This window comes from Crocodylus siamensis, chromosome 2 (genome assembly GCF_052110815.1).
Source record: "Crocodylus siamensis isolate JL-2025a chromosome 2, ASM5211081v1, whole genome shotgun sequence".
Lineage (NCBI taxonomy): Eukaryota > Metazoa > Chordata > Crocodylia > Crocodylidae > Crocodylus > Crocodylus siamensis.
Genome location: NC_143396.1, coordinates 141,582,960 through 141,655,048, shown reverse-complemented (window position 1 = coordinate 141,655,048; position 72,089 = coordinate 141,582,960). Strand labels below are relative to the sequence as shown.

General features: G+C 45.4%; 1 protein-coding gene across 1 annotated transcript; it reads right to left on the bottom strand.

The window, feature by feature from the left end:
• Positions 1-24,079: 24,079 nt before the first annotated feature.
• On the bottom strand, positions 24,080-55,494 carry GPAT3 (glycerol-3-phosphate acyltransferase 3). Its single transcript, XM_090036986.1, has 12 exons — positions 55,214-55,494; positions 39,209-39,281; positions 33,141-33,411; positions 32,735-32,809; positions 30,673-30,762; positions 30,014-30,107; positions 28,717-28,832; positions 28,279-28,334; positions 27,391-27,476; positions 26,764-26,892; positions 26,098-26,177; positions 24,080-25,280 (listed from the first exon to the last, which is right to left on the bottom strand). Exons 1-12 carry the CDS (start codon positions 55,355-55,357, stop codon positions 25,154-25,156), a joined length of 1,341 nt encoding a protein of 446 aa, XP_089893112.1. The 5' UTR covers positions 55,358-55,494; the 3' UTR covers positions 24,080-25,153.
• Between the last annotated feature and the right edge of the window lie 16,595 nt (positions 55,495-72,089).

The window sequence follows — 72,089 nt, the reverse complement described above, 5'->3', positions numbered from 1 at the left end:
TTATTTTCTTCACATTTTGACCCACATGACACTCCATCCCATTTTTTGCCTTTTTTGTCCCAAGAATTCTGTTGCATCTTCTCACCCATTGGCCCCACAGAGTAGGGGCTACTAGTTAGGTCCTTAGATCCCACGATACTTGAAGGATACAAATAGACAGGAGCTTCTGGAGGAGAAGCCTCTGGGAAGAAGTTAGCCACACCCTTCTTGTCCCAGGCTGCTGCTACTGGTTGCTGCAAGCTTGGTCTCAGGAGCTTCAGCCCCCTACACAGGGGCTATGGCCCCCACTTGCACCCACAGGCCCCCAGAGCTGCACCCCCCACCTCCAGGCACCTTCAATTTTTTGTCGTTGTTTTTTTTAAAGCCTCTACTTACCCTGGAAGCAGGGGCTGGGGAGGACTCTAGGGCCTCCTGGCAGAGCCACAGTGGGGATCAAGGGGCAGGCAGGGGTGGAGCCAGGCAGGGCAGGGCAGGGATTGAGGACCTTAGGGGAGTGGGTGGGGCTGGTGGGGGTTCCCCCCATAGTACCCTCCCCCTCCTACAGCCCCCCCCAACCCCTTATTTACCAGCACTGGTGCCCTGGTACCAGCACTGGAGCTTCAGCACCAGGGTGAGGGACCAGCCACAGAGATGCTCCAGCATCCAATGTCTCTGTGAAGGACCCAGTCTCCAGTTGCCTCAGGACATGGTCCAGGACTGTGCCCTGCCCCACTTTTTTTAATTCTTTTTTTAGACCCCTGGATATTCAGGGGACACTTTTTCATTCCTGCATGTGCCTCTTGTCCCGTCTCAAAGGTGCGTTCTCGTCTGGATGTGCCCCGTGTGTCTAACCCATGAAGCAAGCCCTAAGCATCCTTTTTTGTGAGTAGGCCTTTAAGTTAGAGCCCCCTGATTGTCTCTATGCCCCACCCCAAACAGCATTCCTAGATTAGGTTTGAAGGAGGGCTTTGCCATTTAATGGAAGAAATGAAACTTGAAGTGAATTGCTGTGAGGCCAGCAGCCTTTCTAAAACAAGCCAGCTTTTATTGTTCAAATGAAATATAGCATGCAGGGCCCTTGGGTCAGAGCAGCCAAGCCAAACAAATCAGATTCTATCAGGTAATAGATCTAACAAGTCCAATCCATGTCAGCTCTGGACTTGTCCAACCTGCAAAACTTCACCAGCAGAAATCCAGTTCTGTTGGCAAAAATAATGACTATGCTCATTCTCAGAGCCCTTTTGCCATGGCAAAACCCTCTGCTTGCAGAGTTACTCCAACTCTGCTGAGAGGAGAGCGAGCCAGCTGAAGCCACATGCAGATAGTCCTGCTCCTTCAAGTAGCTACTGCAGTCTATTCAGCAGCTGATGCTTTCCCAGAGTTTACTTTGTGCTGTGGCAGCACCAGGAGCACCTGCATGTGTGTGCCCATGTGCTTTGGTGACAGGAGCCACTCTCCATCCATGGAACTTGCCAGCAGCAGCAACTCAATGTCATAGACATATACTCTGACACCATTGCTTTGGCTGACTTTTTGAAGCAGTCTGTATCTCCACCTGACCCATTCTCCCAGATGCCAATCATTAAAAGTTAAAATCTCTGTTGTCTTGCCAAAATGCTGCTGCTTTCAGCAGATAGCCCCATTCAACAGCTGATGGTCCATCTTATCCACTGACAGACAGCTATGTACAGCCACTCTCACTCTCCCCTCCTATCCAAGTGAGAAGTCAGGATCATAGGAAAGTAGGGCTAGAAGGGACCTCATGAGATCATCTAATCCAACTCCCGGCTCAAGGTAGGATCATCCCTATTTAAACAAACCATCCCAGTCAAGCATCTGCCTAACGTGCTCTTGAAAAATTCCAGGGATAAAGATTCCACAACATCTTTGGGCAGCTTAACCCACTTGACCCTAGTGTATAACAACATACAAAAAGGTGGAAAAAATAAGTCATGTATAACTATCATAAAAATATTACACATGAACATGGCAGCCAGGCAGTATGAAGGGGGGTGGGGGGAGTGGCTGTGGGTCCTGAATGAGGGGCACTGGCAGGGCCAGGGGCCTGTGGGTCAGGAGTGAGGAGCTCCAGTGAGGCTGGGGCTTGGGAGTGAGGGGCAATGGCATAGGCAGGACACTGGTATATCAGGGCTTCTCAGTGCCACAAAGCAGTGAGGGAAGCAGCCAGAGCTGGACCCATGTCCCAGTGAGTGAAAGGGGCAGAGGGAGCTCTGATTTTTCCATGATAAAAAAACCTCAAATCAAACACCAACATTTATAGGTATTTGGAATTGATTTTATTATAGTGATTGAGGCACTGGTAGGCTTCCAAATTGCTTTAAAATTGTAAATCTATCAACAAAACATTGTGCTCAACTGATACATATATATATATAGTGGCATTTCATCACAGGAAAATGCAGATTTGGGGGGTTTTAATCAGAGAATGTGTGGTTTTATCAGAGAATTTGAAATTTTTAAACAGAGAAAACCAGAATCCCTGCTAATGACTCTCCTATCTCCCCTCTTTTCCCTGGAATGCTGCATAGTATCAATCTCACCATCTTCTGCTTATCTCTGCTTTTAAATGTATTCCAAATTTGCTTTCAAGTGTTAGCTCATAAAGCTTGCACTTTCCTTCAGCATTCAAAAAGTTTCTCAAATTTTCTGGTTGGGAGGCAGGAGATTATTCTTTTTAGCAAATTCCAAAAAGTTCCACAAATTTCCAAGTACCAAATTTATTCAAAGCCAAGACCATTTCAAATTTACAATAACCCCCCATTAATTAGGTTCTATACATGGTGAAGAGAACAGCATAAGGGGGTAAGTGGCCTGATGCCTCCCTTTCCTCCATGTCCAGTACCTATACCCCAACCCTGCTACCCATCCCCACTACTTGCTCAACTGCCATCAGCCCTTCTTTTCCACTGCCTCTTACCCTATGTGGCAGCTCTGGCTCCACCTCCAAGCTTGGAACACACAATGGCTCCAGCCCCAGCTTCCTAGGCAGCAGCAGCAGTGACAGCTCCAGCTCCAGCTCCAGCCCCTGGCCTTGGTAGAAGTCAGAATGGGGCTGGGGCTGGGGTTAGGGCTGAAGCCACAGGAACTACCCTGCCACTGTGCTGTCTCCCCCACTAACCTTCCAGGCCAAATACTGGGCAGTTTCCCCTCACACCCCTCCTGCATTATATCATCTCCCCTGCATTTCCCCCATACTGCATGACACACCATGTGGTCTCTCCCATGCCCTGTGCCCCCTTCCTCCCTCATGACCCAGCCCCAGCCCTAGTTTTCCAAAACAAGATGAGCCCCCTCCATGTTGAATGGGGAGGAGCTTGTCTTAAATTCAAGTAAATATGGTAAGTATCTATTTTCCTTTCCCCTGCAAAACACTGATTTGATAAGACAACTTTTCCATTACTAAAACTTCCCAACTTTTTTAAACCAGTCAGAGATTTTAGGCATGTTACTTCTCTTACAGGTTTTAGCAACTGTAAGTCTTGCAGCCAGTAGAAGACAAGTGATCAATTCCTTCCGACTTATGTTACAGACCTCTCAGGAAGATTCAACAGGAACACTAAGATTCAACAGGAGCACTATACATGTGCTCTGGGAATGGGGCAGGGCACTTTAATTAGAGCACTTAGAATTATAGCATGTGGGAGCAGTTCCCTGCTTCTGTAGAGCCCTTAAGGGGTCTGATAGTTGGCATTCTTTTATTTTCCTCACATTTCCAACCTTCTTCCAGAAAAGTTTCATGCTGAGACACATTCACCACATGTGGTAGAATGCTTCTAATTGACCTCACTCTCTCCAACATCTTCCTGTTCCTGTACCATAAACACATTTAATTTTAAGTGGGATGAGATACCCCTGACATAGGATTTTAAATACTTTTCCTTTATGCTCATTGAGATGGATGTGTGAGGATCATTGTTCTAGATGGTCTCCCATTCTTCAGTACTAATTTCTTTAAGGGTGCATTTATGCAAGACATGTCTGCACAGTAGCCAAAAAATACTGCACAGTAGCGCATCACAACACAGTATTAATACTATATGTCACAGTATTATGAGGCTATAGCACAGTAGTGTCACCGAAAAGATGTTCACCGGCACTACTGAACAGTAACTCTGGTTACTACACCTTTATTCAGTACTTGCTAAAACAAGTACTAAATAAAAGCACAGTAACAACCGCACAGTACCGTCTCATGTAGACACACCCTCAGGGAACTAACTAACGTTAAAGAAACTAACTAAGGGTACTCATTTCCTTCTATTCTTTAGGAAGAGAAATTCTTACTGATTTCTATTAAGGGACACAAATGGAGGAAGAGTCTGCTGCAGGGATCTCAGTACTTTGAAACCTCACAAAGGCAACAGGAGATGGAAAAGCAGGAGTGGCAGAAACAGCATGTTGCAGACCAAATCAAGAAACCAGCACCACCCACCCCACACAGAAACACATGTCTAAGCTGTAGTAGAATCTGTCCATCCCAGATAGGCCTCATCAGCAATCTTCAGGCATGCAGATAAGACAATCATTCTTGACCTCAAGGGATTACTGAAGAAACGTCATTAGTCTGCTTTGTCATAAACTGTTTTTTCTTGTGTATGGCCACTTAGAATTGTTGTATATAACATAGACAATAGGCCTGTGTGTTTCATAGATAGAACCAAATTTTTCACAAATTGTCAGATTTTTATTGAGGTTTACCTTTCTTTAGAAAAGTATTGAAAAGTGTCTCAATTGTAGGTAATGAAAAAATTAGATTTTAATGTCAATTGCAGTACTCTCTATTTCTTCAAAAGATCTAAATACATTTTCTTTGACTAGTTGGCCAAAAAACTTCATACCTATCTGTTTTAATATATTAAAGCATCCTGATGAGTAATTAGGATTAAATTCAATATTATTATTTAAAGGTGCTAAAAATGATGGTTAAAAACTTGATTTCTTACATGTGTTTTCTCAGGTTTTCATTATTGTTCTCATAAACAGATGATTCATAGGTTCATAGATTGTTAGGGGCTGGAAGGGACCTTGCAGGTCATCACGTTCAGCCCCTCTGCTCTAGGCAGGAAGATAGCTGGGGTCAAGTGACCCCAGTGAGGTAACTGCCCAGTCTCCTCTTGAAAACCTGCAGGGTAGGTGACTGCACCACCTCTGAAGGGAGTTTATTTCACAGTCTAGATAACTTGGCTGTGAAGGAGCTTTTCCTGGTATTGAGCCTGAAGCAGCCTTCCAGGAGTTTATATCCATTGGTCCTGGTCTTCCCCAGGGGTGCCCTAGTGAACAGTTGTTCACTGAGCTCCTGATGTACTCCTCTGATATGGCAGTAAACCTCTATCAAGTCCCCTCTCAACCTTCTCTTCTTTAGGCTAAAGAGGCCCAGGTCCCTCAGCCTTTCCTCATATGGCTTGTCTTGCAAGTCCCTGATCATATGGGTGGCTCTTCTCTCGCCCCCCTCAAGTTTTTCCATGTCCTTATTGAAGTGCAGCACACAGAACTGGATGCAGTACTCCAACTGCGGCCTCATGAGTGCTGAGGACAGAGGGAGTATCACTTCCTTAGTTTTACACAAGATGCATCAGTTGATGCATGCCAGCATGTTGTTTGCCCTGCTGGCTACCACATTGCACTGATGCCTCATGTTCAAGCAGTGGTCAATCATTACCCTTAGGTTCCTTTCAGCCACAGTGCAGGTCAGGCTCTCACCTCCAAGCCTGTATGTATGTTGAGGGTTATTCGCCCCCAGATGGAGCACCTTACACTTGGAAGTGTTAAACTTCATCTGGTTCCAGTCTGCCCAACTCTCGAGCCTGTCCAGGTCCACCTGTATCAGCAACCTATCTACTGGTGTGGCCACGCTGCTGCCTAACTTGGTGGCATCCTCAAACTTGGCTAGCAAGCTTTTCACTTCCCCATTCAAATCATTGATAAACATGTTGAAAAGTACTGATCCAAGCACAGACCCCTGAGGGACACCACTGGCCGCTTTGTGCCAAGACGACACAAATCGGTTCATGAGAACTCTTGAGGTCCTACCCTGTAGCCAGTTACCCTCCCACTGAACCATCAAGCAGCTGAGCTCACAATATTCCAGTTTTCCCACAAGGATATCATGGGATACTAGATCAAAAGCCTTTTGGAAGTCTAGCTATATAACATCTACCACATCTCCTGTAACCAGGTGCCAAGAGACCTGGTCATAGGAGATAACATTGGTAAGACAAGACCTACGCGCAACAAAGCCATGCTGGCTGTCTTTCAGAATCTTACCTTCCATGAGCACATAGATTCTTTGATGAGTTTTTCCAGGATTTTCCCTGGGATAGAGGTTAGACTGATTGGTCCTCCATCTTCCCCTTCTTAAAGATGGGCTAAATGTTGGCCCTATTCCAATCCTCAGAGATCTTCCCTGTGCATCACGAATACTGAAAGAGCTTTGCCAGGGGTTCTGCAATGACCCCAGCCAGCTCCTTCAGCACTCTTGGATGGAGTCCATCCAGTCCCACTGACTTATAAACATGTAGCTTTTCTTGTTGGTATTGCACCCAGTCAGCATCTACAGTGGGGAAGCTGTCAGTCCCGGCATGCCCCCTATGAGTCTTATCTCACTTGACTTTCCCGTTGCTTTGGTATTTTACTGGACCAAAGTGAGCATTCAAGAGTTCAGTTTTTTCCTAACTCACTTACTGTCCCCAGTAGCCTTTGATCCTCACTACCTCACATTGCACTTTATATATTTCTCACAGTGAATTTTCATATTTCATCTGTCTCATCTTTACTATGGCATTTTGTATTTTAGATTTTATAATTTTAAACCTTTAAGGAATGTACTCCCTGTAGAATGAAGTTACACCCTAGACCATTGTTAAAAACTGCATTGAAATTGTAATTGTAAAGTGATAAAATCTGCTATATTGGACTGGTCCCTTGAATGAATGCAAGTATGTACAGGCAACTCCCACTTAACACGGTTTCACTTACTGCGGTTTCGCTATAGTGCTTATTTAAAATATGTACCTGTTTTCACTTAGCGCTCAGAGCATTTTATTATAATGCTCAGTGCAGAGCTGGGGAGAACCAGTGGCAGCAGCAGCAGCAAGTGAAGTGGTGAGTGATAGTTAGTGGGGCCCCAGGGCAGGGCAGCAAGAGAGCAGGGTTTGTTCCTGCATGCAGTGCTGGAATCAGTGGGGAGGAGCAGTGGTGATGAAAAGCAGGGGGAGGGAGACACATGACTGTGAAACCCAGGCTGGTGCCCAGGGTCAGGGCTGACAGGACCCAGGGTGGGGTGGCAGGAGCATGGCAGGAGCCCATGGCCAGTGGGAAGGTGGGGAAGAATGGTGGTGGCAGCAAGAAGGGGCAGGTGAGCAGGGGGCATGAGCACAGGGCCCAAGCTGGCAGGGCAGAGGGAGCATGGGGCCCGTGGTGGCAAGACACATACGCATTAACCCCCACCCCAGGCCACAGCTGGGCCAAACCTGCAGCCCCTTGCCCCCAGGCTGCAAGCCATGCCCTGAGCAGGGCACAGGCACTGGTGAGTGGGTGGCCCCCACTGCTTCCCCCATGCCAGCCAGAGCCCTGCTGCCTTCTTGCTGTAAATCCCTGGCTGGCAGAACCCAGGGCAGGGCAACAGGATCATGGAGTCTGGGCCAGCAGGTTGTATGGAACCAATTAAATTTATTTACATTAAATCCTATGGAGAAATGGGTTTCACTTAATGCTGTTTAGCTTAGTGCTCCATTTTTCCAGAACCAGCTAAGAGCACTAAGCAGGGGTTGCCTGTATGATGATCAGTAGGTAATTAAATAACAAAGCAAGAGCCTCTGACTGTTAATAGACAATAGCCCAGCCAGAGGAACTTACCATTACAAAACTCTAGTCTACAAGTCATTTTAAGCTAATCAAGCCAAGAAACTGATTTCTCAAACTGAACACCCACCCTATTGACTATTCCTGTAACCCATGACAATACAGCCATTGAATCCATCAAGTTAAGGGTGGACTCCTGAAACTTCAGGTACCAGCAGGCAGTGACCCCTGTGATTAACAGCTGTCATGTACTACTCAAGATCCACATGAAACAGACATCCAGATTGGGCAGCCAAGATGATGCTGGGGGATCGCACAAGTCTGCCAGAAAGGGATAAAAGACAGTGCGGTGTGACCCTCAGTGACACCCTCTTATTAGGCCTGTGGTAAGTGGGCTCGTAGTGGGAAGGGGTTAACTCCTCGCTCCCTGGGAGGAGGCGGCTGCATGGAGCCAGGCCAGGTCAAGCCCCCGCCCAGGCCCCTACTTGGCCCAGCCCCCCAGGGAGCCACGCGACCAGGCTGTGTAAACAGGCGCTCGAGTTAGCGCGGAGTTCGCACAGGGGAGGGCGAGGGAGGACACAAGACCCTGCCTGCGACCCCCCCAGAGTAGTCAGTCCCAGCTGTAGCCAGCCTACCAGAGGCATGACACGGGTGGGCACGCGCCGCACCCCGAGGGTCCCCTCGGGCTCTGTGGCCCCCCCATCGGGCACCTCAGAGACGGCCACCCAGACGGAGCCCATGGTTCCGGGCTCCACACAGACGGAGCCCCTGGATCTTGGCTGCGGGGGCTGCCTGTCCCTTTTTCAGGCTCTGGGGCCCGGGAGCATGGCCACCTCCCCTTGTGGGGCCTGCTCCTTACTGGGGTCTCTGGCGCGCCAACTGGAGGAGCTCCAGGCCACAGTCCAGAGACTGCGTGCCATCAGGGACTGCAAGCAGGAGATAGACTCCTACTGCCAGGCCCTTCTCCCCCGGGAACCGCAGGGTAGAGCACCGTCTCCCTCCAGGACTAAGGAGGACTCTGGGACCTCCCGCTCTGCCCAGTCAGGGACATGGACCAAGGTGGTCAAGGGCCCTAAGGCCCACTGTACCAAGGCCCCTCCCTCACCAGAGCTTAGCAACAGGTTCGCACCTCTTGCAGCCCCAGCAGAGCCTGCTCAGTTGCCGGCTCCCGCAGGCAACCCAGGCTCGACCGCAGCTACTGGCCCCGCTCTCCCCAAGACAAAACAAAAGGTGTTTGTTGTGGGAGACTCCATCCTGCGGGGCACTGAGGGGGCAATCTGCCGCCCCGACCCCTTAGCCCGGGAAGTCTGCTGCTTCCCAGGGGCCTGCATCCGAGACATTGCGGAGAGGATCCCACAGCTCCTCTGGCCCACAGACCACTATCCCATGCTCCTTATTCATGTGGGCACCAATGACATGGCTCGGAGCGCCCCCAGCCAGGTCATGAGGCGCTACAGGGAGTTGGGAGCGGGGCTTAGGGGTCTGGGAGCTCAGGTGGTGTTTTCATAGATCCTCCCAGTCTCGGGCTATGGGCTGAGGAGGGAGAGGAGGATTCACATAGTGAACCAAAGACTGCGGAGCTGGTGTCATCGGGAAGGCTTTGGCTTCCATGACCACAGCCCGCTCTTTTGCGAGAGAGGCAGCGAGCTGCTGGGAAGAGATGGCCTCCACCTCTCTCCCCTGGGGAGGAGGCTCTTCTCAGCCAGGCTGGCTGACCTGCTCCACCGGGCTTTAAACTAAGCCCGCTGGGGGATGGGGGGACTACTGCCACTGCTGGCCCGCTGAACGGCCCTTGCAAAGCCAGCAAACCAAGGCACTTAAGGGAGCCTACCCCTACCCCAGCCCTGGCACAATCTGTGGGCAAGGCAAGAGCCCCCAAGGGCACACTTGCCTGCCTGTACACTAATGCCAGGCGCCTGGGCAACAAGCAGGAGGAGCTCATCCTCCTGCTCAGTGCAAAGAATTATGACATCATTGGGATAATGGAGACCTGGTGGGACTCCACCCATGACTGGACCACGGGTATAGAGGGCTATACCCTATACAGGAGGGATCGTGTTGACAAAAGGGGCAGGGGTGTAGCTCTCTATGTGAAGGAAAGCTACATGTCCCTGCAAGCTGATGTTGGCGACTGGCATGGACAGCTAGAGACCCTCTGGGTAAAAATTCGTGGGGAATTCGGCACAGGGGACACAACGGTGGGAGTCTACTACAGACCTCCCACTCAAAGTCCCGAGCTTGACCAGGAGTTCGCCCGGGAACTGACTGAGGCCGCTTGCTCCAGGACCTTGGTTGTCATGGGTGACTTCAATTACCTGGACATCTCATGGGAAGATCACTCAGCAAAATCCGAGCAGTTGCAAAGCTCTCTCATATGCGTGGATGACCTCTACCTGACTCAAGAAGTCTATGGGCCAACGAGAGGCAAAGCGCTGCTCGACCTGGTACTGGCTACAGGGGACGACCTAATCGGCGACCCAGTGATCGATGGGAAGCTGGGTGACAGCGACCACGAGCTGATCACCTTCACCATCCGCTGTAAAAGCTGGCAAGTCAGTCAGCAATACAGAAGTCCTTGACTTCAGAAAAGCCGACTTTGACAAGCTCAGGAGGCTTGTTGTTCAGGACCTTAGGGACCATGACCCCAGGAAGATGGGAGTTCAAGAACAGCGGTTGCTTCTCAAGGAAGCGATCCTCAGTGCACAAGCTAAGTCTATTCCAACACGGAGGAAAGGCAGCAAGAAGGCACAGCAGCCCTCCTGGCTGTCCACGGACCTAGCGGACCTCCTGTGGCTAAAAAGGAAAGCCTAGAAAGGATGGAGGATGGGATTCACCTGCAAGGAGGATTATTCTGCACTGGTCTGGTCCTGCAGGGAGCAAACCAGGAAAGCCAAGGCTGCAACTGAACTCCAACTAGCTTCAAGCATCAAGGACAACAAAAAGTCCTTTTTCAGATATGTGGGGAGCCGGAGGAAAAGCAAGGGCAATGTTGGACCCCTGCTAAACCAGATGGGGCAACTGACAACTGACGCCCAGGAAAAAGCCAACCTATTAAATAGGTACTTTGTGTCAGTCTTTCATCAGTCCTGTGGGATGCCCATGCCTGCTATGGGACAGGGAGATCCGGGTGATGGGGATCCCCTACCCTCCATAAATGCTGACCTCGTGAAGGAACACCTTGAGAAGCTGGATACCTTCAAGTCAGCTGGCCCTGACAACCTGCACCCCAGGGTACTCAAGGAGCTGGCGAGCGTCATAGCCCAGCCCCTGGCACGGATCTTTGAAAACTCCTGGCGCTCTGGTGTAGTGCCCGAAGACTGGAAGAAGGCCAGTGTGGTGCCGATCTTCAAGAAAGGGAGGAGAGTGGATCTGGCTAACTACAGGCCCATTAGCCTGACTTCTATCCTGGGGAAGATCTTAGAAAAGTTTATTAAGGAGGCCATCCTTGATGGACTGGCCCAGGCTAACATCCTAAGGGATAGCCAGCACGGGTTTGTTGCGGGTAGGTCTTGTTTGACCAATCTCATTTCCTTCTATGACCAGGTGACCTATCACCTGGATGAGGGAGAAGAGATTGATGTCATATATCTTGACTTCGAAAAAGCTTTTGATCTGGTATCCCATGATCACCTCTTGGCCAAACTGGCCAGTTGTGGCCTTGGCTCCACCACGATCCGCTGGCTGGGAAATTGGCTCCATGGTCGGACCCAGAGGGTTGTGATTGATGGCAGTTACTCATCGTGGTGCCCTGTGACCAGTGGAGTCCCTCAAGGCTCTGTCCTGGGACCCATCCTGTTCAACATCTTCATTAATGATGTGGACATTGGAGTCAGGAGTGGACTGGCCAAGTTCGCCGATGACACCAAACTTTGGGGCAAAGCATCTACGCCAGAAGATAGGCGGGTGATCCAGGCTGACCTTGACAAGCTCAGCAAATGGGCGGATGAGAACCTGATGGTGTTTAATACCAAAAAATGCAAGGTTCTCCACCTTGGGAGGAAAAACCTCAGCATCCTTATAGGCTCGGCAATGCTACGTTGGATAGCACTACAGAAGAAAGAGACTTGGGAGTCATCATTGACCACAAGATGAACATGAGCCTGCAATGCAATGCTGCGGCTAGTGAAGCGACCAAAACGCTGGCGTGTATCCATAGGTGCTTCTCGAGCAAATCCCAGGACGTCATTCTCCCATTGTACTCAGCCTTGGTGAGGCCGCAGCTGGAGTATTGCGTCCAGTTTTGGGCTCCACAATTCAAAAAGGATGTGGAGAAGCTTGAGAGAGTCCAGAGGAGAGCCACGCGCATGATCAGAGGTCAGGAAAACAGGTCTTACGATGATAGGCTGAGAGACATGGGACTCTTTAGCCTGGAAAAGCATAGGCTCAGGGGTGATCTGATGGCCACCTATAAGTTTATCAGGGGTGACCACCAGGATCTGGGGGAACGTTTGTTCACCAGAGTGCCCCAAGGGATGACGAGGTCGAACGGTCACAAACTCCTGCAAGACCGTTTCAGGCTGGACATAAGGAAGAATTTCTTTACTGTCCGAGCCCCCAAGGTCTGGAACAGTCTGCCAGCGGAGGTGGTTCAAGCACCTGCATTGAACACCTTCAAGAGTAAATTGGATGCTTATCTTGCTGGGATCCTATGACCCCAGCTGACTTCCTGCCCTTTGGGCAGGGGGCTGGACTCGATCTCCCGAGGTCCCTTCCAGCCCTGATGTCTATGAAATCTATGAAATCTGTGCAAGTGGGCAGCTATTTGATCCAGCTTCAGATCCGGCTGCTTCAGATGCCAGGGATCTGATCCGAAGCTCCAGGTTTCTGCTTTGATCTAGCCAAAGTGACTCCAAAGCTTTGGAGTGGCCTCGGAGATCCGGCCATAGGGTATAATGGGGAATCAATAAAATATCTATAACTTTGTTGTTTTTTGTCTGATTTGGATGAAACCTCCAGGTATGGTAGCTGCTACTGAGAGCATAAAGTCTGCCAAGTTTCAAGAAGATTGGTGTACCCCAATGCTGCACCCCAAATTCTTGAAAGCAAACTCATGTCACATCTGTGTGTTGCACCACAGTGGGGTGAAAACTGAAAGGGTAGGGGTCCCTGGTGAGGCCTCAAAGTCTGCCAAGTTTCAAGTTGAAAGGTACAGGGGTTTGGCAGCAACTGCATCTTAAGCTGCGGAAAGGCAAAACTCATGACATGGGTGACACTGTGTGTGTTAAGACTCAGCAAGATGAAAGCCACAGGGATGGTAGCCCCTGCTGAGGCCATGAAGCCTGCCAGTCGTCGAGGAGATAGGTGCAGGGGGGTTCTGGGGCCCTGCACCCCTATCTGCTGACAGACAAAACTCGTGACATGGGTGTTTGTGCAACTGACTGTCTCTGTCTTGGGGCAGTTGATTGCTCCTTGATTATTTCCTCTCCTTACTCTCTGGTTTTGTAGGTGTTTATTGATGCTAATTAACTGGCTACATCAGCTAGCAACTGTGTATTGAGTTGGTCCCTGAATGAATCATGATCAATTGGTAACTGGTAACACAGTAGCTTAGCAGCCAGGCCTGCAGTAGTCATCCCCCCGGGCCCCCCCCGCCGTCCCAAGACAGACAGTTGCACAAGCACCCATGTCATGAATTTTTCCTGTCAGCAGCCAGAGGTGCAGGGCCCCAGAGCCCCCCTGTACCTATCTCCTCAACAGCTGGCAGGCTTCTGCTGCAGCAGGGGCTATCATCCCTGCAGTTTTCAGCCTGCTGCACCTTAACATACACACACAGGGTCATCTATGTCATGAGTTTTGCTTGTCAGCAGCTTGAGGTGCAGTTTTCCCCAAACCCCTACAACTATCTTCTTGAAACTTGGCAGGTTTTGTAGCCTCACCAGGGACTACTACTCCTGCAGTTTTCACCTCCCTGTGTTGTAACACATAGGTGTGACATGAGTTTGCTTTCAAGAATTTGGGGTGCAGTTCCCCCCAAACCCTTTCTTGAAACTTGGCAGTCTTTATGCTCTCAGCAGAGGCTACAAGCCTTGCAAATTTCATTGAAATAAGACAAAAACCAACAAAGGTATAAATAATTCATTGATTCCCTATTATACCCTATGGCCAGATCTCTGAAGCAGCTCTGAAGCTTTTCCGAAGCACTTCAGGTCTGAACCACTTCAGAAAACCTAATGAATCCAGCGTTTCGATCTGAAAATGCTGCTTTGTCTGCCAAAGTGTCCGAATCCTCTCCGGATCCGAAGCACAGTCCAAAGCCTCGCACAGCCCTACCTCTTATCCAGCACCTGACCGACCAAGACAGAAGGACAAGCAGGGAATCCGCTTTTGGAGAAGACATTGCCTTGAAGGAAGCTGATCATTGACCACAAACTCCAGGGCCTCAGATAGGTAGATATACTAGCACCAGTGCTCTCACAATCACTACAGCAGCTACTATACACTACATGGGTTTGAAAAACATGCGTTTCAATGAGTGCGTGTATGTGCACTAAGTTGACCAGTACCACTCATAACTCAAAGTTTGCATTTATGATTTTATTGGTAAGTTCACATCCCATACAATAAATTAGAATTTATTATGATCCTGTGAGTTGATCCTCTGTAGCCAACAGCATCACCCGCTCCAATTGCAGAGCTAGGTCCAGGAGCTGTCTGTACCTGGAGAGTTTCCTGCCCAGCTTGGGGCTGGCTAGGACCTGCCCCAAAACAGGACAGGTCATGGCCAGTCCCAGGAAGCCCTGCTGAGAACAGGGCTTGTCCTCATGTGCACAGGGCAGGAGAGCTCTGCAGCAGCAGGTCTCCTGCCCTGTGCACATCAGGACCCCTCCCAATGTGTATGGGGCCCGGAGAGAGCTGTCTCCTGGCTCCATGCTCCCTGCCAGCCCCTGAGCTAGCACCTAGAGAGAGTTTGGAGCTATCAGATTAGTTTTGGTTTCCCCTTATCAGATTAATTTTGGTTTGGAGTCCTTTATTGGCTTGAAAGTTTTTATCCACATTTTTCAAAGCATCTGTAACTCTGCTTCTAAGTTCTGCCATCTCTTGACTTCTATAAAGGATTTAAGAGTTCTGAATTCTGATAAACTCAAAGTTGTCTGTGATGACATAACCCAGTGCTGTAGCAAGTGGGGGGCAAGTGGGGTGACTGCCTAGGAAGCCTAAGCAAAGGGGTGCCATCAGGCGCTGCCCAGTCAGGGCATGGTACAGGACAAAGCTGTAAGCAGAGCAGAGTAACTCATTTGCAGGGAGGGGGGGCACAGGGAAGGGAAAAGGGTGGTTCCCACTGCTGCCTGCACTCCTGAACAAGCATCTTGAGTAAGCAGCCTGCCTCCACCCAGATCTGTGCACAGGGTGAGGGCAGGCTGGGGCTTTGCCCTGGGCACCAAACTTCGTTGCTATGGCACTGACAGAACCTGCTTTGGTTTTCCACTTTTTTTCCTTACTTGCCTTAGTTCTAGCTCCAGCAGCCATCTTTGATTCTTCAGGATCGGCCAGCTGTTTTGCATTTCTTCTTCTGATCTTCTCACAACTTTCTTTGGGAAAGATAGCTTCTTATGATACCCATCTCCTTGTATGCAGCTGCCCTTTAATGTTCAGAGGGAAGTGTTTTTGGAAGTCTGAAAGCAGTTAGAAAGAAGTCAAACCTGTAGATTATGCCAAATTTCTCCCTGCAGCTCTGTCTCTGAACAGCCATCTTCCCCAGCAAAATCCATTAATACATTTATGTGAAGGACTGGGAAACTACAAGAAAAATAAATAAATAGAGGCCAGGACTGGGCCAAAGACCCATCGCACCATCTCTCAGTAGAGCTAGTTAAACACATCATATATGCAAGAGACGTAGCCTTGATCAGAAACCTGTATGGAACTGTTGATACTAAGGCCAATACAGAAACTGCTACATTCATAAACCTGACCCCAAAGCAACTCCTTTACCATATTCCCAGAAGCCCTTGGAGCATTAGTGGATTAATCATAATGAATTTCCAAAGACTGTACTGTATTGTTTCAAGGATTCTTCATCTCAAGTGAGAAGATTATGTAGTAATAGCCCAAGTATATTTAGCAATTGCCCATAATTTCCCATCATCTAGGAGAGGGTAATTAGGGACAAGTTCTCCAAATATGGAACAAGCAAATCAAAAAATGATTATTATTGTACTGTTAGTAGTTGGATGAGAAGCTACTTGATGAAGTGGAAATAATTAGTGACATTGAAATAGGTTTCTGAAGAATATAAGCATTCACTGCTTTCATTTAAAGCTAAACACAGAGTAATGCTTTGAGGGTGTTCTTTTGGCAAGGCTCTTGGATTGCAATTCTGAGGGAACAGGTTAATTCCTTGCCTCTTACACAAACTTTTGACATGAGCTTATGAAAGTCATTTAGTCTTTAGGACTCAGATCCCCCTGTATGAAAGAGGGGGTAATGGAAAGACTGTTGCACAGATAACATTCATTAATGGGTTAGTTCATGCAGTAGTTGATGATTAAACACAGTAGAATATGGGCTGCAGGAACAGTTAGAAATGAAAATGCCTATAAAAATCACAGCAAAAAATCCACCCCATTCATGCTTATTTGGACTCCTGGATTCAAATTGGGCCCAGAACAAGAAACATTGAAATGTCCCAGTTGTTTACATCAGAAAAGTGTTTTAGTGTAATTTCTAGCATGCAAGAATCCCCATGCAACTCCTCCCGTTGGCCTCTTGCACCATTCCCAGCCAACTGCTTGAGGAAAAATGAGGGAAGAGGTAGAAAGGCAGCTCTTTCACTCCTAAACGCCAGTCTCTCTGCTGCATGTGGTGGGTCTATCACAAAAAATATGTATTACATTTAAATGTAACCACACTAACATAGATACTTTTCATAGTATTCAATACTGCCAACCCAACACATTAGAAGCTTGGGGTTCTTATTTACTTTATAGTTTTTTGAGCCCTTTGAATTCTCATTCCCTTTAACTATACTTTTGAGTTTTAAATATATAGAGATACAGATATACTCTGCGTCTGTGTGTGTACAGCGTATGCACACACACCCAATATTGTCCCACGGGCAAACAATACTGCCTAATTCAGCAGTAAAATTCCCAGACAGACAGACTAGTCTGAGAAATTATTAAACTGAAAATTTCACAAAGGGCAGAGAAGGGAAGGAAAAGAGCCAGGGAGAGGGTGGCCAGGACAGGAGGGGATTAGTTTGTGTTGATTTTCAGGCAAGAGGCATTTTGAATCCTAAAATAACGCACAGGTCAGGAGATTCTAGAGCCTTCCCCCAATCTCCAACTCCATAGCATTTATAAAACAGACACAAATCTCTGTCCTACACTAGCATTTCCAGGATGAGACAGGCTCCTCAAAAGCATTAAATCCTTCTTTCACTAGAGAGGCAGTGTTGGGGTCAACACTAGAATACAAGCAGTCACCATACATACACTTTTTAAGCATAGGCCAAAAAAGTGTTTAAAATAAAAAGAGTCATTGTAGGAAGCAGTAAACATGCCTTGTAACTCAGAAAAAAAGATAAAGGGCTCAAGAAATTAATTTTCACTATGCGCACACAGATCGGAGCTTTGCCAGGCTCTGCATTATCAGCTTCTTAGTGTTGTCCTCCAAATTCAGGGTGCCAAAATACCCTGGGATGAGGCAAGATTCTTTAAGGGTGCTGCAGGATGTTATTGGCACTGTTAGGTGTGCAAGCACCTACACAAGATTTACAAGATCAATCCAGAGATTTCATATTCCTAGGAATCCATACTGGCAAAAGAATAATAAATAAATCTATTCTGACTCATCATGCACCGTGTTCTTTGCAACAGACAGATTGATCTATTATTTTTCTGTAGCTAAAATATAAAAAATGAGTGAAAGCTGAGAGCAGGCATTTTCCAAGGGATGCCTTGAGTCTAAGGAGGATGAGAATCATTCTTCTAGACAATTAAGAGCTACCTAAGGAATACCACCATCTAGTGGAAGTCTAGATGCACTCACCTTTGGCCCTTTTTCCAATTTAGTTAATACTTTTAATAAGCTTTGCGATCAACTACCATCTGCAGAGGATAGAAAAGGGAGCAACACGTCATGTTAGCAACCGATTTAAAACAGATACCACACATTTTAATATTATCATAAAGAAGTTATTAAATATTAAAAGCCCCCTATATCAATGGTCACCAACCAGAGGATCTCGATCCACCGCTAAATCTCAGAGCCTCTTGCAGTAGATCTTGCAGTCGACCCAAGGCTGGGGTCGGGGGCTGAATGCCTGCATCTATGCATGCATATGCCCCAGCCCAGCAGGACAGTCCATGGGGGAGGGAAGGGGCAAGGGCTAGTTCAAGGCCCCCATGCTGAGGGACAGTACCAGCGGCAGAGGTAAGTTGAATGGGGCCCTGGCTGGGTGGGACTTACCTACTGGGGAGGTGCACCCCCCAAATATTTTTCTCCCACCATCTCAATCTGCGCCCCTCTTCCCTCCCCACAGACTCACCTGCTGGGAGGAGGAGTTGGACATGCACAGTAGATCTTGGGTTGCTTTTAAATGCCAAAGGTGATCTCCTACTTAAAAAATTTGTAGACCACTGCCCTGTAACAAATCTCCAGAACAACTGAAGTTAAGAGATTAATGGAAGGAGACATTTTTCTTTGCTCAAATTTTACCTTTAGCAAAGCTATTGTGTTTTTTCCATACTTCCTTTTCAGAGATGCATAACTGCAATACAAGCCGGATAAGTTCTTGCATGCAGTAGGAAGCATGTCAATTTTCATGGAATTGTTCAAAAGTTCCTGAGCCCATGAAAGCAGGAAGGGGCAGAGGTACAAAGAGCCTCATAGGCCATAGATTTCATAGACATTAGGGCTGGAAGGGACCTCGGGAGATCATCGAGTCCAGCCCCCTGCCCAAAAGGCAGGAAGTCAGCTGGGGTCATAGGATCCCAGCAAGATAAGCATCCAATTTACTCTTGAAGGTGTTCAATGCAGGTGCTTGAACCACCTCCGCTGGCAGACTGTTCCAGACCTTGGGGGCTCAGACAGTAAAGAAATTCTTCCTTATGTCCAGCCTGAAACGGTCTTGCAGGAGTTTGTGACCGTTCGACCTCGTCATCCCTTGGGGCGCTCTGGTGAACAAATGTTCCCCCAGATCCTGGTGGTCACCCCTGATAAGCTTATAGGTGGCCATCAGATCACCCCTGAGCCTACGCTTTTCCAGGCTATAGAGTCCCATGTCTCTCAGCCTGTCATCGTAAGATCTGTTTTCCTGACCTCTGATCATGCGTGTGGCTCTCCTCTGGACTCTCTCAAGCTTCTCCACATCCTTTTTGAATTGTGGAGCCCAAAACTGGACACAGTACTCCAGCTGTGGCCTCACCAAGGCTGAGTACAATGGGAGAATGACGTCCTGGGATTTGCTCGAGAAGCACCTATGGATGCAAGCCAGCATTTTGGTCGCTTTACTAGCCGCAGCATTGCATTGCAGGCTCATGTTCATCTTGTGGTCAATGATGATTCCCAAGTCTCTTTCTTCTGTAGTGCTATCCAACGTAGCACTGCCGAGCCTATAAGGATGCTGCAGGTTTTTCCTCCCAAGGTGGAGAACCTTGCATTTTTTGGTATTAAACACCATCAGGTTCTCATCCGCCCATTTGCTGAGCTTGTCAAGGTCAGCCTGGATCACCCGCCTATCTTCTGGCGTAGATGCTTTGCCCCAAAGTTTGGTGTCATCGGCGAACTTGGCCAGTCCACTCCTGACTCCAATGTCCACATCATTAATGAAGATGTTGAACAGGATGGGTCCCAGGACAGAGCTTTGAGGAAGCCCACTGGTCACAGGACACCACGATGAGTGACTGCCATCGATTACAACCCTCTGGGTCTGACCACGGAGCCAGTTTCCCAGCCAGCGGATCGTGGTGGAGCCAAGGCCACAACCGGCCAGTTTGGCCAAGAGGTGATCGTGGGATACCAGATCAAAGGCTTTTTTGAAGTCAAGATATATGACATCAATCTCTTCTCCCTCATCCAGGTGATAGGTCACCTGGTCATAGAAGGAAATGAGATTGGTCAAACAAGACCTACCCGCAACAAACCCGTGCTGGCTATCCCTTAGAATGTTAGCCTGGGCCAGTCCATCAAGGATGGCCTCCTTAATAAACTTTTCTAAGATCTTCCCCAGGATAGAAGTCAGGCTAATGGGCCTGTAGTTAGCCAGATCCACTCTCCTCCCTTTCTTGAAGATCAGCACCACATTGGCCTTCTTCCAGTCTTCTGGCACTACACCAGAGCGCCAGGAGTTTTCAAAGATCCGTGCCAGGGGCTGGGCTATGACGCTCGCCAGCTCCTTGAGTACCCTGGGGTGCAGGTTGTCAGGGCCAGCTGACTTGAAGGTATCCAGCTTCTCAAGGTGTTCCTTCACGAGGTCAGCATTTAGGGAGGGTAGGGGATCCCCATCACCCGGATCTCCCTGTCCCATAGCAGGCATGGGCGTCCCACAGGACTGATGAAAGACTGACGCAAAGTACCTATTTAATAGGTTGGCTTTTTCCTGGGCGTCAGTTGTCAGTTGCCCCATCTGGTTTAGCAGGGGTCCAACATTGCCCTTGCTTTTCCTCCGGCTCCCCACATATCTGAAAAAGGACTTTTTGTTGTCCTTGATGCTTGAAGCTAGTTGGAGTTCAGTTGCAGCCTTGGCTTTCCTGGTTTGCTCCCTGCAGGACCAGACCAGTGCAGAATAATCCTCCTTGCAGGTGAATCCCGTCCTCCATCCTTTGTAGGCTTTCCTTTTTAGCCGCAGGAGGTCCGCTAGGTCCCTGGACAGCCAGGAGGGCTGCTGTGCCTTCTTGCTGCCTTTCCTCCGTGTTGGAATAGACTTAGCTTGTGCACTGAGGATCGCTTCCTTGAGAAGCAACCACTCTTCTTGAACTCCCATCTCCCTGGGGTCATGGTCCAGAAGGGCCTAACCAACAAGCCTCTTCAGCTTGTCAAAGTCGGCTTTTCTGAAATCAAGGACTTCTGTGTTGCTGACTGACTTGTCAGCTTTACGGCGGATGGTGAAGGTGATCAGCTCGTGGTCGCTGTCACCCAGCTTCCCATCGATCACTGAGTCGCCGATTAGGTCGTCCCCTGTAGCCAGTACCAGGTCGAGCAGCGCTTTGCCTCTCGTTGGCCCATAGACTTCTTGAGTCAGGTAGAGGTCATCCACGCACGAGAGAAAGCTTTGCGACCGCTCGGATTTTGCTGAGTGATCTTCCCACGAGATGTCCGGGTAATTGAAGTCACCCATGACAACCAAGGTCCTGGAGCAAGTGGCCTCAGTCAGTTCCCAGGTGAACTCCTGGTCAAGCTCAGGACTTTGAGTGGGAGGTCTGTAGTAGACTCCCACCGTTGCGTCCCCTGTGCCATTTTTCCCACGAATTTTTACCCAGAGGGTCCCTAGCTGTCCATGTCAGTCGCCAACATCAGCTTGCAGGGATATGTAGCTTTCCTTCACATAGAGAGCTACACCCCCGCCCCTTTTGTCAACACGATCCCTCCTGTACAGGGTATAGCCCTCTATACCCATGGTCCAGTCATGGGTGGAGTCCCACCCGGTCTCCGTTATCCCAATGACGTCATAATTCTTTGCACTGAGCAGGAGGACAAGCTCCTCCTGCTTTTTACCCAGGCTCCTGGCATTAGTGTACAGGCAGGCAAGTGTGCCCTTGGGGGCTCTTGCCTTGCCCACAGATTGTGCCAGGGCTGGGGCAGGGGTGGGCTCCCTTAAGTGCCTTGGTCTGCTGGCTTTGCAAGGGCCGTTCAGCGGGCCAGCAGTGGCAGTAGTCCCCCCATCCCCCAGCGGGCTTAGTTTAAAGCCCGGTGGAGCAGGTCAGCCAGCCTGGCTGAGAAGAGCCTCCTCCCCAGGGGAGAGAGGTGGAGGCCATCTCTTCCCAGCAGCTCGCTGCCTCTCTCGCCAAAGAGTGGGCTGTGGTCATGGAAGCCAAAGCCTTCCCGATGACACCAGCTCCACAGTCTTTGGTTCACTGCGTGGATCCTCCTCTCCCTCCTCAGCCCATAGCCCGAGACTGGGAGGATCGACGAAAACACCACCTGAGCTCCCAGAGCTTCCATGTGCAGGCATTACAGTTTTAACAGTATAAGTGATCAGAAACTGGTTTATACCCATAACAGAACAGAAGTCAGCACATAGACTGCTTTAAAAATGGGGGAACCCAGTCCAAGATTTCCCCTCCACTCCCAGGGTGAATGTCTGTTCTGTTCACTACCCATCTAAACTATGCCACTTAAAAAAAACCATGCAATTTAAAATCAATTCCACCTAGGGTTTTTTGAATGTCTGTACCTTAGTGGTACAAACTTCAACCAGGTTTGCCCCTGAACAGCTATAGAGGCTTCTCTTCTGTGAAGGGGGCAGTTATGGCAGGTTAAATTCAACCCATTTTAGAATTTCTCCTTTTTCAGCTATGGGATGAAACATAGTCCTCTTCAACATGGAGACACCAGACTGTATAAAATGTTATATAAAGCTTCCTAAACATGTAGAAATCAAAATGAAGAAAGTTTTAGCCTAAATTAAATTATAACCAACTAGACTGAAGGCCTAGAATGTGAATTGTTGTTACCTTTGAACTGGTGGGTGCTGAAATGATGAAACTTAACAACATTGAGTTTAAGGTTCAAAATGAAAGGCTGAGTTTTAGGACAAGAATAAAAGGAAAAAAATTCTTCACAAAGTTGTCCAAAATCAGTATCCTCTACTCCTAGCTGTTTCTCACTCCAAATCACCTCCTTAATATTTCCTCATGTGCTCCGGTTCATAAATCTTTCTAAAATGCATACCTACCTTTCAGAATTTTGTTCAAAGTGCTTAGTCTGCTCAAAGACTTTTTTTTTTTTTTTTTTTTTGAGAAAAAGAAGTTTGATTCAAAATAAATCAGTGAGGACTAGGACTCTCACCCCAAGCAAGCAATTCTTCCACTATTGTTCAAGGTACCTTAAAGTATCCTGAAGGTTAGTGCTCAGCACTTTGAGGAAAGAATCACATGCCTGAAATGGCTGCCAGCAGAGGCATAACAAAACAGCTGGGCATCTAGGGTAGACACACAATATATAGAAAAGTCTACATAGACTTCCACTGGTTTTTTAATCAAGTTCCCCAAGCTGTGTGTTATAACATGTACTTACAATGAGAAAAGTTTCATGTGAGCAAACTGTTTACATAGACCCATAATTCTCAATATGAAAATCCCGATTTTAGATTTGGAAGTACTGGGGAAAATCCTAATTCATATTAAGACTTGGTTAGATGTCATCTCACTGCAGATGATGCAGATGAGTTGGTTTGTTTTTTAATTAATTTGTTCATAGGTTGTGAGTGAAACTTCTTAGGTGTGTCTACACATTGCCTTACAGCAATATTGTTACTGTGCCATGCTTTACTACTTCCTTTTGGGAGTACTAAAGCACAATGCAATAACTGCCCATACTGTGCCATGCACACACTGCATGATTAGTTTTAGCTGCTAATTTGCTGTAGTGGCACGCTAAAACAAGGAAGCATGCTACTATGATGAAGTAGCTGCCAGTCGCATGTAGATTCTTGTGATCGTTACGTCACCATAGCACATTGTACAGCAACATACAACGACATGTAGACACACCACTTGTTAGTTTTGTATTTAAAACTGTAGATTTGGCCTGGTGGCTCTTGGGTATTCCCCTCATGTTCCATCTCAAAAGTTAAGCATGCATCCTTTATTTCCTAAACAGAAAAAAATTATAAGTCATGCCATCACCTTTTATCAAAAATAAATACATTGATTGGCTGATTAATTAATAGGAGTTGGACGGAGGGGGTTCACAAGACACCACATCCATGCGCTTCCCCTCCAATTCCCTTCCCCTGTCCCCTCACCAGAAAACCCCACACACATTAGCAGATGTTAGATTCCAAAATTATGGCATGTCACTTGTGCTCCTTCCTAAAGTATAAAAGGACCTCAAGGAAGGGTACCTTATGCCCAAAAGTTTATCTAAAAAAGCTCTTCCAACTATGCAGTTGGACCAATAAAAAGACATTTCCCCAAATATTCTTGCATATTTTCTAGATCATCATGGATACAACATCACTCCAACACTATCGTTTTTATGCTCTACGCAGGTGTCGTTAAAGTAAATTAACTTCCGTGACCCATTTGGTATTCTGAAATTAGTAAAAGTAAAAAGAAAGTAGTTGTAAAAGCAAAATGCAAGTCTTTCATGAAGTAGCAAAGCTAACACACAAAACTCATTAGAAATATAGAATTTATTTCTGTTTACAACAAAACAGTGGTACAACTGGTTTCCAACATGTTGTTTCTTGCATGGTAGGCAACATGAATTCTGTTTAGAGTTCAAATAGATTTTGCTAGCCCAGGTCAGCATGAAATAATTTTTGTAGATGCTCTCCTTAGATTTTAACCTGTTAGCAGTTAAGTTTTGCCGAATGCCAGTCTTAAAAACACATCTGCTACAATACACAGTCGTACCAATCTTCAGTAATTGCATTGCCATCCATCTCTTTCTTTTGCACTTCCCAGTTCGAAGAAACAGTAGTTTAACTAGTACCAGTGTAGGGGAAACTCCAACATTTCTGCCACTACCTTCTCTAGATCAGCTTTCAGAGGATGGCTTATAAATATGGAATTGCCCAAGTTCTTCATTCAGTTTAAAAGGCATGATCTGGCTGGCTGGGACTTTCCCCACTGGTTGGGACCCATCACTCACAAGCAATTCTACCCCATATACACAAAAGGTGCAAAATAATGGACATAGCACCCAACCCACAGTATTCACTATCTAGAGACCCATTCTTTTTTTCCAAGGATCCTGCAACAAAACCACCTGCAAGTGTAATAAAAGGGGGAGAGGACAGGGAGACTTAAGCTATTCAGGAAACAAGTCTGTCAGGTTTAAAGCTTCCGAATAACTGGAGTGAAAAAAAGAGTCACTCACACCATGAGTAAGTCAAGTGTCCTATTACGCTGATTTACAATGTGCTTCCCTTTCCTCATTAGATATTCAATTTTTCATTTGCTATTTCTGAACTGTAGGTTTCCTTCCCCTCCCCTCTTTGACTTCCTATCATCTCCACAATACCAGCAGCTGCAATTCAGTGATATACTGTCATGCTTGCAAACAGGGGGGAAAAAGTCAGGACACTGGCCCATGTGCAAATTCCATGTCATCCATGAAAGGATAACCATACACGCACACATTACAACAACAAAAAAAGTTCAAAGGGGGTGGGGAGGGGAAGTATAACAATCCCCATCATTCTTGCAGGGCTAGTCTTGGGAAACTTTATTGAAAGAGCTGGCATTCAGTCAGGTTCAGTTCCTGAAGAGAGATTCCCAGATGATCCATTTCCTACTATCATCTTGCTGTAGTTTTTCTGCTGCTCCTCCTTGAAAGTCTCTTTGACTTTGGCCCTTTTCAAACCTCCATCCCTAGAGCATACACACAAAGAAAAGATGTACTCGGAGTTAACTCTGGCATTAGAAGGCAGAAAAACATCCAAGAATATTTTGGTTTCCCATTTAAAAGCCTTGTTCATGCCAATATCTTCTTCTGGATGACAGAGTTTCATCCTGCAAAAGGCTGTTCATGACTCCTTTATCTGGGATAACTGTAAATAGCTTCCCCGTCCCACTCCTCCCTGAGGGAGAATAGTTATACAAATCAGCACCAAACATGCAACCCAAAAAATCTGGCCTTAGCACTAGTGAAACAAAAGACATACTTAGACTGCTAGCATTTGCAGTATTCATAAGAACCTTACATATCTGGGGTGATATTCCTGTAGATATTAAATATCATATGGAAAGAGATGCTTGTGAGAGGATATATAATTAGACCCTTGTTCCTTTATTGTCACATTCCACAAGGCACAAGATAAGGCCTTCTCACCAAGGCTTTGTCCTAAAAAAGTCTTATTTAGCATAATCTACAGATGCTTTTCTTACTTTAGAAGTTCCTAGAGGCAGTTCATTCTGCAAGAGGCTGTAGATTGGGACTTAAGATTTCATTCTCAATTCTGTTGCATCAGCTTGGACAAGGGATTTCACTTCATGAAACATGAGAATGCTTTCCAATGGAAAACAGTTAAAACTTTTAGATGATACCCACACATTGTCAAATAAATTACATTTTTTTCTGCAATTTTGATATCTGGCATTGTAATGTGCATCCCCTAGCTTTACAACTTTGTTCTTTAGCAGCAAAGACTGTAGCACACAAAGCCCAAGAAGAACTTAAGCCTCTTACCAGGGAAGTTCAGTCAATCCTCCTTGGAGGGCAATGGCCGATTTCACTCTGTTGGCAAACTGGACAGCATCTTCTCCTTCCTGCAAAGGATACACACAGGAGTCATTTAACTACGGATTGCTTTAGAAGATGGTGCGTTACAAGTCACATGACAGATTCTGTTACTAAACGGCTCTTTCAGAGAACTGTTTCTTTTTGGCAAGAATTGGAAGGGAGTAGATCTGAATGAATAGTTTTATCCTTTCTTTCTAAAGATTGCAGTGCATTTGTGACCATGAACTCTTCATCATGCCAAGAACATAACCTTCCATTTTTCACATCTTAAACAAGTTCAGTTCATGTTTAGTTTTCATTCCGAAGTGACATGTTGGAAGGAAAGTTCCCCTCCCACATAGGATGGAAGGAAACTATAGCTATGATACTGCTTACTTTAGTGTCAATTATTAATATACCAGTGCAATTATTCAAAGCACTGTTGGCTACAGTCTCAGTTTCCCTTCCCAGTGACTAATCTACCTCACAATGCTTCAAGTTTAAGTTCTATGTATTTAAACAATTCTACTAAGGCAGCATTAGGAGAAATGCCATTTAAAAACACAAAGTCTGTTTCACTAACTCATATCAAAGGAAGTATCCCGACTGTCGAGCAATTGCATGTTAAAATACCTCTCTGACCATCGGCGGCAGGTACCACACATTACACACAATAGCCCAACTGGTCATTAGTCGCAAGAGGTAGCTCACTGCATTGTATTTACTGCTGTTCCAGAACGCGTCGCCAAACTGGGGGTCATACTGTAGAAGGGCAAAAGGCAAGAGTTTAAGCCAGTTTCTCTTACATAACTGAGCAGACAAATCAAATATAGCTACATCCCAGGTATATGGAGCCACAGCCTTGCACCTGAAGCAATGGCATGCTTGCCATTTCAAACTGGCTGAAGCCAAAGCAGTGGGGGTTTTCTTAATTTTTTGTTGTTTTTTTTAAAATGTGAACAACCAATACTTGCTACAGGAACTAGCCTGATAACATTCAATATGCAAATCTCACCAGCCTCCAATGCAAGACGCAAACCCCAACAGGCCCTGCTCTAAACACCAGATTATTTTCACTTCTAGTGTTTATTCAGACATTCATTTCTGATGGTCAAGTACACCAAATGGCCACTTGTAAGGTTTTTATGCATCTCTCCAGACTACAGGACCAACTCTATACCCCACACTGAACAGCCATAAGAGTAAGTCTTTCTACCATTAAGCAGCAGTGTCTGGAAGAACAATGCTTTTGAACCATACCTTGATTGCAACTGGATAGATTGTTCCTCCTATTTCAAAGCTCCCTTTCTTAAACATCATTACTGATGTGTTATTTATACAGGTGCCTAGCCAAAAAAGAACAAACATTAACTGTCAAAAAGTTGAAGGCAACACAATGTAGCCCAATCAAGTCAGCCAACAAGGTCACAACTGGTCACCAAGCAATGAAAACTCTTCTACAGAGAACAAGGTTCCCTTCTTGTCCCCCACCCAGTTCCGTCATGGTCTGGCACTGGGGTTCAGGACTGTTGGCCTAAGAGCCTTGCTCTGCCCTGCTAAAACTTTAGGCTTGTAAAGGATTGTAGGGGTGGAGAGGGAAGGTGACAGGTTCAGTGCAGCTCCTCCCCTCACCCCCCCACGAGCCACAGTGCTCAACCCAGCTATGCACAAACCCAGTAACCTAACTTAATGCATCTACAGGAGGGTGAGTGAGGCACAAGCCCCAGACACTGCTTAAGGTTGGGGAATGGGAGGGGGCAGGTGCCAAAATACAGCTACAGGGGGTGCTTAACCCATGTTCTCCACTCCCCCCTGCACCTTACCTGCAGCAGGAAGGGCAGAGCAGCAGTGGTGGGGCATAGTGCAGGAGAAGGAGCCTGAACACTGCTGCTAAGGGAGATGCCACCTTCTCCCACCCCTGCCTTGCCACCCGAAAGTTTTTTTTGCCACTAGACAGGCATACTGGCAGCAAAAAAAAAGGTGACATTCTCCTTCAGCAGCACTGAACCTCTAGCCGCTCCTCTTATAAATGCAACTCCTAGCAAAGCCCATTACTTTGTATTAGCAATGTGCAACAGGCATCACAGGAAAAGAAGGACATGAGCCTCGGAAAGCTCAGTGGAAGGAAAGAGAAGTACAGTTTCTTACCTTCTGGGAAGATTAGGATGGGCAATTTGTTTTTATCTGCTACATGTTCTTTCAGTCTGTAGAGAAAGAAAGAAAGTACAATTTAAACAATCCCTTATTAAAATGTTCCACCCTCCCTGCAAAAACATGTATGCAAACCATTGCCTTACAGCCCACAGAAAATAATAAGCCAACGCATAGCACCAAGAGCTACAGTTTGTTGACAAGAAATTGCAAGGTTTGTTCCTCCAAACTAATTTCCTTCCAAAAAATGTTTTTTGCCTAGCTCTAGTAACAAGCAGCTAAATTATTTACACACAATTTTGTAAAAAAAATTAAAATAGAACAAGAAGCGTCTCTTGTGGTAGGTATTTCACAACCAGTGACTAAAAGTTAAGAATTAACCATAGAATACTGTAATGGGTTCCCTAGCCAGCTGAAGGAATGGGCATTTTTTACCTTTTCATCACTAGATGGCGGTCTTTCACTTCTGAGCGCTCAAACCAGACATGGGGACAGGCCTTTACAGTCGCTCTCTGAATAACTCCCATTAGCCCACCATGAGTTTGTCCAACCTGAAGACCCAGACAAGACAGGTTACTACATACACACCACACGATCGCAAATAAAGGTTCATCCATTTCATGGATATTTGAGAGCCCCAGCCAGGTCAGAATTTTACAACACACCTAAAAGGTTTAAGAAAGTGTTCTCTTAGCTTTCTTAACATATGGTACTGGATGTGTTCAAACATTCTACAGCATACTGTGTCCAGTTCTGTGTACCCCACTTCAGGAGGGATGTGGACAACATTGAGAAGGCTCCAGCCAAGAGCCCTTCAAAGTCCAGCAAAGTAACCCCAAATAAGTCCTTCCGAATCAATATGATTTACAATATAAATACATTAATGTAGCTATATTACTCATCTATAATTGAGTACAAAATCCTGGATTATTTTTGGTGAAAATAGGGTATCGGACCTTGGTTCAGGAACCAATCCCCCATTTATAAACATTGTTTCCTATGGGAAAAATCAGTTCCAAGTTACAACATTTCAACTTAAGACATGGCTTTCAGGAACCAATTGTGTCGTAAGTCTGAGGACTGCCTGTACATCATTTTGAACTATGTTGTTTCACGCACATTAGGGCAGGTATGCAACTAAGATTAATACCCTTCTATGTTTATGCATATGTCCTTCTTACTAGGCACATCTACATGTGGTATCAAGGCCACATAACTAACTCCGGCACGGTTCATAGCTCTACCAGCTATTTGCATAGATTTTAGAAATGTAGTAGTTTAATAATTATTTGTAATTAAGACACTGGGACTATTGCGATATGTAATGTAAAAAGGATTCCCCACAGGCTTAAAATGCATGATCTTTTCTAATAGGGATTTTTATAAACCAGGTGCCCTACCTGCTAAGTTGATTTTTATGCTGCACCTCTTCTGCAGAAGCGACTGTAGTCACACTGAAGTATTCTATCTTAAATTGTATGAGGAACAGGCCACTACAAAGGAGTATCAATTATTGCTGCTATTCTGGGTATCCTTTCACAGGATGGGAACAAACCTATTTTCAGTAGCAGCTCTAATAACTGAGGTTGGGATGAGCTACACACTCTTACCACTGCTGCCTAACTACATGCCTTGATTCTGGGAAACACTCCAGTTTAGGTCAAAAAGTAGAAAGCTGGGTTGTCTACCCTGATCTCTCTTGTGTACACAAGTACCAATTATATAATCATACCATTGCGTAGCATCCATCATTGGTCAGGATGATAACATCTATTGGAGATGTGTGATTGGCAACACAGATACCACCCTTCTGGGGTTTGTTTTCCCTGTAATCATAAGAAGCATCGTTTACTTAGTGGTCTGAAGCACATTATTGTAACTACTTAAACGCTAGATTTCCAGGTTACTAACAAGCATGGGCTAGTCTGATGCCAACTGCAGTCAAAGGTTTAACAAGCATTTTATCAATTCTAGTCAGTGTTTCAAACTTTTAGCTATTCTGCTGAGATTCATTTTTCCATGCAGTATCAACAACAGCAGTTTACACCAAGGTACCTGCATTTCTGGATATGGTCTGTGTTGTTTTCCAAGCTTCTATGATAAAGAGAGACTACATACTTACTCTATGGTTAAGGAAACTACATAAAGAAACATGAGAAGATTTGAATCATGCTTGAAGAACAGCCCATGGCAAGATTCTGCTGTCATACTATCAGCTAGTAAGTTAATACTGAGAAAATCCCTCTACCACTCAGTTATTATATGTCTTCCATTAAAAAAGGTCCTCCTTTTGTCTTCTCTACGGAACTGTTTTACTTTTGCCAACTCCATGCCTATAGGAGTAACTAGGTATCTGTTCACTTACAATACTGTAACACTGGCTCAACTTACTTGTTATGGTAATGAATAGTACCAGAAAGAGCTCTGACAAGGATCCGGGAAGACGTTAGGTGGACTAGTTCACTCAACCAATCTTTAATGCTGAAAGAGACATACATATATGTTTAAAGTCTTGGAAGGTACCAACACCAGAAACAGTTTTTGTCAATCCACATCCAGAATCTATTGCCATAGTAGTGTCTCTGGTGACTAGACAATACAGACATGGGTTCTCCCCCTGACCCCACACTTCCATCTGTAATACCACCCTGCTGTGATACCTTGGGCAAACCATCTCTGTTCCCTTTCATCTTTGGTCTTGTCTATTTCGAGGAGAAGCTAAAGTAGGGAGTCTTATATTTTATCTATATAAAGCCCATAGCACAAGGGCAGTGTGATTGAGACTGGATGACATTCCACATGCTCTTGGAAAGTGAACAGACATAGCTGAAACATTCCAGGCTCTTTTGGGCAATGGATGGGAACAAGAGGGAAAGGAATGTAAAATGCAATACCATGCCACAAAAGTTCCATAGTCATTTCCCTAAGTAGCATGCTCACTTTATAGATAGAAGCGCTGTTTTCTCTGTCATCACTGCTCTTCCTTCCACATCATCACCAAGAAGGACAAACACACTAGATCTGTACTGCTCAAACCTCAGACTGTGGAGAAGTGTCATATGGCCTATGGGGCCCCCCAAAAATCCAGAAGTGTGGCAGAAGGGCTGAAGCAGCATCATTACATTTTTCCTCCTGGCTGCCATTATTTCCTGACCCATGGGGAGAGGGAGCCCCACAAGCCGGATAACATGGCCCCGAATGCCAAATCATACTAGTGTGCAACCAGGACAGGGCCAACTCTGGACCAGCAGGGCCAGAACATTGGGTGCCAATGCACTAGATGATCCAAGCTGGCCCATGCAACAAAGGCTAAACCCACCATTTAAGGTGTTAGTACAGTTGTGATGATTTGGGCTTTGTGACTAGCTCTGCTTATGCTACACAAACAGCCGCCTCCTCCCCCAACCCCAAGAGACATAAAGGCTCTGCAGAAGGAAAGGGAAAAAGTCTAAAAGTTTCTTCCTTATTTAATCTTCAGAATAAGTTTACATTTGAAGTCTCCCCTTTCTGCCAGGTACCAATTATTTTCTCACAGCATCTTCTCTGTTCCCTTCTCCTACTTCACTTTCCCGTATTGCCTCCCATATTTGTCTTCACACCCTTGCTCTTCTATCAGCCATCCTCTGTCAGTCTCTCCTCTTACCATCTTGAGGCCTGCCTTTTTTTTTTTTTTTTTTTTTTTAGGGGGATGGAGGGGGCTTATTCTCTTCATTTATCTATGCCCCATGCTTGTCCTCTCTACCCCACACTTTGCATATCTTCAGGCTGCCCCTTAGAATCTATTCCCAGCAGTCATAGTCCCATACCAGCACTCTTCTCCAGAACGCCATTCTATCATCAAGGAACTAGGATAACTAGTTTCCCTTTTGCATTCCTACCAGGTCCATCAGAGCAGCTCATCTAAGTACCTCCACAGAGCACTGCCAACCCAGTTTTCCCCCTCCAAGCACAGTGGAAGTGGAGCAGAACTGCCCTTCCCTTATTACAACTTCCAGCTCCTTCCTATGGATTTCAAAATGGTGACCATATAGGGCTGGTTCCCCTCCATCCTTTAAGGCATCCCATCTTGCTTACTCAGCTTTGAGCCAGAGGTCCTCAGCTATATAGTCCTGACCCACCTATGTTCTGGTCTCAACTTTTCCCAGACCTCCCAGTCTTTACTTGATTGCTTCTATGTCTCACATTCAACACAACCAAGTTCCAGGAAAGGGAGAGGTCACCTTTCCATTTCCCCAAATCCCAAGGCTAGCTCTGAACTAAGCATGTTCCAGTTTGGAAAAATATACTAGCAAAATGCTCAGGTTCAACCACAGTTACTGGGTTATGTTTCATGGCCTGCAAGAGCCCCACCATTAGCTTTTCATCCTTCTTACCGAAAGCAATGCTTGCTGTTGCAGGGACAAGCCTCATAACACACCCCAAAACAGCAGTTACAGGAAAGGCACACACCTACCTTCCATTTGGCAGACAGCCTACCAGTGTTGTTCCCACAATCATCGAGTGAATCCCAATGGTGGCCAATGTAAGACTAAACAAAAGAAGAGGAGAATAAGAATTTGCTACCCGAGGACCCCTGTTGGAGATCATCTTAAAATGACTGATGGCATGAACCATTCAAAGAGAACAGTACAACATTAAAATGCTGGAATGTACGATGAATAGTTTTTGAGCCACTGCAACAGTTTCGGGTTTAAGAAGGTTTACAAAAAAAAGCAGTGCCAGACATCCCTAGGGCAGTCACTGCGCAAAAAAATTAAGTAGTTCAGCTTGCATGTCTGTCATCATATCCTGCATGACTTGGTTCAGGAGCTTTAGACTGATTTGTTTCATATGAATGAGTCTCCCAGCATTGGGCTCACCGAAGAGGCAGTAGGAGACAGTACCGCACCAGGACCCCAATGACCCAAACTATGGTCAGCCGCAGGCTGATGTACTGGAAGTTGATATTGGTCCTTGTGAGGAGATTCCAGGAGACCAGCTCCTCTGAAGAAAACCTTTGGGTGACTTCATCTTCCACAATGGCCTCAAACCCTTCCCTGCAGAAATAGAAGATGTCGGAGAGTTCAAAGTCTGCTCTATGCAGGCTCGCGATCTCCTTCTCCATGGTGGTGTCGACTCGCTGTATGATCCCTTAAAGAACAAAAAGGGAAACTATGAGGAAATTACTCCAGATAACCAAAAAAAATCCTCTAGTCAGAGGAAGTTGCTCTGTAGATTACTGAACCATTCAAACAGTGAACTCGAAATAACAGAGACAGGTATGTTATACAACCATAGAAACCAGTCATAGAACAGTTGTGCATGCTATAGAGTGGTGGCAGTGGTTGGCAACATTTTCTAGCAGCAGACTGGAATGACCCAACTTGGGTCTGAGACAAGTTGGCACTAGGCTGCTGCCACCACAGTAGTTTCTTTCTCCTATTGCTCCATCTCCTTAAAGCCTGGCCAGATGAGCGACCTCCTCCTTCTCCCCTCCCCCGCCATCCCCAACAACTGCCAAAACATCACTGAAGTCCTCTGGTTTTGCGGGCCAAATCCAATGGCTCTATGGATTGCAGGCCATAAGTTGCAATCCCCTACTATAAAGCAAATTGGGTCTCCTTCCCTGCCCAGTGTAAACCATTCAGCAGGCATCTTCCAGTTTACCACAAAAATCAATCACTATGAGTTATTTGGACAGCCATACATACCCCTTTCTACCAAATAAATGGTCACAAGGTAATTGAGGGGGGTATGACAGGGCAATAAAATAATGAACAACATGGGTAAATAGTGAATCCCTATTTATTTTTTCATCTTATTGTACAAAAAAGTGGATAAGAAAATTTGGAACAGGTCTGAAACTAACAAAAGAAAGCTTGCAATTAGCTTGTGAAATTCCTTGCAGCAAGATGTTGTGGAGGCTGACAATTTAATCAGGCTCAAAAGAGAATTACGCTAATTCATTCAGGAAAAGGTTCCCATCAGTAGGTATTAAACATGAGGCTGCAACCTCCACCTTAGAACTTCCTGGGCATTTAAAATGCTTGAAGCTGATAGAAAGGAAGAGGAGAAAAAGACAGATCAGCCTTGACAGGCCCTGCATAAATTATGCCTACCACAGACAGTTCAGCAACTCTGTCCTTTCTGCTTGAATATAGGAAGGAGAAATACACGCAGCTACAAAGTCACTTGCTTTGCTCCTGTGGCTGTCTGGACTTTTCCTAAGAATTTCTATACCCACATAAGTATTAAATGTGGTATATGCCTCCATGCCATAGCCATACTCCAGCTACCTGATCTCTCTCTGTTATACCACACACACACACACAGACACACACAAGTGAATTCAGGGGAATACTCATCTTCCAGATAAACTGCAGTAAGGATAAACACGTTCCAGTTTTTCATAGAAAACAGGGCATTTAGACAAGATGCTAGAAGCATTCCACTTGAAGCACAGAACAAGGTCTCACTCTCACATGAATAATGGACACTTTAGACCCTTTTCACAATGCATTACAACCCTACCGAGGAGACTTTACCCTGCCAGAAGTACAAGAGAATAGGGCTCTGCGAAACAGCATCGTTTCACTTTGACATGCATTTTGCTGTTTCAAAGAAACAGTATTTCATTTAGTTTCAAAGCACTGCCTCATTTCATCAAAATTGTTTTGACGTTTCACCCATATGCTATAGTGGAGAATCATGAAAATGCCTAAAACATTGTCATTTGTTGCCTAATTCAGATGCAAATTGCAGGGATGGTAGCCCCTTCTGAGGGCATGAAACCTGCCAACCTTCAAGAAGATAGGTGCAGTGGTTTCTGGGGAAACTGCACCTCAAATTCTTGAAAGCAAAATTTGCCAGCAGCAGCAGCCTCCTGTCATCCAGCACGCAGATCTGGGGGCTCATACCCAGGGGTGCAGGCCCTCAGATCTGTGCCAGATGACAGGAGGCTGCCTCTGCTGCCTGGGACCAGCACTGGGCTCAGCCTGTACCCAGCGCCAGGGAAGACAGATGCTGCCGGAGAAGACAGATGCTGCCGCTGGCCACAGGCAGCAGCCTCCTGTCATCCAGCGCAGATCCAGGGGCCCGCACCCCAGGAAGGAATCCAGCACAGCTCCACAGCCTCTGAACCTGCACCCCAGATGAGAGGAAGCTCAGGCTGCCTCTCTCACCTGGGACCAGCGCTGGGCACAAGCTGTGCTCAGCACCGGACAAGACTGCTGCTGCCACAGCCTGAGCTTCCTCTCATCCGGGGCACAGATCCAGGGGTCCACAACCCTCAAGAGGCCTGCCGGGATGTGCTGGACTCCTCTTGGGGGTGCAAGCCCCCAGATCTGTGCACTGGATATGGGGAGGCTGCCACTGCTTCCTGGGACAGGCATCAGCAGCAATTTTCTCCAGTGTTGGAGGACTCTCCAGTGCCAGTGCACTTCTCTCCCCACCTCCCACAGCTGGTGCTGTGCTCCACCTCCTGCTGCCGGGCTGAGCTCCATGGGGCTGGTAGAGCCAATCGGAGCGCAGCCTGGCAGTGGGAAGCAGAAGACAGAGCCGGCATTGTGCTCTGATCGTCTCCACCAGCCCCAGTAGCAGAAGGCGGGGAGAGCCAGGGCTGTGCTCCCTGCCAGGCTGAGCTACATGGGGCTGCAAAGCCCCTCGGAGCGCAGCTCTGGCTCTCCTCTGCCTCCCATCACCAGGCTGCTTCAAAACTTAAAACATTTCAAAACTTTCGAAAAGTTTTGAGTGCCCTCATTTCATTTTGAAGCTGTTTCTATCCTTTGTGTTTCATTTCAATTTTGCTGTTTCGAGCTTGAAACAGCTTTGAAACAAAATTCTTGACGAAATTTCACACAGCCCTACAAGTGGAGTTTGGCCCATAAATTCTTGCTCCCTAAGCTCTAAATACTCCATTGCAGTCTTTCCTATACCTGGCACTCATCCTGCATATTGTTGTTCCATGCTGCCAGACGTGTTTGTTTCAGCCACAGCTCCTGAAAAGGGACTTAGAACAGTTTGTCTTGGTTTATACCTGCGCACTATTTGCTACCCGTTCAGTTGCACCCCCCTTTACCGCAGAGGGTTAATGCTGTATAGATATGACAAGTCACAACTTTATTTGGATATAAAAAAAGAGGAAAGAGTCCTGAAAGCAGCTGTACCAACAGGTCCCGTAAAGGACATATCCCCAGATGTTTTTATTTCACAAGAGGGCCATAAAAATTGAACTGCAACATCTGAACTTTGCCCATGTAATGCAACACAGATCCAAGATGAACCTGAAGAGTTGTTCTGAACTGCATTAAAAACAGCAATATCCATTGGGCAATGCTTTTATTGCAGCACACCAAGTCAGCGATGACACCAATTGTTCCCTGACCCTTTCAAAGATATGGGGCAAACCCCCAAGAGATGAAATACAGATTAAGTCTCTACTTTGACAGAAGCTGCAAATATAGTTCTACAAGCTGACTGGAGTGACCCAGTTATTTGTTAAAACTAGTGAACCAAAATCTAGGAAATTCAAGTTCGGTTACATGTGACATATAATCTGGGGTTAGTCACTTAACCCTCTGTTTCAGACTTCCTCCATGGAGGTACAAATAGCTAAAAGCAGTGGAAGAACAAGGAATGAGAGAACATGCTAGATATGCACCAGCTGATCTGTTCCTAGTGATTTGATGTCAAATGTCTCATCAGCTTGCCTTCTCTCCCAAGCATTTGGATGACTCTAGGAGCACCCAAAAATACCATCTACAGAGTGAGTATGTGGCCTTTAAGAGTCATTAAAAAACTCCCCTCCTAAGATTTTAGCCTTCATACAGTAAATCTCCTCCATCCATATTTGTTCCTTGAAAAAAAAAAAAAAAAGCAGATCTTCTTGGAGAGAAGATTCTTGTCAAGAGGCATTTAAAAGAACCACACACAACTGTATTTTTATAAAGGCCCCTATTGCTTGGGGAAGGTGCATTCTTTTTCCTCTTGAAAGTAAAAAGGTGTTTTGAGTGGGGTGTTTTGTTATGAGTTTTGAACCAACATGAGGCACAATCACGAGCTCTTGCTGCACTAACACAATTCAAGTGCTCTTGTGCCATCAATTTGAACTATCGTTGCAAATAAAGCATCTCATTTTGCACATAACAGTCAAGTACATATTTGGGACAGGATCACCCTTTACCTATAAAAATTCAGTTTATTTTGCAACATGCTTTACTCCTCTTAACCCCTTGCCCAGTTCTTGTCTAAAACGAATCTATGTATCTCCACGTTTGCAAACACAGGAAGTGTGTCAAGTGTGCTACTGTAAAAACAGACTAGAATGTTCTACAGCCTGAGCTCTTCCAGTGACTCAGTATACAACTGGGAGCACATCACACTTCCGTGAAGAAGGAAAATATCTAGTTGCATCAGAGTATTTGCAAGAGATTCAGTAAGGGCGACAGTGTTAATAATGGCTTCTAAAAAAAAGGGAGGAAGGGAAAAACCCAGCTATAAGATATACTGGTAGATTTGAACCATTTATTAAACGCTCCCCTTTGCTAAAGTTAATGATCAAAATTTAAATCTTTAAATCAATGAGCAATTCCGAATGGTCTTAAACTGAGGAGCTTATAGCTATATAGCATCTCTATTAATCAGTCACTACTTCTGAATGATGGGTCAGCATGCTGCTGCCAAAGAGCTTTATGGCTAATATAAAGGACATCTTGCACTTCCAGAAGTCCAGAATTCCACCATGAACTCTGGTGCTCCTTTGAAAAGGAAAGGCTTAGTAGCAGTAGCTACAGGGGAATCTGGAGAGGGTGTCACATTGTGCCCCAACTAGAAAAAAATCCACAGGAGAGCTATTTTGTCAGACCTAAAAAGCAATGCATTTATTCAACCAGAGATAGCAAAGCCTGAAAAAAGATCCTATTTTCAGCTATACTGAGGATGATTTATGTAGTATAGCTGGATATACATGACAAGGCAACACTGGGGTGGGATTACATTGATCATTTCATTACCAATTTGATAATGTAGACAGCCAATATATGGAGAGGATGAATAAGAAAGAGTTTGTAACTACTCAATAGCATGTTTGCCTTCCTCAGATTTCTTTGTTAAGTTCAGGCAACTTCTATGTTGAGGTTTTCCATAAAGCTGTCCACAGCATTTTAACAGTCAAACATTGCCTACTTCAATGTGCCACGACAAATGCAATCAATGTACTGGATAACTCACAGTGTGAGGATTTTGAAATTAGAGTAAAGGAAGAAGTATTGGGCAATTCTTTGGCTCTCCTGTGAAAGAAAACCAGGACAAGAAGTTCATCTGGCAAGGACTGAAGTAACACAGGGAAACAGTAAAAGCAATGATGCAAAGTTAGTACTCCAGCAGCCTAACGAACATGCTTTGTAGGCCTTGTAAAATATAGGCCTTTTAGACTTGAACTTTGTTTAACAGCTCATCACTGCAATTCTGGACTCTCCAGAAAATAAAATAAAAAGCCTGTATTGCAACAGGTTACACCTGAGCTAGTCTGTCTGTGCTTCCTATTCCCAAAACATACACTAGGACTTGTTCTTAGATCAGTCCTAAACTCCAGTTTCAAATCAATGCGCTGGCAGATTGCTTAGAACTCAGACCACCCCCTTAACCTAATGTAACCAATACTGGGTGGAAAGACTCCATCAATTCTTTATTACACAAGGCCATCTTAGATTCCAAGTATTTCTAAGCTTCTTAGACCAAGAGGACCACTTAAAGAGGTTATTCATCCTATGGTACAAGATACAAAAACCAATATGCAACAGCAGGGTAGCTTCTCCATCCCACTCCAAGGTACTGTACTTCCCAAGCAGTAGAAGCAGTTGGGCATGCTATTTTAAAATGATTTTTTTTTCCTCCTCCCCCTCCCCTTTTTGTCAGGAAATCCCTGATCCTTTCTCCATTCAGAACTTACCATTAGATGCAGAGTCCTTTAACATCCGTGCCTGCTGTTTTTTAACTCCTTTCTCAATCCGTCTTGTGGCCCACTATTCAAGAAAAAGGAAAAAAGCTTTAAGAGTAGGATTTACGATTGTAACATTCACACCTTATTTAAAAAGGGTTTTCTACGGAGAAGAGACTCTATAAGTTAAGCAGATGGTTTTCAAGGAATCTCTGCATTAGGTAGAAGAAACTGCCCCACCCGTACAGGACCTGAAAATATTTATTGTTGTTTAAAAAACAAACAAGATTGCCAATGAAACCCAGTGGAAAACCAGTAGTTCTAGACTCACTACCAACCTTCAGGGAACAAAACACCAGTTCACCTTCACAGGAATTTTCTAGATATGCATTTTGAAAGATCCTTACCAAGCCAAGCGTACTGGTCCTGCAATGTTGCTAGTTACCAAATTTATATTTCACCTAGCCACCAAGACCAGAATATTTCACAAGGCTAAGCTTCAAGTTTTTTAGGAATGTGTTATTGTGGCTATCCCTTGTGGCTAGGGGGATAAGCTGGAAAACATGACCCAATCTACACTGGATGCTCAGAAAAAAAGCTGCCCCATCCCAAAAGAAAACTAAAACCATGTACCTGCCGGACTTGGAGTGCTTGAGCTGGATACTGAATATGGAATAAACTGCAAGCCAGTCACCATTTTACAGGTAGGATGGAAGGACCTTCTGAGTCACTTGCATACCACAGTGTGGTCCATTAAGCTATCATAAACAGACTGTGCACTGCACTGACCCTTCCAGTCCCTTTACATTTAGGGAGTTTAAGGCTGCAGGATGATCCACAAGGAGCTAAGGACTGAAAGCAATGTTTGAAAACTGCCATCTTTAGACAAAACCAGTCCTCTATTATTTAAGGGAACTGTTTCAAAGCCTCAAGTTTATTAAACTCCATGCCTAGTAGTTGGCAGAGCTGGGCAAACTAGCAGTGCTTCAGTCAAGGGCATGATTCCCCCTTTCTTCCCTCAGGCAAAAAGAGGGGTTTTAGATTCAAACTCAGCAAAAACCAGATCTGCATTTTCTTCTCAAGCTGGAAGCTCCTTGGACCCTGCAGCTATAGTGAAATGCATGCTCAGCAGCTTCACTATTAATGAAACATCTCTGGCTCAGTGGACCAGCTTCTTCAAATTTCACTATTTTGTCAGAATATTTTCAATCAACTATTCCACTCCATTCCCTCTACTATGCATATCAGACCGCCAGAACCTCTCAGATGCTTAGACACGTTCCCCCAATTGCCAGTTTAAAGCATCTGTAAATTGGCAATGGATAAACTTAGTCTTATGCCAAAGACAACCTTCAGCTTCAATAGCTCTGCTCTCTTCCAAGGATTTACATCCTCAAAAATACAAGCCACATCTCCTCTCACCCTTCATTTTGTCAGCCAGCTACCTGTCATTCAATAGGTTTTCATTCCCCTAATCATCCCCACAGTCCTTCAAAAAGCATTTATTCAAAATCATGACATGGTATAACTAGAACTGTACAGTGTTCCAGAACAGGACACAACAGTGCCTCATGCAATATTACTAGTACAGGCATACCTCGGAGATATTGCGGGTTCGGTTCCAGACCACCGCAATAAAGCGAATATTGCAATAAAGCAAGTCACATGAATTTTTTGGTTTCCCAGTGCATATAAAAGTTATGTTTACACTATACTGTAGTCTATTAAGTGTGCAATAGCATTATGTCTAAAAAAACAATGTATATACCTTAATTAAAAAAATACTTTATTGCTAAAAAATGCTAACCATCATCTGAGCCTTCAGCGAGTCGTAATCTTTTTGCTGGTGGAGGGTCTTGCCTCGATGTTGATGGCTGCTGACTGATCAGGATGATGGTTGCTGAAGGTTGGGGTGGCTGTGGCAATTTCTTAAAATAAGACAACAGTGAAGTTTGCCGCATCAATTGACTCTTCCTTTCACAAAAGATTTCTCTGTAGCATGCGATGCTGTTTGATAGCATTTTACCCACAGTAGAACTTTCAAAATTGGAGTTTGAAATATTGCGAGAATTACCAAAATGCGACACAGAGACACGAAGTGAGTAAATGCTGTTGGAAAAATGGCGCTGATGGAAAAATGGTGCCGATAGACTTGCTCGACGCAGGGTTGCCACAAACCTTCAATTTGTAAAAAACGCAATATCTGCAAAGTGCAATAAAGCGAAGCGCAATAAAACAAGGTATGCCTGTACTTCCATACAGCTAAATACCAATACTTTACAGTGTCCCACCCAATTCTGGTGGGCAAGCTGAGGGACTGCGGGACTGACAAATGCACAGTCACATGGGTGGCAAACTGGCTTCAGGGGTGCACCCAGAGGGTGGTGGTAGATGGGTCAATGTCGTCCTGGAAGGGTGTGGGCAGTGGAGTCCCCCAGGGCTCGGTCCTTGGGCCGGTGCTGTTCAACATCTTCATTAGCGACCTCGACGAGGGTGTGGAGAGCACCCTGTTCAAGTTCACTGATGACACCAAGCTGTGGGGTAAAGTGAATACACCAACAGGCAGGGACGCCATCCAGGCAGACCTGGACAGGTTAGAGAAGTGGGCGGATCTGAACAGGATGCGGTTCAACAAGGGCAAGTGCAGGGTGCTGCACCTAGGGAGGGAGAACCAGCATTATGGCTATAGTTTAGGGGCTGCCCCTCTCGGCAGCACAGAGGAAGAGAGGGATCTTGGAGTCAGGATGAATATGAGTCACCAATGCGACAAAGCAATAGGCAGAGCCAACCGCACCCTGTCATGCATCAACAGGGGCATTACTAACAGGTCCAGAGAGGTCTTGCTCCCCCTCTACGCAGCGCTGGTCAGGCCACAGCTGGAGTACTGTGTCCAGTTCTGGGCGCCACACTTCAAGAGGGATGTGGAGAACCTGGAGAGGGTCCAGAGAAGGGCCACTCGTATGGCTGGGGGCCTCTGTGGCCAGCCCTATAAGGAGAGCCTGAGAGACCTGAATCTCTTCAGTCTCTGCAAGAGGAGACTGAGGGGGGGATCCTGTGGCTGCCTACAACCTTATCAGGGGCCAGCAGCAGGGACTCGGGGAAAGTCTGTTCACCAGGGCCCCCCTTGGAGTCACCAGGAACAATGGCCACAAGTTGAGGGAGGATAGGTTTAGGTTAGATATTAGGAAGAACCACTTCACTGTAAGGGTGGCCAGAGCCTGGAATAGGCTTCCCAGAGAGGTGGTGCTCTCACCTTCCCTGGAAATCTTCAAGAGGAGACTGGATAGGCACCTGGCTGGGGTCTTATGACCCCTCCCACCCCCAGTGCTCATTCCTGCCCATGGCAGGGAGTCAGACTCGATGATCTGTCTAGGTCCCTTCCAACTCATTGATTCTATGATTCACCTGCTGCAGTTATAGGCTTGCAGACACCCATTGTTGCCGCATCACACTAGCAACAGAGATTACAGTAACATCATGACATATTAATTTTTCTCTTGTAATTTCCTGTGCTTTGATGCAAAGTAAAGACATAAGAAGGGATCTAAGCATACTATTGAATAGAGGGCACCTACTTTGAACAAGAGTGAGCTTCTGTGCTGCAGACTCAAGGGCCAGATCCAGATATGCAGACACAGTTTTGGTGCTGCAAACATCTTTGCAGTGCCAGAAAGGACATGAGTTGCACATTAATCTGTGCACAGCACAGCTAATTTACAGCACTGGGGCAAAATTTGCTACCAGGTACCAAAAAAACAACCCTGAAATAAAAGCAGTGCAGAGCATGACAAAGTGGCATGCACCAAGACAAATTCAGAGACAGCAGAGCAAGCAGCCCATGGCTGTCAGCTCCCACATCTCCACCGGCTGCAGTGCCCCTGCACTGAGGCACCCTGTGTCGCAGCCAGCCACTCACAGGCTGGCTGAGGCACAGGGTGCCTTGAGATGAGGAAGCAGGCAGCAATGAGCTAGCTGCTCCCTTGTCTCCATATGCCTCAATGTGGGGCGCTGAGGCATGTAGGCCCCCTGTGCTGAAGCACACTGCGCCCCAGCCAGCCATAAAGCAGCTGGCTGGAATACAGTGTGCCTCAAGACAAGAGAACAGCCAGCCCAGGGCTGCCTGCTCCTCTGTCTCCATGTGCCTGAACGCAGGTGCTCTGCCACTCCATGTGTTGCAGGGGGTGGGGAGGGGCTGGCTGGGGCACAGGTTGCCTCAGTGCAGGGCTAGCTGGCAGGCAGCCTATGTGCTGAGGCACCTTGTGCCCTGGCAAGACAGGGAGCAGCATGTGGAGACAGAGCAGGCAACACAGGGCTGCCTACTCCCCAGTCTTCACATGCTACTGAGCTCAGGGCTACCTGCTTCCCCCACCTTGAGGCATGCTGCAACCCAGCCAGCCACTCTGACTAGGGCACAGGGAGCCTCAGAGCAGCAGATCCACAGCACACAGATAGGGGAGCAGGCAGCCCTGGGCTTAGGTTGAAGGGACACAGCACTGAGGCACACAGAGACAAGGGAGCAGCCAGCCCAGGCCTTCTTACTCCACTGTCTCCAGGCACCCTGAGCCCTAGGCAGGGCACAAAATGCCACAGTGCAGGGCCTCCACAGTATGCAGAGACAAAGAAGCAGACAGGCCAGGGCTGCCTGCTCTCCCCATCTCCACATGCCATTCCCCAACTCGCCAAGTAGCCAGGTGCCTTAGTGCAGGAGCTGCCTGCCGGCTCTGTGCCCCAGCCAGACTTCTCCAAAGCACATGGAGCAAGACAATGTGTCACAATGCAAAGAGAATGGGCAGCAGCATGCATTGTGGCACATACGCCCCTGCTTATATGGACGTGACCATACAGTCCAATCAGCCTCTCCAACAGCCACTCAGAAATACTCTGTGGCAAGTGGATAACAGCGAGAGGAACAGATGTTTGTGTTCTTGGAAAGGGGGAAGATAGTAAATGCAAGCGATCTACCTTACCTACTTCTTTCCAGAGTTCCATTTCCTCAGTGAGGATTCGTTCTTTTGTACCTTCCCACTTTCTAAGGGTAAAATCCAGAGATTTCAGAACACCCACCTACTGCACAAAGCTTAAATTATTGTAACACTCCAAGGCACAGTGTTAGTGGTGTGTAGCATTCCTGAACTTAGTGATCCAAAAATCAGACAGCCAATAAAGCGCAAGTGTAGTTACCATCTTGGCTCTGCACAGTTTCCAATTCAAAGTGCTGTGTCCCCTCAACCTAAGCTCATCTGCAGGTTATAAAGATTTCAGGAAATCATCAGGCCTACAAAAGACCTCAAGTGATAAAATAATCCACATCATAAATACATTTTAATGATTATTCACTGTAAGAAAAAGGTTCTTTTCTACTTCTAGCTTTAGTTTCTACGTACTGGTTATTTTGTGCCTTAGCCTGCAAAGGTAAAGGGTATTCTGTAAGAAACTGACCTAAACCAGTACTGCAAGGCAGAGGCTCACCTATATAAAGCTGAGCATTTTAGAATTCTAGCCCTGAAACACCTTGGCTGTGAGTGATTACTGAACATCACACAGTAGGTCACACACACAAAAGAGAGAGCACTTAGCTACCTGCAAAACAGAGGTGCCAGGGAAAAAAGACAAAAGGCAGCTTTATTTGACAGTAGCTGATTTTAAAGTACTGGACATTTAAGAATTAAGTCACCTTCCTCTGTCTAAGAGAACAGAAAAGTTTGTTATAGAAGCTTGGAGTACTGCAATCCATATAAAAAACAAGCCAATGAGGAATATTTAAATAGATGACATAGGTTATTCAGATTCTGTCTTTTTTCAGTCAGTACAGCAAGCAAGTCCTGTCATTTCATGGAACCAAACTAGCCTTGCAAAAAGCCAATTGCGATCAGGATCTGAGATAACACTGTGCAGGCCAGTAGGAGGTGCTCCTGCGCTGAGCCACCCACCTCATTGCACCCAACCACCTTTCAGGCTCTGAGTGCCCCCCGGCGGTGCCTCATGTCTGACCGACCCCCTTCCTGGAGCACATCCCCTAGCCTGGGGGTACTGTTGCCACCACCCAGGGACAGGCTTGATCCTGACACTGTGTGCCCTGGGAAATACAGGCCTAGTAGCCCTAAAGGGTACTTGACTCACTTCAAGAACTTGGGGTGCTTCCCTCAGTCGAAAGTCCAAGTAGTAGTCTCCCTGATTCAGCTGAACCAAGGGGACCCCAAGGCATAATCCAGACCCACTCCCAATAAGTCTCCCACACTAGATACAAAGGAGAATTTTATTGGTTATAAAGGAGTAGGGTTGGAATGTGGTACAGAGTTGAGTACTATAGATAAATCCCATAGAGCAAACAGGGTGGCTGGGGTAGCTTTGATTACGCATCTGAGTTACCGCAAATTATATATCTAGTTAGATCTCAGCTAGCTTACTCACAAGTACCATCCAGAAGCAAGCAGAGATTCCCTCTGGAGGCAGGCAGTTCAGTGATCGTGGGTTTCCAGAGATACCAAGTTTCAGATGGTCCAGCTCTTCTCTGAGTTTTCATCATGGCTACTCCCCCTCCTCCTGGGCAGTCCTTAACTTATATAGCCCTTATGACCTCATTTACCTGGTCCAATGAAGGGCAGCACCTGTTGGCTGCCAGCCAACCAATTTGAAATGCATCACTGGCTGCTGGGCAGACTGGCATAGCTCAAAATAGGAAGCCCAAGCCCCTCACCCAGGTATGTGATGCCAGTCACACAGGCAGAGGGAGCAGGTTTCTCCCCTCCCTCAGGAACATATCCAACTCAGGTTACAACTCAGGGTTACCTCAAGAGCCCACAGGATGCCCGCCCTTTGCAGTGACCATGTTAACCAAATTGTCACATAGAGTTTTTTGGGGAGAACATACCAATCCCACGGAAAGGGTGTAATATGGAAGATCCAGAATTAACCCTTTGAAGTAGCTGTAAAACACCATGCAGGAAAAGTCATGGAGTCCAAGCTGAAATTATGGGATGCCTGTACATGAGTACAAAGGCTGCTCTGATGCTCTGACATGCTGTAATTGCAGTGCAGACTCAATCGAGTCTGCTGGAGCATGGTAATTACTGTACTCCAACCAGCCTCGTGTATCAGTGTCCCCATACTTCAGAATGCCAATAGGGGTGCTTTAACTAAAGCTCATTAAACAAGCTTTAGTTCAAGTGCCCCCGTCACCATTCTGAAGTGCAGGGACACTGATGCACAAGATGCTGTGGCACTTTAATTAAAGCAGTTCTCAGAGCCACTCTAAAGTGCTGCCCGCCACCCCGCCTCCAGAGCACATGTAAAAGTGCCCACAGTGTGTGGACAGTGCTCCAACACTGCAACCATGATAGAGAATTCAAAATCCTACAAGAGGGCCAAAACCAAAAGGCATGCAGGGCTCAAAGCTAGGGCCCACAAAATTACCCTGAAATTGCAAGTACAGTGTCAGAACACCATAAGCTAAGACAGTACCCAGAATCTGGAAAGATATGCAAGAACTGTAACGTTTGCATAACTTTGTAGCTACCAGCCAAGAAAGCACAAAACAACAGCATTGCCCATAGGAATTCATAAGAGCCACAGACAGTGGTTGCAAGAGAAGGCAGACTACAGCCTGACAGTAAGGGAGACATTTTGTTAGTACTAGCCAAAGCTAGTGCACAAGTCAATGCTGCTTTTTGGACAATAAAGCCACAGGTAGCAAATGGTAACAGAACAAAAATCAAAACTTAGTGGCACACTTATTCCACTAAGGGAGAGTGTAAAGTAATGTAGGGACAAGAACAACTGGCAGAGAGAGAGAGGTCATTTACAAAACAGTACTGGGGAAAGTACCCCTTATTAAAAATGTGTTAAGCCCCTGGTTTTAAATAAGGTGATGCACAGCACGAAGCCCAGTGAGGAAGCGTCCAAGGATCCCCTTACGAGTAGGGGTGCACCAATAGAGATTTTCTTGGCCGATACAGACAATCAATTATTCACCAGGCATATTGGCCAATACTGAGCTCATAACTGATTTACAGGAGCACGGGCAGGCAGTGTGGAGAGCAGTGCCCTGCAGGAAAGTCTGAGGAAGGGAAGGAGTGGGGGGAGGGAAGGGGCATGGGGCAGCAGATTGAGGCCCCCACAGGGAAGAAAGAAGTGGAGCAGGGACTGGAGGCACTGCCCAGCCTGGGCAGTGAATAGGAAGCTGGAGCCAAGGTGGGGAGCAAGACAGAGTGACAGGCGGCTCATCCAAGGGATCAGTGTCCCAGCATTTAAAAATGGTGGCAGCAGTGCTTGAACTAGAATTTATCTAATGAGCTTTAGTTCAAGCACTACCACCACCATTTTAAAGCGTGGGGACACATCTAGGAGTGGAACACAGCAGGGTGAGGATGGAGATTGGCTGCCCACTATGGACTCAGGGCTCTCTGCCCTGCTGCCTTTTCCCTGGGAGCTGTGCACTGGCCATAGGAAAAGCCCTCCAAATACAGAAGGTAACTGGAAGACCCCAACCACCCTATAGGTGGCCACCATGTATATATGACAATAAAGAATTTTGAAATGATCATGGATATTTCTTTGAAGACTGGGCTGATGTTTGCGGCAAGGAGGTTAGGAATTAAAAAAGGAATTAGGACGGGGGACAGAAACATGTCATTATATCACTATACTTCGAACACTACAAATGTAGTTCTAGTCCCCCCACTCCAAAAATTACAGAAAGGGCAACAAGGATGACCAGAGGCATGGAGAGACTTCCATATGAGGAAACACTAAATAGGCTAAAACTTCACAGCTGAAAAAAAGGCCAACTGGGGGAATAGTAGGTCTAGAGAGGCCTACACAAATCATGAATGGTGTAGACAAAAGTAAAGAGGGATTCACTACTTGGCATTTTTCACAATACTACAACTAGGGAATAAACCATTACATTATTAGGTAGCAGATTTCAAACAAACAAAGAAATCTTATTTTTTCATACAACATATAATTAACTTGTGGAATTCATCACCATAACCACTTGATGGTATAATCAGGTTTAAATGCATGCAGGACTGGTCCACCAGTGGGCATCAAACACGACCATTTAAAGGCTGCAACCTCTCAATACTGGAAGATAGAGGGGGAGAGAGGGAAGGGACAAATCACTCTGGATAGGTCCTGCTTATATATCCTTACCCTTTCCATCAAATCAATGACAGCTTTCCTCTACACCCAAGTAGAGATATGTTGTAAGGACAACTCCTCTGGGGAAAGTCAGTAGAAGAGCACAACGAGAAGTTTCAAACAACTTTAGAAGGGAAAAAAAAAGTTTGAGCTAAAGCAAATGTAAGGTTTTACTTCAGTAACATGAACAGGGAGATGGCATCAGCTTAACTTTGATCAATATGCCTGTCCCAACATACCAGGATTAAGCATGACTGAGTCCTTGGAATGGTGAACCATTTAGGTACCTAATCTACCTGTTCCAGTGTACAGCTAAATAATGGTCATGGAATGCAACTCTAAGTGTCCAAGAAACTGAGGGAGTCAAAACAGCCCTAGACTTAAGCTACTATGACAATAACAGCGAAATTGGAATTTCCTACAGGTATATCTAACAAAGCTCTGCCACAGTACTCTTACAGCAAAAAATTATGGAAATAAGACTTATACCTCCTGGCTGTTGAGAGATGAATATCAGTACAAATCAAGAGGGAAGTCTGGCCTGAGTCACAGGGAAGCATTTTTATATCTATTTTGGGGGACTCCTGTAGGTGAAGCTTACCGTAAGCCACTGACCACTAGCCCTCTTTTAGCCATAGCCAACACCTCTAGCCCCAGCTCTGAGAATACCAAGGCTGAACTTTTGACAAACCTTCTAGAGAAGGTCATAAGCCACCAAGTCTCTTCCAAGTTTGTTCATTTTGCAATATATACATACATCCATAGATAAAGAGCAATAAAGCAAAGCCCAGACACCAGTTAGGTCAACCAATCTGTTAAAAGCCTTCTTCAGTGCAAGATGAAGAAGTGTAGACTGTCTGTCAGAGCTACTGCAGAATAAAACCCTACAGAAAGAAGTTCATACTCTCTGCCTAGGGTGGCCTGACAGCATACTCCCAACCCCATCACCAATGAAAGGGAGATTGCTCAACAGTAGGCAAGATTTTGGTTGGGGACCCTACTGTAGAAATGTTGTAAGGTGTGAGAAAGAAGAGTGAAAAGAGCCACACGAGGGACATTCAGGAACTGACAAATCCAAGGGCCAAATGCTTTAAGCTAGCCTCAACTGGATGTTAGAGGAGCTGTAGAGACCTGGAACACAGAGGCCAAATCAAGCAAGAAAGGCCATTTTTCTCCAAAACCCAGAAGGAAGGAAGGTAGCAAGCACCAACTCATCAACAGGATCTCAGATACAGAACCACCACAGCAAGACACCCGGCAGAATCATCACTGCCAACAGGAGACTTGCAAGTCCACAAAACACCACAGAGCAGACTTGCTTAGCAGTGTTAGGAGGCTCTTTAAAATTCATTTGAAATTCAGCAGTAGGTTAATTGTTACTTATTTTTAGCTGGGAAAGGACACACCTTTAAGAGCCAGCAGCATAAGCCATTTGGAACTGGTTATGCCAAGACTCATGTTACATAATGTCAGTAAAATCAGAACAAGAGGAACAGTGAATACAGCAGATTTCAGGGCCAAGGAATATGACAAGATTTATGACTGCACCCTCCATGAGGAATTTTTCCTATACAGATATACCCAAACCCCTTACGTAGCTTAAGAGAAGTTTCAGTAGATTTGAGCTTTGTTATTCTCTTGCTGCAAATCAGGTTTGTTGAAAAGTTTGTGTTGGTTTTTTGCTCTTTTCCAAGCTCTTCCTCACCTCAACATCATTTTTAAAAAATGTTAATAACAGAACTGCTCAGCACCTGTTTTGCCACTACTATCCAGCAACAATCCTGCCCTTACTTTATGTAATACTGTCCTGCTTTTACAGAAGACTGTCTTCATTGTCGCAGTCTTCCCAGACAGGCAGCTGGTTCTATCTCACATTCAGCTGGTTCTACCCTCCTGACCCCAAAGACTTTGTGAGTCATCACTCTGAGCGCACAAAACACAACCCACATCCTTTGTTCCTAGCTACACCCACCTTGCATTTTTAGTACAGTTAACAAATATCAGTTTTACAGGACAAGGGCAGGTTCACTTGAATGTTCACACACTTTTCAGCCTGATCTTTGTTATCTGCAAATCTTACCAATAACTGTTCAGTTTTCAGCTGGCTCACTGATCAAAATATTGGATAGCACAGGCCAAGAAAAGCTAGAAACCCGCCTTCTGGCTTATGATTTTGTTTCATTACCTGATTCTGAGTCCGATTTCAAAATTATTATTGGACAACAACAACACTAGCTGTGTGGTTTCCAGTCATGCATCTGTAGAACATTTAAGTACATTGTATCAGTCACCTTGTCAATTTAGCGCAAGATCTTAAAAAAAGGGATCAAATTTATCAAGACTAGTTTTCTATGCTGACTGACATAGCTTATGCTGCCAGCCATTTGAATTTGTGCTGACTGACCAGAAGCCTGGCGCTGGGAGTGCAATTTTGCCTTGCATTGATATCAATTAGTTAACAATACCCTGATTGTCCTATTTTCCATCTCCTCCCCTTTTTACATGCATATTTAACAAGTATTTACATTTCAGTTCCTCCCTTCTATCCTCTATGCTTCCCCCTGAATTTCAGAGTTTCTTCCCATACTTTCCTCAGACAAGCACACTACCCTACTTCAGACTCCCCTAGTTAGATTATGGCCTCACGTGGCCCACACTACAAAAAGGTAGCCAGACAGCTGAACATGCATGGTTTCCAAAAGCTAAACAGTGAAGACAGCAAGGCATTTACCTTCACAAGGGGCAATCTAGTGACATTTTACTCAGATAAAAGTAACCACGTCAAATGTAGGGCATTTCAAAGCTAAGCTGAGCAGCTACTCCCACCGAGGCTGCCTCAGCATCACAAGATAAAGCAAGGCAATAAAATGCTAACAAAGCCAGCCTCCTGGGCTAAGTACACAGTCAAAAAACCCCAGGCAGAATCAAGTCAATCTACACAGCTCTCTAAACCACATAAACTGGACCATTAACAAGCATAATACACATTCACTCATCAATTGGCTATGGCAGGTAGATGCCTGCACTGGCCAAGGCCAGAAAGCAGGGGGCACTCGCATATGCCTCCCAGCTTACCAAGCTGCAAACATCCCTGCCCTGCCTCCTTGCCAACTCCCCGACCTCTCAGCTGCAGGGGTGGGATGGGGACAGGGCGGAGGTGGGAGAATAGACCTTGCTCTGGTCCCCCAACTATGGTCTGCAGTGTGGGGGTGCTGGGGCATTCATAGGCTGATGGAGCTATGCTGCAGGGGGAAACCCCCCACCTTGGGGCCTTTTCCCGCCTCACCTACTGTAGGTGACCCTGGCTAGGGGGGCCAGAGCTGGGGTTCTCCCCTCCCACCAAACACCACCCCATGGCTACCAAGCAGGGGGGTGGCGAGAGGGAGGGGCTGGGGCATTCATAGACCTAGAGACCCATGCTGTGGAAGGGACGGACGTTACCAAGTAAGTACTCATCTACTTAGTGGGGGATCAGGCTGATGAAATTCTGATGTCACGAACTCTTACAAATGCAGAGAAAAAGCCATGTGCTGATGTGGTAGAGGCACTAACTGAACATTTTTGGGCAAAAGAAATGCGATTCATGAGTGAGCTAGATTCAGGTCTCCCTAAACAAGATCCTTCTGAACCTATGAACAGCTTTATTACATCTTTGCATACATTGGCTGAATTTTTCCAATATGGGGAGCTCAAGGAAAAACTAATTAGGAACTGTTTAGTTGCAGGTCTTCACAATGAAGAGCTCTCACAAAGACTACAGTTGGATTTAACACTCCAGAAGGCTGTCACACAAGCCGGCCAGAGTTAGTTAGGCAGCAACAAAGGGAAATCAGAAGCAATTCCAAGCCCCATCAGGTATCAGCTAATATGGATGCAACACACATTGTCAAGAAACTACAACCAAAAATAAATAGAATTGGCATCCACAACAAGTGAAAGAGAGTGGTCTCACTGGCATCCACAGCAACAATCAAGTGGAAAAGGGGGCCAATACCATCGATGTGGTAAAATCCCTTGACATAGCTATGCTGTGCGTCCTGTTAAAGAAGAGATAATGTTGACAATGTAAAAAGAAAGGTCACTATGCTATATTTTGCTGCTCAACCACAGGAGTCCCTGAAGTCACAGAACAGGAGCATTGTGCTGTGTTATTAAAAGAACTTACAGAGTCTTTGTCACACCCAGGAGTCTGGATGACAGAAACAGAGCTCAATGGACAATCAAATCCATCAGGGATTTAGTCATGTTCCACAACAGAGTACGGATACCTTCCACTCTGTGCCAGAAAATCCTGGAGAAGATTCATAAAGCTCATCAGGGTACTAGAAGAAGTCAAGCCAGGGCTCATCAGACAGTTTGGTGATCGTCCATCAGTGATGATGATATACAGAACTGGGTAGTTAGTTGTAAGGTTTGTGCTCAACACTGACCAGACCCGAGCCATGTTTTATGACTGAATTACCAGATTATCCATGACAGATGGTGGGTGCCAACTTACTGACCTGGGAGGGTTCTATTTACCTTGTTGTTATCAACTATTATTCCAGTTACTTGGAGATGGCAGTTACAGACCACAACAGAGAGGGTTATAATGGTGTTGAAGAGTATATGTGCATGCCATGGCATGTTTTAAGACCAGATAATGGTCCACAATTTTCTGGAGCTGCATTTAAGCAGTTTGCAGCCCAGTATGACTTCAGCATATCACCAGCAGTCTGCATTTACCACATAGCAATGGGGAAGGAGAATGTGCAGTGCAGACAATGAAGAATTTGCTCCAGAAGAATAAAGATCTCTATAAGGTTCTCCTAATACACCGTTCAATACCATCAGAGCATGGATGGAGTCCAGCTGAGTTGCTTCCGAGTCGCTGACTCCATATCAGCCTACCAACTATGACAGGTGGTTCCAAAACTTGTTGATGCACAGGAATTTGATGAGAAAGACAGAATGGAATTCAGTTTAACTGTCCTTTATAACACCAGGCATGCCTCAAGAAATGTCCCTGCTCCTTCCCCATATCAGGAAAGCTTGGATTCCAGATGCAGGAGTACAAAGCACTGTCCTGGCTAGGGCGGACAGCCCTTGTTCATACTGGGTGGAGACACCTAAAGGTCTTCCCCGTAGGAATCGAGAGAATCTCCTTCATATTACACCTGTTTACTACATTAGGTCAGGATGTGCGTCAGTTCCACCAAACAGACTAGATTTGTGAACTTAACTGCTTGAAGTGAAAAGGCTTATTGATGTTTCTGATTTGATTATTCTATTTTTGTAGGGAAGCGAGTGGTAAAGACTCACAGGAGTGATATGCTTGCAACCTCTCCACTCAAGATGATTTTGCAGTTCTTTGAAAATCCTTCAGGTTTCTCGTAAGAAAGGGGGATGTAAGCCTTTCCTGAGGGCTGACACAATTATGTCAACAGGAAGTTGTCAGCCATCCTTCTGCGTGGTTTAGCAGTTGCAATAAAGTCCTTTTGAGAGCAAGAAGTCTCCCTGCCTTTTCCTGAGCAATGAGATAGCACAGGGGCAGGGGTCCATTAGTCCCTCACTTGCCCCCATGCCATGGCCCGCAGGGCTAGGGAGGCTGCCTGACCTCTATGACAGGAGGCGTGGGGCCACTGGCTGGGCTGGAGGCTAGCTGGCCTGGGAGATGGGGGCCTCTAAGCTGCACGGCATGCGCAACAGCACAGGTGTGCCTGGCAGTGCGGCATGAATGTGCCTACATAGCTGCGCACACCACAGAGCTTAGAGGGAATGCTGGATGGGGGTTTGCAGGGGGCTGCAATGTATCCTGGGATGCCAGGGGACTGAGATCTAACCTGTGTTTGGAGGGGATCTAGGACACGAGTCTGATAACCAGCGTAACCTAAATCAGTTAATTCTGATACTACATCCATCCATCTCAAACCAGTTTCAGTCATTTTTATACCAGTCTACCTGCACTGAACTTCTGTTGTGTAACACGTTTGAACCAACTTCCAATCACTTATACCAGCTCATGTATAACGCTGTCCCTAGGCCAGAAGTAGCTCCCCAAAGCACCAAAACTGGATCACCTCTGAACCTAGATAGAGTGCAGTGTTGGCCTATTATGTCAGCTCAAATAAACTGGGGAGCATACTACTTCAGAACTGTATTCTGTTGGGGGTGTGGGAGCTAGCCTGATGTTTATCTACCTCAGTGGTATCCAACCTTTTAAAGCAGGACGTCACCTTTAGCATTTAAAACCAATCCAAGATCTATCGTTCACAGCTACCACCACCTCCTCCCAGCAGGTAAGTCTGCAGGGAAGGAGGTGGGGGGGGGGCAGATTGAGGCAGATGGAGAAAAAATGATATGGGGGCACTCCCCCCCCACAGCTAAGTCCCACCTGGCCAGGACCCCACTCAACTTACCCCTGCTCCTGCCTCTGTAGCACCATGGGGGCCTCAGTCTAGTCCCCACCCCTTCTCTCCCCTCTCCTCCCCCACGGACTGATCTGCTGGGTTGGGGTGCCTGCATGCAGGCACTCAGCCCCGCACCCCAGCCTCAGATCAACTCCAAGAGGCTCCGAGATCTACTGGTGGATTGAGATCCATTGTTGATGACCACTAATCTAACTACTGCAGCCAGAGGCATAACATAGGCACACACCCATGTACACCTTAGGCCCGTATCCTCTGAGCCTGCAAGATGGGGGGGAAGGTTCAAACACCTGGAAGGTGGAGAGGATGTGGCCGGGGGGAGGGGTCGACCAGCTGGGACAGGACTGAAGCGGGGGTGCAGGTTCAAACAGCTGACGGGAGGGAATATTCCAACAGCTGGGGAGGGGAGTCAGGGGTGTTTCCAATCCCAGGTGACTGGGGAGGCCGGCCGGGGTGGCTGCCCACTCACCTCCAGGGTCTTGACCAGGACGGTCATGTAGAGCTCGGAGATGCCCAGCGACAGGCCGACGACGGAGGGCAGCAGGATAAGGCCGAGCACCAGGGCGAACCACACGGACAGTGCCGCGGCCACAGCCGCGCCCCACGCCTCCATGGCCCGGCTCTACGACTGCTTCCAAGGGCGGCGGCTCGGCTCGGCGTGGGCGGGGGGAGGAGGAGCGACCTGCTGGCGGCTGAGCGCTGCCCCGCCCCACCCCCTTGGCCAGCCAGGCCCGGCCCGGCCCACATGTGCGCAGCTGCGTGGTGCCCTTTCAGCCCTGCCTGAGGCCGGCAGCAGGTCACGGGTCTTGGCTTCCTGGTTTGGGGGACGTGTAGTTAGTCGTCACGGCGTCTGCTGAAGCGAGCTTCAGCTCACAAAGGTTGTGATTACACGCACACACGTGCTATAGGGAGATGCATGCACAGATGTGCTATAGACAGAGGTAGGTGTATGTTTGTGAATCTACCTACCTACGGCCGGTGTGTATGCAATTAAGTGTGGAGGGGGTGGAGACAGCGCTCTCCTGAGGTTCCTGCTCCAAACAGGAAGAATCTACTTGCACTGTACAGTGATCATTAGTGTGCACTTAATGCACAGGAAAGTTTTGATGGTTATCAAGATTTTGAACGGCCACATCCTTTTCTGCCCTTTGTCTTCCTAATTTCCAGCTAGGCAAGGTTCTTTGAGTAGATTCAATATCTTTATTAGACCAAATGAGTACTTGGAAAAAAGTTCTTATCAAGCTGTTGGGCACAGTCACCCTTCCTCAGGCATAGGAAGTCTCTGCTGTTCTGAAACCCCAAGGAATGAGAAATGCTAAAAGTGTGGCAAGATGTCAGTGAGACTGTAAATAGGTCCTTTGTCACAGACAGCCTCTTTTCTACCTTGAAAATCTACTGCTGTACTCACCTTTGGCTTTTTCCCCCCTCATTCTCCTCCCCACTTCCCTATTCTACCTGTTTTGTTTTCCTAATTCCCACCTATTTACATTCTCACTGACATCCTGTCACCCTTTTAGCTTCTCTCATTCCTTGGCGTCTCAGAACAGCGGAGACTTCCTATGCCTGAAGAAGGGCATTTGTGCCTGAAAGCCTCCAAAAAACCTTTTTTCCAGCCACTCAGTTGGTCCAATAAAAGATATCACATCTATCCAAAGAACGTTGTCTGACAAATGCACACCCTTCAAACACTGAGCATGACCATCAATTAAAAAGCAACAAAGAAATCAAACAAAAATTGTAGGGTACACTTAATACTCAAATTGGTAAGACCCAATTGACGTCCCCTATTGAAGGGGAGCTGCCAACCCTCCCCTTTTTATAGTTTAAACCGTGATATTATCTAATAATACTTTCAAAGGCAGAACAACCTCCTTTTAATAAACCCCTATGGAATCAAGAGAAGAGTTCATGAAAAAGAGTTTATTTGTTATAATAGGGATAGTTAATTTGCTGTATCAGAAACACTGTAATGTGGTGGAGTGGGGAAGAGAGAGTTTCCGTCCGCTGAAGTTGTTGAAAGCTGACATTTGTTCCAAACAAGGTTTCTTAGCAGGAGATTATACTATACTTACTCTGCAACTGTTAAGATAGGAACAAACATATACATTTTGCAAAAGAGCACAGCCTTCCCTCATACTTTTTATTTATCTAGTTAACTCAGCAGATTAAGTATTCAACTGTTAATAGTTTTAAATTTCAAAGATTAATTAGCAGAATAGTGTATTAGTCTCTACTGGAGCCAGGGTTTGACAGTCAAACAGACCACACAAAACATTTAGCCACAAAGAGTTAGCATGTTTATATTTCCTGCAATTAAGCAAGGAATGGTGGTCTTTGAAAATAACTGCTAACATTTACATGCCATAATTCTCATAGCAGAAAGGTAGTTTTACCATAAACTTTGTATTACTCCAACCCCACAACCAGCTTTAGTTTTCTTTGGGATACTAATTCTCCCCTTACATTTGCTATTAGGAGAATAAAAAATTACGATAATAACATAATATATACACATTTGTGTATGATGCCTATGAATATAATAATTCTGAATACTATTTGGCATTTCTACAGAAAAATTTTGCAAAGGCACTTTATGACAATAAAAAAGGTAACGTGATCTTCAGTTTAGGTAGTGAAACTGAGGCAAAAAGAGATAGGTAAGTGTTTTGCCCAAAGACCCAAAGTCAAGTGTCTGTGTGAACCTTAATCTCCTGAATTCCCAACCCTGAGGTCCTACCCCAAAAAAGTTCCTTATTTATCCATGCTGTGGCTTTGCTGAAAGAGCCATCAATCAATAACCTGCCCAAGAAAGGGAAGGGCAGATGCTACTAACAAATGCTAGTGCCACTCTAGATTTAAGCACTGAGAAAGTACATTCAGAGAGCTTGACACAGTAGAAAATGGAGAATTGTCAGCAATTCTCCCATTAGTAATATCTGCAACAGGGTTATCACCAGAGTGGTTTAGAAATCCACCACAGTTATCAGAGTAGTTCAGTCCCGAACTGTCATTGTGAGGCCAGTAGTGAAGAACTCTATTTCCCTGGGCAGCAAAGGGCAGACGCACATAGCTAAAAATAAGTTCCCAACTGTCCCAGATTTTCCAGAACATCCCAAATGTCAGAGCTCTGTTCTGCTGTCACTGAAGACTCCCTGACCCACAATTTTCACACTGAACTTGAAAAGTTGGTCTCAAATCAGTGCCAGACCACTCCCCAGTTAAAGGCAGCATTTGCAAACTATGATATTGCATGGGACTCTGACCTGGTCAAGCATCTCCATCACTAGCTATTGCACTGAGTAGCTGTGATCAGTTTCATAGCTGTTACCACTAGCTGTCAAACTAATGAGCACTAATAATTTCAGGTCTATGAATAGCTGTCTATGGAGCATATGGACTGTGACCTGAATTCCGCTCACTGGAGGTTGGTCACTTTAGCAAAAAAGTGAAAGGATCTGCACATGGGATTTGCAGCCAGAAAGTCATGTGGTTTCTTCTTTGCCCTATTACTGTCTCTTTGATGCAGTGGAACAGTCACTGCTGCTAGCATAAACCCAGACACAGGTTAACGTCCACCCTGGTGGAAGCCTGCAATGGCATGAAGGTGCTATAGTACTCTTGTCTATGCTAGGAGGCCTCCTGAGTTAGGGGGCACATGCCCCCCGCACTAGCAGCCAGTCAGTGCCTGGGGGGGACAGCCACAGCTGATCTCACCAACTGGGGGGGGCCCACAGCCAATCGCACTGACCAGGAAGCAGAAGCGGGGCACCCAAAAGTGCCAGCACTGCTCCCAGAAGTGCCAGCGGCACTTTTCCTGGCACCCCCACTCCCCTGCCAGTGCTCACAGGGGGGGACCAATCACTTAAGCAGGGAGCACTGCTGTCAGAGGGTGTACCACTGCTCTCAGGGGTGCATGTGCACCCCTGTGGACCATGCATCGCCACTGCTAGGAGGCTCTAAAATGAACTTTGAAAAACAGGAAGCACTGAGCAGAGAAAAGCCACGGTAGGGACAGCTACAAGATGTGTTGGGACAGGAAGCTGGTGTTTTAGTCAGTATTTGTCACGCTATGTGGAATTAGTATATCTGAATGTCACGGAGGCTTTGTGCATCGATTCAAGAAGTTCCTACTATCCTAGGACACAGACCAGATATGAAATAGACCTTAGAACAGTTACACTGGGTGCATCTACATATCACTGTACAGTGACCTTGCTATGGTGCCGTGGTTTAGTACTTCTGTTATGGAACTGTATCTAATGTGCAATCATCCTTCGTGGCTTAGACATTCCATTATCCTTTGCACATTGCTAACTGCTGCCATGGATTAGGCCCTGTCCAAGCAAAGTTGAGGCTAACAAACAATTCACCTTTCTCAAAAATCACACAAAAAGAAGTCTGTGTCAGATCTGGGAATACAATCCGGAGTCCCTGTTTCCAATGCCTTCTCAATTTTTTTTTCCCCATTAGAAATGCTACACTGTCTGGCAACAATTTAGCTACAGGGAAGCAGATATGACTTTTCTAACTGAACAGTTATTATTTGTTAAAGGCAGCTTTAGTAGTGAATGTTCTGTGAATGAAAAGTAGAAAAAAGGAGGAGAGTAGTTTAAGGAAGAATAATCCAGGACAGTTATTCAGGAATGGCAGTTCTACAACAGCTGCTCCTGAATAATTGGAATAAAAGCACCTTTCTGCTTTTCATATCAATCCATTGTAAAATTGTTTGAACCAAATGGACCAAGCCATTTTTATTTTGGAATAAACTTATCCATAAATGGAGTAACCAGGAATATCTATAATACTTTCAAATTTATACTCCGCCTTATTCCATAGTGACTTTCAGGTAAAGACAAGCACTAGTAGTGCTTCTTTGGAGAAGAATTAAATCTTGGTTCTTTTTTTTAATTATAAAAGTGTAAAGTTTATCTGTCACAAATCCACAGACACTTCAGGCATCATTTAATGTACTCCCTGCCCTTAATGGTAAGAGTATAGTTAATTGCACAAACAAGAACCTGGAGGAAAATGCTACAAACTTATATTTATTTTTCAGTGTTCAGTGTCATGCAAGTGAAAACTTGAGATAACTGTCTAGTTTGCCATGCATGTTACAAGGAAAAGCTGTGGTAGCATTTCCCTTTAATCGTTACAACACCTGAGTAGGGCAGTACACAAGTAGCAATGATGCATCTCTTTTCAACCAGCCTTTCATCTTATCAACATTCCTCAGAGTCATTTCCCCTTAAGCAGAGACAGCCTGCAGCGGTGCATATGCAGTTACTAGCCTGTCCCTTGCGAATCAACCCTCCCACCAAAGAGCTGCTGATGGAGTAATTTAAAATTAAACCACAACACCACACTGGCTGGCAAGGATCCCACAAGAAAGGAAATCACTTTAAAAGCATCTTGCCATTTCTACCCTTCCCTTGGAAGTCCACAAGGGAATAGAAATCCAGCACTGAGAACATTTGGAGAGAAATATATTTCATTCCTCTGGGCTACATGACTGTAACAACTACTTACACACTTTCACTGTTCTCCACTTTCTACAAGGGTATTGTCAGTAGCTGAGTTTCTGGAAAACCTTCAACAGATAAGAAAAAGGATGGGGAAAGTGATGTTTACTGATTTCATGAATGGAGTAAACACATTTTCCTTTGAGGACAAGGCCCCAGAGGCAGCAAACACGGAACTCCTCCATGTTATTTTTACGGACTCATTTTCCAGAGCAGAGAACAAACACACCTAAACTTATAGCCAGGAAGCCAGAACTAGGTAATAACCTTTTGAATTCTGGACTGAAAAAACAAATCAGGTCTATTTCACAGATAGCATGATCCTAATGTGGCCTTTCAGTCTCTGTAGGTTCAATAAATGTAGGATACAAATGAGTTTTATGACTTCCCCTAAAAACAGACATATGGTTCCTGTCCCCATTGACATTTATGGGAATTTTGACTTCATTGACAGGACTCAACCAAGAGGCAGTATCTGACTTTTTGACTAGGCCAGTGGGGGCCAAACTTTTTGGCAGGCATGCCCCACATTGGCCCTGGGTGCCACTTCACTCCCCTTCCCCTGCCTGATCTGCTTCCTCTGCTTTCTGCTCCCTGTCTAGTCTGCTACTGTGCTGCTTGTTCCCTCCTTGATCTGCCACGTGGCACACATATAGGCTGCCCATGCCACTTGTGGCAAAGTTGGCCACCCCTGAACTAGACAATGTTTGCCAATTGAAAGCTGTGGCTACTATGTGTAGTACTGTCCTTGACATGATGGAATCAGAAATATTCAAGTATGTGACATAGACCATACACTGCTAATAGAACATGGAGAGTCTCCTTTAGCTTAAGTAGCATATGACTGTTTTTAAGGGCCCAAGACACACTGGTTCTCTCTCCAGTGTCAGTAGGTTGTCTCAGTTAACCATAAGGTGAAGCATGCTGACCACCACATTTTTTTAAGAGGCCACATATTTTTTTTTCCTGTGGCTCATCCCACGGCCTAGCACAAGGGGCCAGTCTGTATACAGCAAGCAGAACAAGTGTATTGTCTCCAAGGCAGTGAAAATACAAACACAAGCTGCTATTTTAGTGCATTGAGGATTTTATTTTTCCTCCTTGAATATTTCATGAATCCATCAATATTAAAGCAAAGAGAAATCAATTCTGCTCTTGAGTTGCTCTTGGAATCTTCTTTTGCTCAAGGTACAGCAGGAAAAATATGCCTAATCACTTGACAGCATCCTTTTATTTATAGAGCTGGTAGCAAATCCCTACAATAAATGAGGCTAAAGTTCATTTTCAGCATGTATCATGCATTCTGATCAAATAATTACTGGTGGTTAACTGCCAAAATATAGATGACTTATAAAAACACTGTTGTCTTTGCACTATGTCCTTTGTCTTAAAAATACAGCTATTATAAACCAGTGAATAGACACTAATAAATAGCAATTCAAGAGTTCCCACATTTCATTTTAATTGCCCCCCCCCATCTTCTCTGAGGACAGAAAGCACAATTATATTGCATTCTTCTGGATTGATTACCATTTCAGCCAAGCCTAGGTTGTGTCAGAAATCCTGTGGCCAGATTCTGTTCTACCCATTAGGTGCCTAAGCTTGATCCTGTTCCACACTAGTCAGGTCCCTGAAAAAAAAATGCTATGAGCCTAATTTTGTAACATACACGTCATCTTAGCTTTATGACCAAGACACAAAAAGCAACAGGCTTGAGGACAACCTATCTACAGTTTGTGTTAACTTTGTCAGGGTCTCAAGGGGGGTGGAACAGGATAATACATAGGTGCCTACTAGCTAGAAAAGGATCTGACTTCTAGTCTGCAAACTGGGTGACATTCTACTTTCAAACCGTTAAAGCAGCTCTTCAGCTTGGATAAATTTATAGAATCATAGAAAGTGAGAGTTGGAAGGGACCCCAGAAGGTCATCTAGTCCAACCCCCTGCTCAAAGCAGGACCATCCCCAACTAGCCAAAGCTTTGGAAGTTTTCAGAAGCCGACTAGACAAAGATTGAGCTTCCTCCACCTCTCTGGGTAACTTGTTCCATTGTTTTACTAGCCTCCTAGTAAAATACTCCTTGTGAGAAAATACTTCCTAATATCTAACCCCTTGCTGTAACTGGAGACCGTTGCTCCTTGTTCTGTCATCTGCCAGCACTGAGAACAGTCTAGCTCCATTTTCTTTTGAACCCAGCTTCAGGTAGTTGACGGCTGTTATTAAGTCCCCTCTCAGTCTTCTCTTCTCTAAACTAAATAAGCCTAGTTCCTTCAGTCTTTCCGCATAAGTCGTGTCCTCCAGCCTTCTCAGCATTTTTGTTGCCCTCCACTGGACTCTCTCCAGTTTGTCTCCAGATTGCCATAGCTCCTTTAAAATAAATAGGACTGTGCTAATTTTCACCACGTTAAGGGTTGGCCTCTCAATTAGATGGGGTAGAAGTGGCTCCCATTTCTCCATCAAAATGCAGAACTCCTGAGCTGAAGGTTGTAAAGCCTACACAGAGGCACAGTGGAAGGAATAAATTCAGTCCTTTCCCCAAATGACTGGAACAGAGAGGCAGCCTTTCAAGACCACTGTTAAAGTCTCCTGGTCACCACCAGACAGTGGCCCTGAATTCATCAACTCTTACCATAGTGTCACCTGTTCTGCTTGCCCTCTTTATTCTTCTTGTGGCCACATCCACACAAGCAGGGCCATGTGTTTGCAGCAGCACAAATAGTGGCGGCACAATTTTGTGCTTCTACTTTGTGACATAGTGCACACCCCTACTTCTATCTACCTGTGCACTTTGCAGTAGAAAACATTGTCCTGCTGCTGCATGTGCTGCAGGGTGGACTGGCTGGGGTACTATGTGCTTCAGCCAGCTAGGGGAGCCATACGTGGGCTACCTGCTCCTGCAGAGCCTCCATGCTGAGGCATGTTCCCTTTGAAGTTGCCAAACTCTTATATATTCTGTGTCCTCCAGCTACAAGGTCCTTCCTTTTCGATTCCCTCCAAGATCCACTTCTGAGGCATTGTAGTCATATAGTTAAAGCAAACAAACTGAAAAAGGGCTCCTTTCTTCTATTCCTACCTCTATGACTCATGTATCATGTGATCTTCAATAAGCCCCAAAGCCATCTTTGTGCCTCAGTTTCTCCAGCTGGGGCTAGAAAGACTACATTACATTACAAGGTAATTACCAGGTCAGTGCATTAAGGTCAGCTGATTTATTTGATATCGTCAGATAAAAGACACTATATGTAAAGTACAAAGTACTGTGTTGTTGATTTGCCTCGTGTGTGGTGCAGAAATCACTTGTTTGTTATATATACCTCCAGTAGCTAAAGGTGCCTGATCTTTGAATGCTATAATTAACAGCCATGAAGTTAGTCCTTTTTTCCTTTTCTTTCACTTTATGTATACATATGCAAACAGAGACACACGCCTGTTTTACTAAACCCCAGTTAGAAACTGCATTTAAGAAGAAACAAGGCATGCCCTTTCTTGAAGAAGTGTTTCTACCAGTAGGCCTTTGCAGTAAGATATGATGGCCCCTTAACCAAAGAAAGGATTCTGGTTATCCATTTCATTCCATTTTCTTTCATAAGCTTATTGTTTCATGCTCCATTAGAAATGTAAATACAATATGGGGGAAAATGCAGTCAAAATGAAACATTTTCAACTTATCTAAATTAAGATGTTTCCATTGACCCCAAATGATTTCTTTTTTCCCAAAATTTGATGTTGTGGGAAATGTTTAAATCTTTTTTCTTTTAGTCCAAAAATGCTAATAAAAATAGTCATACTAAAAAAGCCCTAATTAATAAAACTGCCCTTTACTTCATTGCTTGAAATATAAAATAATATGCTAAGACATGCAATATAATGATGTGATAGTGATGTCTGGCCAAATATGAGACAAATATGAAGGCTGGTCTCTGCTGCATTTGCCATTTAGAAGCATCCCTTTTTCATTCATTTCCACTTTGCATGTGCCAAATCCTGGAAAGGAGAAAATGGAGCTACTTTAGAGCAACCTCAATCACATGCCAATAAGCACATCTAAGCCAGAGAGCCTAAGAGCAGTACTGGGCACACACTCAACACTGCTCTAAATAGACTATGTTATCTCTTTTCTGGGATTTGGCACATGCAGACTGGGAGGAAGCCAGGGGTGGATTGGGGGGCGGGGGGCAGTGCACTTGCACTTCTCTTTGATTTCTGCTGCAGTCTGTGAAGAAATCCCCCTCTGTCTGTCCCTGCCTTGGGTCATTCCAGCTGTACCCCTCTCTCTCTTACTTTCTCTTTGGTCCAGGCTGGTCAACCAAGTGACTGGGTCAGATACATTTCTGAGGGGAGTGGGGAGGCTGTTCTCTTCCTCCAGTGGGCGTTTTGAAAAGCCACAAGCAGAGTGCCTCCAGGCTGCAGCCTAGATGAATTCCTGTAAGTAAAAACTTGGAAATTAGCCAGGAGTGAGGATTTATGTCTAGGCAGACATGTTTTAAAAGGGCTATTACATCCCAGACTGTGTAAGACTCTGATTGATTATGTTTGCTCAAAGTGTATTCTGACTTCCTTGTTCTACCCCTACCTCTCCCCATGATCAATAAAGGTATTGGGTTACAGCATGCCTGGCTGATTAACTGTAGGGGTGAGAGGCAAGGTTTTTGCTCCTGGACGAGCCCCAGAGCTTGTCTATGTTCCCTCAGTCATACCTGAGGTTATCTGTGGATGATTTGGGCTGAAAGAGGCACCCAGAAATATTACCAGGGGGCAAAGCACCCCCAAGTCTTGCAGGGTCTGTGTGGCCTGGGCTGCAGAGAGCCCTAACAGAGACCAGTGCCTGGGTGGTGGCTGCATTACCCTAGGTTTGCAGATGTTCTCCAGGAAGCAGGACAGCCAACAGTAGTCACCCCATGGAAGACTCCTGAAGCAAGGTCTTTGAGCCTGGCACAGAGAGAAGGGTGGCTCTGTGTAGTAGCACGCCCTACTGTGCCACCATATACCCAGAGTTTAAAACCAACTGCCTGGCAGTGGCAGCAGTGAGGCACCGCTGAGGAAGTCAATTAACTTCATGGCTCACTATAATCCACTAGACCCTGTAGGGTTAAAAGCTATTTTAGCAAATGCTTAGCCATTTTGTGTAACACTAAAAACAAAGTGAGTGAGCTACACTTTCAGGTGTCCCATTTGGTGACGTATTTGTAACCCCCATCTGTGAACAGACTGCAAAAGGATGTGGTTTGACACTTCAGAACAGTCTGAGGCACCAGGATACAGGTGGCATATATATAAGCAAAATGACTGGATGCTGGTATAGTGGAGCTGGCAACTGCAAAGGTTGTTTTTCCAGGTCAGAAAACCACAAGTAAAATTCATCCATACCAAGAATAAATTGTAAGATATAATTGCTTCATTCTAAAAATCACAGTAAAACCCCTTTGACAGAACATAAAATGCCTGAGCAACCATAGCAAATTGGAAGTGCTGGAATTCACCTGACACCAAGAGGTCCCGTGAGAAATGCTTGGCAAGGTGCATGGCCGGTGGACTTTGAGGATCCTGACACTGAAGTCCTCCACAGCTGCAATTGCACCTGTGTAGTATGTTATATTATACTGTAAGCAAAGCAAGCTTGTAGTTTGTTATTAGATCAAGCCAATTACTGGCATGAATCCTTGGTCTTAATCACCACTTCACCCACCAATTCCAAAATTATTCCCAGTATTCATAACAATTCCTTCCAAGCTTGTCGTTTCATGGATGTTAATGACCCTCTCTTCTTTTTAATGGTCTTGATGTTCCACCAATCAAGCTAAGCTCTCCTTTGTTCTGCAATTCTGCTCTCCGTCAGCTGCTCCTGGTTTTTCACAGCCCCACAGATTGTTTTTAACTCACTCAAAATAAATTATATTTGTTTTTGCTTCGATCTTAAACTGAATAACACAACCCTAGGCCCGTAGCATGTTAGTAACATGTCTAGGTTATTTTTAACTGGAGAAAAATATGTGGTTTCATGTGCAATGATGCACCATCTGCACCCTCCTTTTTTAAAATTCTAGATCCAGCCATTGAGCAAGCATACAGGGCATACTTCTCATCAGTGCCCCTCTGTGCCCGGAGAGCACAGACAAGCCCTCTGCATATATAAAATTCTCATTGATTTCCCCTGTCAGTTAGTACTCTGATGAGTCCATGTACATTCTTTAGGATTTTTTTTAAAGTATTTTTAAGTATCTTACAGAAAGTGGGGGAGGGAGTACACAACTTTCTTTCCAAGGTTAAAAAAATGCTTTAACTGATTCAGAAAGAAAATCTAGAAAACATCACTTAATTCAACAGTCACACTGTTCATTTTGTTATTGCATGTGTTATTGGTTGCTAGTAGGTCAGATCTAATAAAAAGTAGCTTTTCATTTGTCCCCTGTCAGTAAAGTCAAGCAGCTTCAGAATATCAAGCAGTTTAATCTCATGTAAATATCAGCATTTTATTTTATTGCAAATAAATATGGTCTGACGCACCATACTTAGCCCCAGAACTTTTTTTTAATATGCTGTCATTCAAGAATGGCAGGTAGCCAGTAAACCACTCAGTGGAATTTTTCAATCATTCATTTGTCTTTTGATTGCAGGCAGGTCATACTTCTTCTCTACTGCTGTATTTGCTATAATTAATTGTAAAAATTGATATGCTTTATACATAGAGTCAGCTTATTGAAGTGTAAGGGGAGTCTGGCCCTTAATTTGGAATTGTGAATTTCATGGGACAGCAAGGCTTGTAAGAGATAGATAATGCAGTACAAATCCTTCTGTAGATGTAGCCATAGGCATGCACTGCCTCTCATAAGGTATTTGTTGGATGCCTTTAGTACAATGGGGCCTGCAGCTTCATTAAGGCCTGCAGGCAATTCTGTAATACAAAAAATAAATGCTGATACAGAAAAGGAATTTTAGAATGAAATATTAATATTCATATTTGTATTTTATTATCCCATTCTACTGCTCTGCAGCAGACCTGACCTCTGGTATGAAGCTTACCATACCAGCTATAAACTGACTGCCCAGAGGAGTTTTCCATCTATTGACTCCTATGTGAAATCCTATGAAATATGAACTTTCATTTCTACCCAAGAGAACTTTTACAATCTACTCTCCAATGCCTGATGAAGGGTGTTTGTGCCCAAAAGCTTGCAATTAAAGACATTTTTTTGCAAAAATCTTGTTAGTTTAATAAAAGATATGATCTCTACTATAAGTCCTGATTGCCTTTTCCTCTACACCAATATAGCTACAACCTGGATACCTAAACTAATAATTCACCTTTCTGCTCAAATTATATCACCTAAAGAAGAAAAACATGGTGTTGTCCAATAAATGGAGTTACTTCTTAATGTTATTTACTGAAAAAATAACATTAAGGTTCAAGATTCTCAAGTGGATATTAATAAGGTTATAACCTTTGCCATCATGAATTGTTCCATGGAATACAAATGGAGTGCTCCCACCTTTTGGTTGTATAGGGCAAACAAGTGATGTTGGTATTCTATCTATCTATAAATATTGCTGCAGAACAAAAGTTAAAGCATGCCTACTGCAATATCTAAAATAATCTATAGAATTTATAAATGTGGGTGATTAGTTAGCAAAGAAATCAAGCAACTGATTGCTGATACAAGATATGGTTATCTTCCTCCACCATGGTCATTATATATAGTAAGTATATTTCTATATATATACACACAAACCTTTGTATACATACACATACATATATACAGACATTAATCTGGACAGTACAGAATATATACAGACATTAATCTTTGTATGTTTATGTGTGTGCATGCATGTATGTACACACACATACAGAGCTTTATGTACATATATAGATAAAATATACTTAGGTCTATATATATAGGAAAGAGATACTTAACAGGCAACATGGCTGATAGTATTTAATACACAAAATATTACAGATATTAGCTACCTCGTGTTTTAAGTATCTTTATATCACATTAAAAGCATATCATATCTGTAGTGGTTATATAAAATAGTGTATGAAGTGATATATGCACACTTGCTTTATGACAATTTAATACCAATTAATAGAGTTAACATTTTAAAAAATGTAGTTTCTTCAGAGCCAAATAGAAATGCGCTCCTAGGGATACTGATTGATGTCAATAATCTACTGTCACTTACAAGTAATGACTACTGAGTAGTAATGCAATTATCATATTAAAAGAGTTCAACAGGACCCAACATACTGTAAAATTAGAAACCAGTCAATACCACAGTCATTATGTATAATACCATTGATTGTGTGTACCAAACCCAATCCTTGATGACAATTGATTACAGTGATCCTTGTACACAAACAAGGATGTTATGCTCACTGAAGATCCATCCTTAAATAGAACAATAAACCAAAGACAGGAGGGGAAAGAAGCGGGGTATGATTCTCAATAGCTAAATGAAAAAAGCAAAAAGGGACTACATCTTTCCAATAAATATTCTAAAATTGAATGTTGCCCATCCAAAGTCACTGTCTGCTACCAGATTATTTCCAGAAATCAAGCACTTAAAATACAGCAAATGAATAGTTAAGAGTGCATATGCAACATAGTGCAATCATGTCCAGAAGTCAATCCTTCAGCAAAACCAGTAGACCTGAATGGACAGTCTAAAAAACATTTACACGTCCTCTTTCTTTTAGCATTTCAGGCTTCACATTATATTTGTACTCCACATTATTGGGGTTACCATTCTTCCAGGTCCAAAAGAGGACACTTCTTACACAGGGTGGGGGGGCAGGGGGAATATTACAGTGGGGGGGGGGGGCGCAGGGACATGTTGGTGCACTGCCCCTGCCTATTCTGTTGCCCCCCACTCCCAAGCCACAGCCTTGCCCAGCCCTGCTGCTAACCCTCACTCCTAACACACTGATCCCAGTCCTGCCAGTGCCCCTCACTCTCAAAACCAAAGTACCCTGCCCTTCTTGGCCATGATGGTGCCCCTCACTCCTGACCCACAACCCCCTGCCTCCCCCAGCCCTGCTGGAGGGGCCCCAGATGTCCCCATCCTGACAGGGCCAGAGTGTGGTGGCTCTGATTCATGCAGGCAGCAACAGAGAGGGTCTGGGAGGGAAGAAGAGAGGAGGCTTGTGGCACCACCCTGGGCTGGGGCTGCAGCGCTACACCAGGCAGCCTGGCCATGGCCTTGGCCCCCCCACCTCCACCCAGGGCAGCATCTCCTGACCACTCTGCCCCTGCGAGCACAGGCATCGGCCCCTGTGCCGCGCGGGCCTGGCCACAGAGTTCCCCACTGCCCTTAAAGTCCCACCCCCCAGCCCTTTCCCCCTGCTGGAGGGGCAGACAACCCTCCAACCCTGTCACAGCCCCAGCCCCCACTGCCCTGATCAAATGTCCAGGATTTTGCTTTGCTCTGCTGGTGAGGGGATGGGGAGGGCGAGATCCCTTCCAGCCCTAAACTTCTGTGAATCTGTGATAAGAGACAGCAGAGAGGATCACACAAGTCTGCACGTGCCTCTGCTGCTGCAGGCAGGTATGTCTGTGCTCCCTGCTGCCTCCGATCACCCTCCCCCTGCTCCCACCAGTGGAGCAAAGCAAAATCCCAGCCATTTGGTCAGCTTTAAAAGACCCGCCCAGACAGAGATTAGAGGATTCAAAAAGAAGAGGACATGTATGGAAAAACCTGGACGTATGGTAACCTTACACATTATACTTGTGCTCCTAGGTACCATGTGAAATGTTGTTCACTTCCTCCTGTAGCCTCCTGTTTCTAAGTTCTGGGTGGTTTTCTTTACTTGGCACTACCAGTGAATCTCATCCTCTCCCAAGGAGACATTTGAGGGCATAAAACTAGTTTGGAAGCTGGAAAAAAAAATCACCCTCTACCACAGCCCTTTTTTCAGAAGTGGTTCCAGGTCCAGAATGGGTTCAGAGTATAAAGGTGTAGAAGAACCAAGGTGTTCAGGGACAAATGTAACATTTGGTCATTGCAATGACAAACAATAAGTTACTTTCAAGAACATACCAGGTTTGCAACATATATCTATGGAGAACTAAGTCCAAGTAAGCTGTCCTTCTCTCCCCACTTTACTTGCTATAGAAGTAATTCAGGGACTACACCTTACTGTTGATTAGGCATAGCAAGAAGATAATCCTACCCCTACATAACTAGGTATCTCCCTTAAGATTGAGATTTTCAAATTTGAATGGATGGAGTTAGACCTTGCACAGCCTCTCGGTTATCTTAGGGGGAAACAACAGCAATCCTTGCAGTTGCTGTTGGTGACGCTGGCTCATAATAAGACCTGCAAAGGCCACAGAAATATTAGCTGTAATCCATAGAGGTACAGGGACCAGGATGCCTTGTCTCTGAACTTCCTATTGGTCACAGGGTATTATACAGGAAGATTGTCATTTTACTGCCAAAACATGGACCTGCAGTTTTTTGCATCGCAGCAATGTAGCCCACAGCTGAGGATAGCACCTTTACATTTCTGAGAATTGCCAATGCTAGGTTCCAGCTAAGGCCCAAGAGTCCAAAGAAAATATAATTAGCACAGAACAAGCCAATTACTGAGTTGTATGACACTAACCCACACTCCCTTCAGAAGAATGCACTAATCTGAGTACAATCACAGGCCCAACAGCATCCTCTTGTGGCCACTGAGTTTGGAAACAGCCTGCAGGTTATGTTACATAGAAGGTCACATCATACCATTCCACTGAAAGCAGCTGCAGGCAACCCCTGCTTAGTGCTCTTAATTGGTTCCTGAAAAACCAAGCATTAAGCAAAACGAGTGTTAAACGAAACCAAAAGTATTTGACAACCCAGGAAGGCGACTGTAATTGTTTTTAATGACCCAAGATGGCAAAATAGTGCTAAGCAAAACAGCATTAAGCAGGGGTTGCCTGTAGTAACTATGCCCTGTTCTAGAGGGGGTTATGGAGTTTTCCTTTTTTCTAGGTGTCTTTTCCAGTTAGCACTCTTATAATATTTATCAGGTGTCCACAGTTGTGATTCTAGTTTCCACCTTTTTATTCTTCCTCCTGAATTTTCCAGTTTGTAGGAGAAAAGTTATGTATACTAAAAATACAATTATGTTTGTTACCCAACAGGTGTTAAGGGGAAGGCAACAAAGCAGATGTCATGCTGTGCAGCTCATTTCAGATTTTGTTCAGGGCCAAGCCCCAAGGGACTGCATTCACAAGAGCTGGACATTAAGCAGATCTACCTGATCCACTTCCCATTCTCATCTTACTATGTTTCTTCTGCTGGTCTTCCTTAAACAGTTCAGCGACAAGCCTTTTCAGATCACCATCCCTGGGACATAGGAGAAAAACAGTTTACAGTTTACAGTTACTTTTAAAAGAAAGAGTGAGGTTACCGTATTTTTAGTTCCTATGCAGGGTGTCACTCATTCTAAAGAACACATGGGCACTCATATTTGTAGCCAGAAGTCATTGTCCCATGACAGTAGTGACACCCCCACTCCGCCAACCAAATGTGTATTGTGATACTGTTACATGAATGGTTTGTAGTAGGCAACCTTTTCTTCCTGCAGGCTGGACTGACCCACCTCAGGTCAGAGGTAAGTGGGGACTAGGATCCAGTTGCTGTTGCCATTTGTCTGTTCTTGCAGGGGCAGATTAAGATTCACTGGGGCTCTGGGCCTGGGCCCCCACCCGGCTTCGATGGCCTGGGTCCCCCTGACCCATGCCTTTCCCCACAGCCATGGGCTCTGTCCCCAGCCAGTGCAGCAGGAGTGGTGGCTGGAGCAGGACATGCTGTCCCCCAGGCTCTGGGCAGAACGTCGGGTGCA

What these genes read in the sequence shown, in the direction of transcription:
- GPAT3 (XM_090036986.1), bottom strand. Translation starts at nt 55,357, where the DNA reads ATGGAGGCGTGGGGCGCGGCTGTGGCCGCGGCACTGTCCGTGTGGTTC. An exon ending in ACTATTCATTACCATAACAA is followed by an intron (nt 30,108 to 30,672) that starts GTAAGTTGAGCC and finishes TTATGATTACAG; the next exon opens with GGAAAACAAACCCCAGAAGG. An exon ending in GGATTGACTGAACTTCCCTG is followed by an intron (nt 25,281 to 26,097) that starts GTAAGAGGCTTA and finishes TGTATGCTCTAG; the next exon opens with GGATGGAGGTTTGAAAAGGG.